Genomic DNA, 72,089 nt, shown 5'->3' on the forward strand with positions numbered 1-72,089 from the left:
CTTCTTGAGCGCCTCATCAGCCTTTTTGGCACTCTCAGCAGCTTTTTTCTAGGCCTCCTCCGCCTCCTTCCGGGCCGTCTCAGCATCAGTCGCCCGCTGCTTGGCCGCCTCCAGATCTGACTCCAGCTGCTGGATTCTAGACGCCTGTGTCATAATGATTGCTTTAGTTTCAAGTTCATTTACGATAGTTGAGTGTAAAGAAATATTGTCAGCGTCTATGGCGGACTTCTTGGCCCTTTTTACCTCTTCCCGTTTGCGGGAATAAGGACGTTTGAGCCTGTCCACCCGCAGCATAGCCTGCAGAAAAGCAAGCGGTGTGAGTATTGCAGGCGGGATAAAACACTTGGAAGAAATAAAATTGAATTGGCAAGTTTCTTACCTCAGCCATAAGGGATAGAATGCGTTCAAGATTGAACGTCTCTATCCCAGGGATACTGTCTTTATCCCTCTTCCGGACGGCTTCCAGCATGGCCTTGGCGTATTTCTGGACGTCTGGCCAGCGGGGAGATTGATCTGCACCACAATCAATATGTGATGAGTGCGAAACTAAGGCAACACCTATTTGTTGCCGACCGTCTGAAGATGACGTCTGTTGAGAGTGGGATTTCACCCACAAAGGCCACCCCAGCTCAAGCGGGGATTCAAAAGGGTTCTTATCTTCAGATCCAGCCAAGCGGGAACCGCTTGCAGGCGTGGAGAACCCCCCGGTCGCTATTACGGGGTTAACGAGGCTGAGACCCAGTCTGCCGCCTACCTTCTCGTTACGCCCCGCTATCCGCATCTGCTGATGCCCGGCTGAGGCGCCAGGAGTTGACGCAGGGTGGATTTTTTTATTTTGTTGAGAACGGCAGGGGTGTCCTCCCTAGCCTGTTTGAGTTGTTTCTCAAACGACTTTCCAACCCCTCCTCCCTACAAAAATAACCAAAGGTTAGCATCCGGGAAAAATGATTTTAAAAGATCAACTTATGAAAGGGTCAGGCGTTTGTTACCTTGGCCTTGACCTCAGCCGCAACCTTCTCCGCAAGCGCCTTGTGGATGACAGAAGAGGATCGCTTTGGGGTTTTCTCCGTCTGCAACATGTTTAATGCTTCTTCTACAAAAAGAAGGAAATTGGTCAATATCGTAAATCAATTCTAGTAAAAAGCTACTACAGACGGACATAAACTCAGGCGCATATGTTTGGTAAACATGTGTCCTAGCCCGCAGGCGGCTAGGAAACACTCGTCCCTGAACCAGGCGCTCTTGGGGATCCAGCTCTTGGGGACCTTTATTGTTTCCCCGGTTGACAAGGTCGCGTCTGTGAGGCCAAAAAATTCTGCCTCAATGATCTTGTCAAAGTCTTCCTCTGGGACCCGGGGAAGAGCACACTTCCGGCCCAACAAGTCGGGTTTCTTATTGTACAGACGGAATTCATAATTCTCCAGTCTGGTTGGAGCTGACATCAAGAAGAACCTGTGCTTCCAGCCGTCGAACTTCGAGACCTTGTCCAAGGTCATCATATATTGGGGCTGCGTGGTTAGAGTGTACCACGCCCTCCAGCCGCCTGGGCTTCTGCTAAGATAATGCATACTAGCAAAAGCCTCCCAGCCGGGGTTAAGCCCCTGGAACTCGCAAGCGGCAACATACCCCAGAATGTTTGTCCAAGAGTTGGGGGTAAGTTGCCAGACTCCGAGGCCGTAGCCTCTCAAAATTGCCTTCACCGCCTGGTGAAGGGGAAAGCGGAGACCAGCCTTGAACGCCGCCTCATAACAGCCGAAATAACTGTTGGCGTTCTCCTGATCGTCCTCTCAAGCGATGGTGCCATTCTCAGGCGGCACCCGGATCCTGTACCCGTCTCCAAGCGGGTGCATTTTAGTAAAGTTCTTCAAGTTTTCCTCCATTTGGATCCGGTCCTTGGAGGAGACGTGGATGTTGAAGGGATCATCCTTCTCGTTCCACTTCTTCCTTTCTTCCTCCTCGCTATCCGGAAGCGGGGGTAAATCGTCACTACACTCAGAGGTAGAGGCGGAGCTGTCGCTCTCCGTCTCCTCCTCGCTTTGATTCAAGGGGGCAGAGGCGGCCTCGTCGCCGCCTTGGTCGCACTCTTCCAAGAAAGAGTCAGCAGGGGCTGAAGGGGCGCGCGGAGGGGATCTTTCCAGAGCCGTCTGGTCACCCTGACCGGACGTTTCTCCCTCAGGCGTTTGGCCGCCTGAGCCTTCGCTCTTGTAATTTGGATCAGTCGACGTCTGCATTATCCGAGCCATTGTGTCCTGCACAGACACGTAACTGGTCGGAATCCGAGGCAAAGGGTGGTCCCAACACCCCGAGACGGCACTCCCAGTCCTAGACTCAGCCGTCCCTGGTGACCGGCTGGACTCTAACCTAGGTTGTGCCGTGTGTGTTGGTGATGCATCCATTTATTGCAAGAAATATGTACAAACGGTGAAAAAAGAAAAAGAGCTGAGAGAGGCAGAGACGGTACCTTTTGAAGAGATATCTGAAACTAGGCGGGTCCGGCTGGGTCTCTGGAGGACGAGCTTTCTTGCTTGCGCCTGACTCAAACGGATGACTTCTGCTCTCTCAAAGTTCTCTCTAGAAAATTTTTTGTAAACGTACCAAAATTATGAGGGTAAACGGCTATATATAGAGGGTAAATACGGGGGTATTTCCGTAATTTACCCGGAAGGTGAACGATTACTCCTTAATGGTAAAATTACCGCCAATCGGAGCGTGACACATGTCATAGATGCCACGTGGCGTGCCACGTCACATCTGTGAGGGGCAAATGTTTAGGGTAATTTTACCCCGCCACGTGGTCCAATCAGAGGATGACACGTGTCAGCCTCAGGATGGCCCAAAGTGGACCAATCTCTGCTTGACACGTGTCACTCCAGAAAATAAGGGGAAAAGGCGGCCTTCAGGCCCAAATCCCGAGAAAGCCGCAAAGCGGCGCAGCCCACCAATGATTAGGGTTCAGTGACCTAATCAGGGGCACAAATCCCAAAGACCCTATAAATAGGGAGATGTCCCTCTTTTTGAGGGCACGTTTTATCATTTATTACACATTTTTACTCTTTGATAGAGACATCTTGAGCTTGGAATCCGAGCAAATCCCTACCTGAATTTCCGCACCTTTTTCTCCCTTCAAGTTTCTAACTTGTGCGTCGGAGGAGGAGCACCACCCAACTGGTGTCTCCGTTTGTTTTGCAGGTACAGCTCACCCCGGATCAGTCTTCGTGTTGTAACTCTCCCGAGGGACAAAAACACCCAAAACATAAACCATGTTTTGTTTAATTTGTATAGGATATGGAATCTGAGGAAGGCGGTGACGGTGTGAATTATAGTGAGAATTTTGTCACAGATACGTTTTTTCCTACATTTGATGATGCAGTTACATGGGTTGATGGTGTTTCCATAAAATTGGTATTTATATTGGTGAAATCGTCTTATAACAAAACCAGAGATGGTCGGCCGTATCGGTATTTGCGATGTGATCGGTCACGAAGGAGCAAGCCGAGAGATTTGGAGAACGCGATACGGAAGGACACCAAAACCAAAGCTAATGGTTTTCCATTCTACATCAAGATATATTATGAAGTCAGCACCGACAGTTGGAAGATCATTGCGAAAAATGATCACATCGGGACACATAACCACCCAATAATTGTGTACCCAAAGGGTCACCGTAAAGTGAGCGGATTGAGTCCGGGTGAAAAACAGGTTGTGCGGGACATGACAAAGTCCAAGGTTGCTTCCCGTAACATCATGTCCACTATTGCCGAGCAATTTCCTGATGATCATCCAAACATCCGACACATTTACAATTGCCGAAATGACTTCAGGATGGAGATGTTTGAAGGAAGAGGAGTTGTTCAGCAATTTCTTCATCTGGTGAGAGAGAGTAAATACATTTACTGGGTCACGAACGATGATCACAATGTTTTGCAACATGCATTTATGGTGCACCCGATCATGGTCAACATACTCCGCACATACCCACATGTCATAGGTATGGATTCTACTTACAAGACCAATAGATATAACATGCCTTTCTTTGAGATAGTAGGCGTGACACCGACAAACCAGAATTTTCTAGTTGGATATGTTTTCATGCGCGACGAGTGCACGGCTAGCTATCGGTGGGTGTTGCAGAGATTAAGGGAGTTGATTGGGTTTGATAAAGAGCCATTTGTATTTATTTCAGACCGTGATCTTGGGCTATGTGCGGCTTTGAGAGAAGTCTTTCCAGGGATGTCACATGTACTCTGTCTATGGCACATCAACGGAGATGTGGAGGCTAAGGTGACAAAGATGTTCGGAAATAAGAAGGTTGGTGTCAGTTTTAGAGCTGGGAGATGGTTCAAAATCGTGAATGCAATAACACAGGCGGAGTATGATCGTGCTCTAGCTGCAATGCAAGTGAGGTGGGGAAAATATCCGGCAGTGATTCAGTATGTTCAGAGAACATGGCTTTGTCATAAGGAGAAATTTGTGAAATTTTGGATGAACCAGGTTCTTCACTTTAGTAACACCACCAACTGCAGAGTTGAGAGCCAACATTCAGCAGTGAAAACTTGGTTTGAATCATCCACAGGTTAGTTGTATTATTTTATTAGTTGTTCTCATTGTTACGTAATTGTAATTATATTTAAAAAATTAATATGTATTTACTAATTAGAATCATTGGCAGGTGCTTTGGATACCGTATGGGCCCGAGTCCATTGTCATATCGGTAATCGCATCATACAAATTCGTAATGACTTGGAGGCATCAAGGTCTAAAATTGGTCAGATGTACAGACAGTTGCCACTGTCACGTATAAATGGCAAAGTGTCTCAACATTGCTTGAAAGTTCTGGATAACGAGACGAAAAGGATGCGGGATTTGAGTTACCAGGTCCATGAACGGTGTGGATGTGCTATGCGTGTGACCCATGGTCTTCCATGTGCTTGCCAGATACATGATTCGATAGTTGCACAGACAGGATTGTATAGCAGCCAAATTCATTCTTTCTGGAAGACACTGGTTATTGGTGATGGTGTTAACATTCCTGAAGTGGTAAATGATTCGACCGAGGAGGCTGCACATTTTCGGTCCCTAATTGATGAAGTCATGGAAAGTGACCCGACCGTACGTCAAAATGTGAGACAACCAGCAATCGAATCAGCACCTTTCCGTGATGCCGTGCCCAGTTGCCGATACAAGTAGGCCAGTGCAGCTGTTCCCCAAACATACTCGTTAATAGGGACATCCATGTAACATAGCTCGTGGAGGAAGGAAGGATGCGTATGGTTACCACTCTTGTCTACAAACAGTGTACCTCCAAGTACTAACCACAAGTATCCATCAAGCTGATCACTAAACTCCCGGTCAACCGCCAATGTCGACTCAAAAATCTTATCAGTCAACACCCCACTACCCTGCCAAATGGTCTTTGTGCCGCAAATCTCAGACAGATCATCTGGAGTCATATCCATGGTGATCGAGCACGCGTCCCGTAACACGTCCGTGCTAGGAGTAGTGGTCACCATATTGCCTGCGACCCGTAACCCAAGTATGTTGTACACGTCGTGCAACAAGATCGTAATCTCCCCAAATGGCATGTGAAAGGTGTTCGTATCTGGCTGCCACCTCTCAACAAAAGCAGAAATCAACGGCCAATCAAGTCTTTTAAACATCAGGCCGGGCAAGTGAGACAACCAACTAGCATCAATCGCCGCGAGGTCCTCCACAGATTGACGACCTCGCCAAGTGAACAAGTCAGAACATAACTTTGTCCTACTCAAACAGCGCAAAACACTACGCTCCTGCTCCATCCAGATATACCGTGCCATGTGACCGCCAAAACTAGGGATAACTGACCCATCCTCAGGCCCACCCGGCATCGGTTCCTGCACTAACCATGCCTCTGCAGAGCTGGAAGTAGGCTGACTCGATCCACTACCAACAAATCTCCCAAACTGACCCCTATATACCATATGGAAATCCTGAGGGTCCTGTTCTTCATCCCGGTCACCAGCATGACTAGCCGAACATTCGTCTTCCTCGTCAGATATGGGTGCTCCACTTGCAGAGTACAAGGGCCGACTATTACCAGACTGTTGGTCTCCCGACCAACCACTAGTTGCCCGTATTGCTGCTGCTCGGGCTGAAGCGGTGCTGAACGAGATGTCTGTCTCCTAATAGACGCATTCAGACGTCGTGATATTGCATGTCGAGCACCAGAACCCTCGATCTACATAAAATAAGAAAATAATCCGATTTTAGTAATAATAATAATAATAATAATAATAATAATAATAATAATAATAATAATAATAATAATAATAATAACAACAACAACAACAACAATAACAACAAATAAACTTAACAACAACAACAATAACCATAATAACAACAACAACAACAACAACAACAACAACAACAAATACAAATTAACAACAACAAATACAAATTAACAACAACAAATAAACTTAACAACAACAACAATAACCATAATAACAATAACAACAACAACAACAACACCAACAAATACAAATTAACAACAACAACAATAACCATAATAACAATAATAATAACACTAATATCAACAACTATAATACTAATCATAATTAAAAATATTAATAATAGTACTACTAATAACAATAATAATAATATTATTATAACAACAACAACAACAACAACAACAACAACAAATAAATTAAACAACAACAATAACCATAAAAACTCTAATATCAAATTAGTTTAATAATAATACTAATCATATTTTAAAAAATAATAACACTACAAAATATGCTAACCATAATAATAACAATAATAATAATATCAACAATAATAATAACAATAATAATAATAATAATAATAATAATAATAATAATAATAATAATAATAATAATAATAATAATAATAATAATACTAACCATAACACTTCAAAATAACAACAAAAATAACAAAATCCAAAAAAAAAAAAAAAATTAAATTAACAACAACAATAACCATAATAATAATAATAATAAAAACCCTAATATCAACAAAATAATAAAAATTATCATATTTTTAAAAATAATAACATTACAAAATATACTAACCATAATAATAACAACAATAATAATAACAATAATAATAATAATAACCATAACACTTCAAAATAACAAAAAAAATAACAAAATCCAAAAAAAAAAATAATTTAAAATTAACAATTAAAAATAACAAAACCATATTATTATCGGGAAAAAAAAACAAAAAAATAAAAAATTTGGAACATCCGCCCAGAAAATCCGGATGTTCCATGGAGGATCCGGAAATTCCAGGCGGATCCTCTATGGAACTTCCGGATTTTTTGGGCGGAAGTTCCTGGATCCGTAATTAAAAAAAAAAAAATTTTTACCTCGTCGCCTCCGCCGTTGCCACCATCGCCGCCAAAGCTCCTCCCTCCGAATTTCAGCCTAATCCGCCTCGAATCACCCATTTTTTTGTGTATGATTGTTGTTTTTTTTTAAAATGAAGAAAAATTTGTGAAATTTTTTTTTTAAAATTTTTTTTAGAGTGTTTTAGATAGTTAGAGAGTAAGAGAGTTAGAGAGAGAAGTAAGAAAGTGAGAAATGTTGGCCGGGAAGGAAAAAACCGTATTTATATGTTAGGGGTAAAATTGGAATTTCAAGACAAAAAGGGAGCGTTACCCGGTAAAATACCAACTTAACTAAGGCAAACTTCTTGTTTATATTTATACTGAATTTTATATAACTATTTTCCCAGTTTTATTTTTTTTCTTAAATTTTTTTTCCTCTGTTTTTTTTTTCTCCGAAGGTGGGGGACAATGGTCCCCCCTTGTTCCTTCATGGGTTCGCCCATGCTTGTAATCCATAAAGTGAAACAAACTTTGGACGATAATTTTCCTTTTCCCTTTAATACCCATTCAAATTTATATTTCGTTTTTAAAATTAAAAAATTATACAATACAGTTCAATAATCACCTAAAACTATTCATTTCATAATACAACCAAAGCAAAAATACGCAGAACTATCGCGCGCGTAGCGAGTGAGAGGGCGACTAGTTATTAAAAAAAAGAATAGGCTAAAGGTTATATGTAAAAATATTTTTGGCAATTTTTTTTTTAATCAAATTTTTTACAATGCGAGGAGTCGAGAACGGACTCGTAAAAAAAAAATTAGAGTATTCCGTATTACGTATGAACCTTCTCTCTTGCAAAGGCTAAATTCTGTTGGTATTGCTTTGAATATTTTTTTTTTTTTGAGGAAAATTGCTTTGAATATTTACAGATCTCACACACATCATTTGTTCGTTCGTTCAAGTTGGCCTTGCACTACTCTCTTTCATCTTCAATCTCAATCTCCGAGATCGAGAAGCGTAAAGCAAAAAGCTAAAGATGTTCAAGTTCTTGAAAGGAGTAGTTGCAGGATCTGGCACTGGCGTTAAGGATCTACCCTACAATATTGGGGAACCATATTCTTCTGCTTGGGGTTCTTGGGTTCATTCTCAAGGCACTTCTAAGGTATTTTTAACTTGTTTCTGCATTTTTTTGTGATCAATTTCCTCTAATTTTGGTGGGTGATTGATTTTTTTTGGTGCCCAAGTTAGCAGTTGTTGTGACTTTGTTGATTTTAATTGAATTGTGTTGTAATTGCACTACGTTTTTGGTGTGAATGGAATTTTTATATTGGGGTGATTAGTGGGAATCTGAATCGTATTGTCGGCGAATCGTCATGTTAGTCGGAAAGTCTTCTTGAGTTGAATGTACTATGTTTATTGATTGTATTTGTTGTAATTGAATTCATAGTGTTCATTTTAACTCGATTTCGTAGTGATTTAGTTCGGCTCGTGTAGCTGGGTGGTATGAAATACTTGATTGCTGTGAATGGGTTGGATTTGTGGCAATTGGGATTTGGGAATTGTCTTGAGGGGTGTTTACAGGTCTTTCCAAGTTTTTATTTTCATTTTTTATTTTTTTATTGTTTGATATTCAAGCTCATTTCATTAGTTGGATATGCTGGTTAGAGTAAGACAATGGTTGTTGATTTCTCCTGCAGCTAATTGTGATTGAACAATGGATGGATGAATTGGGATTCTATGTTTTACTAGGATCTTAGATATGCAATTGCTATTTGGCTTTGGTCTAGTGATGCAAACTGCACCTGAGATGAGTTAGTTTGGTGAGGCGCAAAAGAATATTGCTGGTTGATATTGAATCGACATTCTGATTTTATGGGTTAGTTGGTTGCAGCTTGAATGTGTTTAGGACATGCGTGGTATCAATACATTTATTAGAAGAGTTGATTTAGAAAGAGATAGTTTCAAAGATATTTATTCTAGGGGTGAAAATTTCCTTCTAGAAATTTAGGATAATTATTATATAATTTCCCTTGTTTTAAAAGCTCCTATTTTCTCTTACTTTGTCCCCACTTTCCATCCCTTCTGTTATTAATTGGTTAATGAATAAATGTAGGTTTGAACATTTTAATGTTAGCCTATGGAAGTTGTCGCCTTAAGAACTTAATTTCAACCTAGTTAACTTGAGAAGGAAAGGAACGGAAAATGAGAAGAGACGGAAGAAGGTTAAAAGTGTGTTTTTTATTTTTTATTTCTTATATAGAGGATTGGTCTTTGATGCTCCTAAGTGGAGAAAATTACTAATGGATTTTGTTTCTTCTTTTAGAGAGAAAAACATCCAATCTTCAAAGAGGTCCAAGATAATACTTCCTCCCTTTTTTTATAGGTTAGAGATTGGATTGCGCGGGGTTTTAGGTGGTTTAATAAAAAAAAATATGTTAGTGGGGTAGATAAGGTTATTATTTTATTGAAAAAAAAGTGGTGAGAGGGAGTGAGACCATTGGAGGAGTGAGAAGTGATAAAGTAAGAGGGGGGACATTAGTGGGTAAAGATATATCATTAAATATAAAGAGATTTCCCAAAATAGAACTCTAGCTTTTAAAAAAATGGACGAAAATAGTAACTCTAGCTTATTAAAAAAAATAAAATGGAGAGAGTATATGGATGGAAAGGAGGGAGAGAGAAAGCGATGAGAATAAGATTACGTTAATAGTGGTAAGGAGAGTTTGGATTTGCATGATGGGGCTTATTGCATAGTGTTAGGTGAAATGTGGCAATTGATGGAACTAGAAGAGTGTAGGAAGTTATGTTGGAAGCATAATTGTAACTCACCCATTTCCTAAAAGTTCTTATATAGAATCTAGACAGTATTGATAGCTTAAGAGAATATTCTAAGTTCTTTCCTATATATGAGAAAAAAACATAGTAAAGTGTGGCAATGTTGTTTCATTTTGATGAATACTCTTAGATTATCAAACATAGATAAATGTTACTACTTACTAGCATGTAATTATAAAATTTTAACGATTTAAAATGTTCATTGACAAACGTTTCAAAAGGAAATGAAAATATCTTGTAAGAACGAAAGTAGCAATGTATAGGAGAGGAGAAAGGGTATTTGGTTATTCATAGGCTATGCTTGGATTGGTGGTAATGTATTAAGGGGCCATTTGGTTCGCACGGGGTAAAAAAGAATGGAATTAAGAAAGGTAAGAGAGAATGGAAAGCAAAACCCTTTGATCTAATTGTTGTTTGAGTAATATTTGGTTATTCACCTTCCTCTCTCTTCTTACTATTGCACCACCACTACACCACACCACACATTAATATAAAAATGTCACCCTTTATTGTCGCCACCCCTTCTCCTTGCTTCCATTGCAGCCACTTTTCTCTTCTCATCTTATTGTTTCATCACCATCATTGAAGCTTAAATTCAAGGTTTTAATGGTCAAATTTGAATATGAAAACTCTAGATCTAGTGTTTTTATGGTCAAATTTGACCTTTTAAAGCCATGCTTGAATATATTAAAAGGTGATTTCTAACTTTTTTTTTAATGTTATAGGTTTTTGAATGGTTGTTTTTCGGTGGAAGAGGGTTGGGTTTTCGATGGGGGGGGGGTGGTGGTGGTGTCGTGCAGGTGGGGCGTGGTTTTGGAGAAGGTGAGGTTGGTTTTGAGTGATTGATAGGGGTTATGTGGTGGTGAAGGTGGTATTTGGTGGTTGGGTTTGGTTTGATTTGTTATGGGTGGTTTGTTAGCGGTGGTGATGAAGGTGGGGTGGTGGTGGTGATGGTGATGAAGGTGACTTTATTATTGTTGTTTGGACTGGTTGTTATTTATGGTGGTAGTGTTTATGGGTACTATTGTGTGGGTGGCTTAGGAAAGGGAATGGAAATACTATTGGGTTAAGGAAAGTGGGGGAAGCAAGAGGGGAAAGACCGAAAGAGTATGAAAAAAATGACCTAACAAGCAAGTGAGGGAATCAACCTGATTCATTCTCTTACCCTTTCTTGAAGAGCCCATACCAAATGGTCCCTAAGGGAATAATAATGTTAAACTAAGAAAAATGTAAATGATTAGAGGTGATGTTAAATGAGATAAGGAGTTGAAGATGAAATAAGGTGGTGGTGATATGAGGAAAAAAGTGTGATGGAAAAATTATTACCCTCATAATGAGGGTAACGGTATCCCACCCTCACTATAGGATGAGTATTACCTCCAAAATGAGGGTAATGTTTCCCATTTCTTCACTTCTTACCACACCATCGCAAAGCAAATACATAATCCCCTTACAATTATACTATTACTATTTCATCTTTCCTTACTACTACTTCTATTTACTTTCATGTTCTTTAGTTTGACTTTTATTATCCTATTAATAACTTGTTCCCAATTCATGCACGTCTTTAGAAAGAGAAGAGTAACTTGTGTCAATGTACTACTTAGCTTTCAAAATCCATTTCCCCCTCCTTCCCCTCCAAAATGTTGACAAGATTCTTGGTGATAGGGATAGGACACTTTCACCTCTGAAAAGCTCTTTCTAAAGTAAGAATTACTTCTATTGAGATCACATTGAGTTTTACTTAGTGCCATTCATTGTTAAAGGCATGGAATATTGGAGTGCAAGTGCATCTGCAAAATGTTAGTGGTTTAATATTTAATATAATCTTTTGTTTGACAAAGATCAAATATGTTTTTCCATTTTTTTTTTATTTGTGTGTGTGTGTGCACTGTTGAAAAGTTATTTATCTGGTTATAGTTTTTTAATTCCGTATCATTGATCTATTGTTCCAGGATGATGGGTCTCCGGTTTCAATATTCTCTCTTTCAGGAAGTGCCCAAGATGGTCATATAGCTGCTGGCCGCAATGGGGTAAAGCGATTGCGGACGGTATGCCACTCACGTTACTGTATTCCCTTAAACCTATTAATTCCCAATTGTATTTTCATTCTTGAATAAGTTAATGTCTTCAAGTCATGGTCAAAGTAATCTAGAAAATTCTAATGGTGTTCACAAGCTAAAACTTGACGGAACTAAACAACAGCCTCACAAATTGAAACTCCTTAAAAGTCATTGCCTTTTACCTCTCCAAATGTATTGCCAAATTGCTAAAGGATTTATTTTTCAACTTTAACCAACCAAACTTTATTCATCAGTTCAATCTTTTCTTGGCAACAAACACATCCTTTAACAAACAAGGTTATACCCATATTATCCCTAACAAGGCTAATGATAAGTGCCAAAGAGAAAGAACTTATGGACAACTGAATTTGTTGTTTCTCCTAATGGCAAAACTGTTGTGACTTGGAATGGAAAAAGTTCTTTTGTAGTTGGGTATTCGATATCTTCACTTGTGACCCCACCCAAGTTTCAAAAAGCTTAGAGGACTGGGGATCATTCTTCTTCTGGATATCAGCTGCAGGAAACCCATGTGCAACTCTTTATCAAGGAAACCCAACTTCAGTTTTAGAATATGGATTCATATTACCATTTAGGACATTCTTGAATGTGTTCTTTTTACGTTACAAAATAAAATGTAATGGTTTGAAATTAGTTTTTTACTTCTCACTCCAATACATCTATTCTTTCTGACATTAAGCATTATCTAAGTTGCTTTTTTCTTCATCCACTTCCGCGTATTTTTTTATACTCAACAATTACTATTAAAATTTGTGCCTAAGTCAACTAGGAGCTATATTGTGGGGGCATAGAGAGTATGGACCTGGACATGACATATATGGAAGCATACTAGTGTCACAATTCAATGTGGATCAGGGTACACAATACAAACCATATATTAGAGAGAATTGAGGTTCTAGTAAAAATTGGTATTCAAGATCCACATATAATCGTTTAATTGAAGTATTGTCTGAATTTATTTTGTTCTGTCAATTGAAGATAAAGTCCACCATATAAACAGCTATCAAGGGGTGACAGGCATGTCTGGTTCTCTAGCTGCCTTGTTTGGTACATTTTTCTCCTTTGGTCGTTTGGTGGTTGACCATCTGTTTTGCTTGATGCTTCTTACTCCACTTGTTTTTTCTCAAATATTTTGTGTACTTGAAGATGCAGTTTTGGTTGTTTTTGCAGGTCAGACATCCTAATATATTATCATTTCTTCATAGTACTGAGGTTGAGATGTTTGATGGATCTAATACCAAGGTCACGATTTATATTGTTACTGAACCTGTCACACCATTGTCAGAAAAAATCAAGGAGTTGGGTTTAGATGGCAAACAAAGGTATGTGTACTGTACTTAATATTTCATTCATAACTAGAAATATATTACACAAGTAGATCCAAAAGGTAAAAAGCCCTAAATAGGGGAAAAGTTGTTCGCAAGGAAAAATTGAGTTCCTTAGGGAAAATTCTAGCCCCACTCTAGTGAACCTATGAGTTTATATATGTTTGAATGATTGGACTAACGATAGGCCTATATGCCTTGGATTTTATTTGCTAAAATTAAGCTTTTTATATATACATGTGGGTGTGTTTGAAATGACATCTAGAAATTAGAAGCATAGAAGAGTGATTAGAATTGTACCTCTCACTAATTATATTTTGTATGCCGTTAGACTTGTAAATATTGATATAAATATGGAAAAATGCACTTTAATAATCCCAACTTTGCCCAATTTACTTTAAATAATCCCAACTTTTGATTATTCTGCAATGATCCCAACTTTCACATGCGTTTTCTTTCTTCAAGCCAAATTACAGGTTACCTAAAGAAAGGGTTAATTTTTTTTTAAACCATTTATTTGACACGTGTTGCATGCTAATTGCTTCACCAAAATAAGAATAAATTAATTAGAATTAAAAAAAAAAACCAAAGACCACCGGCCACCAAATGTTGGTGGCTGTCCTTCACCAACCGGCAACCTCTACTTCCAAACCGCCCTCTTCGATCCCCAACCCCAATTTTCCGACCTCCCTCCCTCCCTCCCCGCAACAAAACCCTACCCTCACTTTGTTTATTTGCGTTTTAAGGCAATTGGAGGAGAGAGAAAGTGAGGGGGCTGCATTTTTGGTGGTTTTGCGGGTTGGAGAAGTGATTTTAAGGGTTAGGGTTGTTACAGTTGGTTTCGGGGGTTATGGATGGCGGTTTCAAGGTTGTCAGCTTTTGGTTATGGTGGTTTCGAGAGTTATGGGTGGCGGTTTCAAGATCGTCAGCTTAGGTTATGGTGGTTTCGGGATATGTGGGTGGCGGGTTCAAGGCAAGGGTTTCGGCTTTGGCTAGTTCGGGGGTGGGGAAAGGCTGAGTAGGCCGGTTTTTCACGGTGGTATGGCGATTTCTGGGGAGGTTTTGGGGGCTGGGCTACGGAGATGGTGGTTTGGGGTGAGTGACCATCGCCGACGGTTGTGAGCTGGTGGTGGCTTGGTTGTTTTTTTTTTTTTTTAAATTGATTTGCTTTAATATTTTTATTAATTTTTTTTAGTTTTTGAGCCAATTACAACTTGACATGTGTCAAGTTACCTAGAATAAGAGGTCATTGACTTTCGTTGACCGGTTTGAGATTGAAGAAAGATAATGCAGGTGAAAGTCGGGATTGTTGCAGAATAATTGAAAGTTGAGATTATTTAAAGTAAATTGAGCAAAGTGGGGATTAATAAAGTGTATTTTTTCTTTAAATAATTAAGGATCTTAAAAATAAGTCCAAAGTTTAAATTTTTTCTAGTGTGTGACAACCAAAAGTTGTGAACATTGAAGAATAATCGAAACAAAACCTCTTACTCTCTCATTTTTATATATATCTTATATTTAAATTGGTATTTAAAAAGGAAAAAAGAAAACGAAATCCTCCTTATCACATCAATTTTGGGCCTTTTGTTACTCCCTCCGTGTTTTAATAAGTGTTACAGTTTGACCAACATCTAGTTTTAGGCAATTTAATTGACTTGGATAAAATAAGAGGTAAGTGGGGCGGTTGAAGTATTAAAAAATTCTAAAAGAAAGATAATGAGGTTAATAGTTTATTAAAAAGTAATGAATGTAAGAGGAAATATATAATAAAAAATTAGTAGTGGGTTTAGATGGGGACCATGAGAGGAGAGAGATATAATATTTAAATGTACTTTTTTGCAAAAAAAAAAAAAAAAAAAAAAAAAAAGAGGAAGTGTAACACTTATTAAAACACGGAGGGAGTACTAAAGATAGGCGACCTTTGCGGGTTAGTCTTGTGATTGGAGGCTTGTTGCCTATCATAAAATTTTCTCTCTCTTTTTATTTTTACATTTTTTATTAATCTTTTTTGAGAGGAGGGGAAATTACATTGGTTTGATATGATATTGAGAGGACCATGACTGATTGAAGGCAAATGGGGTTGGGTAGGTGATATGCCCAAATGGAAGGGTTTTGCTTCAAACTTTTATACTAATTTGAGCTCTACCTTTTTTTTCTTGGAAAAATGGAATCTAATAATCCCACCTTTAGTCGGTTTTTCATAAATAATCCCACCTTTTGAAATTCTAGAAACAATCTCACTTTTAACCCCCATCTTCCATTAACAAACCCTGTCCAATTTTCTTAGATTAAAAGACACGTGTCAATTTGTAGTAGGTTTATTCTAATTTTTAATAATAAAAAAAATCCGCCACCGCATCCCCTCCCCATCTCCGCCCTTGCTTTCTCTGGTTACCCAAACTACCCCTCCAAGGCGCCGGAACCAAACCTTTGAAACCCGAATATCACACTCGCAACCACTGCCGCAACCGCCTAGCTTCCCTAAAAATCCAACCCAAACCATAGCCCATATCGCACTCTTGTTCTTCGCACGCTAGCACCAGAACCCCTATTTCTCCTTCTCCTTCTCTTTCTCTCTTCTGTATGTTTCTCTCTCCTCTGAATTCATCAATTTCCCTTTCAATCAGATTATTGAAATCATAATTTGTGTTTAATTTCAAACCAAAAATCGAATTGAGAGGCGATTAGGGCTGTCGGGGTTGAGTATTAGGGTTGGGTTTTAGGATGGGTGGCGTTTTTCGAGGCTGTGGGTGGAACTTTCGGGGTTGGGGTGGAGAATTTCGGGGCTTTGAGTGGAATTTTCGGCTGGGGTGGAGTATTTCGGGCAGAGGGTTGAGTTTCAGGTGGGTGGGGTTTTTCGGCTGTGAGTGGAGTTTTCGAGGCGGGGGTTGGGTTTTAGGGGTGGTTATATGATTTTTTGGCGTGGTTAGAGAGTTTCGTGGGTGGGGGTGGCGGTAAGGGGTGAGTGTTGGGGTGGCCATGGTGGTGGAATGGTGGCTTGAGAAGAAATCTAGTTAAAAAAAAAAGATTTTTTTTTAACCTGTTTAATAGGTTGTAGGTCAATGGGATCGTTAATGGAAGATGACGGTTTCTGGAATTTCAAAAGGTGGGATTGTTTATGGAAGACCGACTAAAGGTTGGATTATTGGATTCCATTTTTCTTTTTTTCTTTTGATTTTGAATGCTTGATTCTTTATATCTTGGAGAAAAGGCAAGGGGGCATTTGCAAACAATAAAGGTCAAAGACATATGAAAGGGATATAAGGAGAAAGGAAAGCAAGACCCTCCTTTCTCCTAGGTTGTTTATTTTTAAAAAAAAAGAAACGGAAACCATACAACCAACATCATCCATCCCTTTCATCTACTGCAACCACCGCCAATCCTCCCCTCCACCGCCATTGCCACTCCCCTCTAATGCCACTGTCACCACTGCTTCTCTTTCTCTCCTTTATCCTATCTTCTTTCTTGGATCTACTTTTTTTGTGGGTGAGATTTTTTAATGTGCAAAGTTATTTTAGGGTAAGTGGTGTGATTGTCAAACGGTTAAAAGTTGTTTTGGCGTTAGTGAGGTGTTTTTTTTTTTTTTTTTTTTTTTAAATTTTTTTTATGTATTTGTTTATTTATTTATTTTTATTTTTATGTGGCTAGGTTATTTTAGAGGTGGTTGGGGTGAAATTTAGGGGATTGGGTGTTGTTTTTTGTGGTCATTTGGGTATATTTACATTGTGGAGTGGAAGGTGGTTTTTGTGGGTGGGGTAGTTATGGTAAATTGGTGATGATGGGTTTTGGAGGTAATTAGGAGGTGGACTCGGTGTTTTCTAAGGTGGGTAGGTATTTTCGAGGTTAAGGGTAGGTTTTTATGGCTGGTGAGTGGTTTGGAGGGGTTTGGTGGGGTGGCATTGGTGGTTGGGCCGGTTTGCCAGTGATTGGGGTTAGCAAATTTAGGCATTAGGAAAATGGGATACGTGGTGGTATGATGTACTGGATGTTCAAATTTGTAGTTAACTTGATTGGGTGTAGAAGAGTTAAGGGATTAGGATGATTCATTTGGGGTTTTAAGGGGGGGGGGGGGGAGGGGTTCATAGTAGAGGAAAGTTGGGGCATGGGAGAGGGGTAAAGGGAATGATAATATTGGTCAAAAGGAAGGGAATCAAGGTAGTTGATTGCCTTTCCCTTTCTTTAGGACAATATGATACTGCTGTTTGTTTTAATAAATTTATTCGATGCCTTGTGTTCATTACAATTTTTCATTATTAGATGTTTGCAGTTTGGTGAAAGTGAATAAGAGTGATGTATTTTATTTTATTTTAATTTTATTATAAGAAATCCGACACGATTCTCAAAAATTGCTTTAATTTTTAATTTACTGCAGAAAAGGATGTTATTATAATATTTATGTCTGTTCCTAATTCTGGTGTCTTCTGATACTGGAAGTGATTTGATGTAGTTTTGTGTTTGGTTTCCTTTCTTTTTGATAACTTATAGCTCTAATTTTGTTTCACTCTTTTTTGGCGGCAGGGATGAGTATTTTGCCTGGGGATTGCACCAGATCGGCAAAGCAGTGAGCTTTTTGAATAACGATTGTAAGCTTGTAAGATTTCTCTTCTATGGCTTACAGCTTTAATAGAATTTGATGATTAATAAGTTTTATTATTATTGTCATTGTTATTTGTTAAATCTATAATCTTACTATTTGGGTGACTTGGAAATTTTATGGTGGTTGCATGACATTACTTTCTTTTTCTGTTATATTCTATCTAATTTTAATCTGTATGAGTGTTGCTAATCTTCCTTAAGATGGCTCTATTTTGTTGGCCTAGATATTTGATTTTGTATGTGTATTTATTTTTTGTGTGGCTGGATAAACTTTGTATTTATTGGTCTTCAGTGCTCACCTTAATTTTAAAATCTTTTGAGACGGTTTAAAAAAATATAAAAATGTTAAGATGTTGAAAATGAACTTTGAACAAATTTGGCAAGATTCCACATGATTATGCTTTATGTAATAGTATAAAATTGCGGTGTTAGTTATTGAAGTTTGACCATATAAGAAGTGGAATATTTAAAGGTATACAGAGGGTGTAATTTGAGCTCTATTGTACTTTTATTTCTGCCCCATGTTTGTTTGGGATATGAACCAAAATTCATCATTTCTTTGTCTTTGGGACCCCAGAGTATTCTTTCACAATTAGTTCATTGTTTTCAGTATATAAGTTTGAATGTGTTTACGTCTTTCCATTCTAGTCGCTGGCAATTTGATTTATTCTCCTAATACTATTTCTGAAACAGATTCATGCTAATGTTTGCTTGGGGAGTGTGGTGGTTACTCAAACATTGGACTGGAAGTTACATGCTTTTGATGTCTTATCTGAGTTTGACGGAAACAAGGAAGGTTCTACAGGGTCAATGCTGGTAATATTTTTCAGCGCTTAATTGCTCTCTTTATGCACACTACTTTTTTTTTTAGGATATCGAGTCCTTGCATACATCAAAGAATATTATGAGTTATATAGCACTATAATTGAGCTACTGTTTAAGGGATATTTTGAGATCATAGAAGGTTTGTGCATTCAAAGTACTTGTTGCTAACTTCCTCACATCACCTGATAGCATATCAGCCCTATCGAATATGTAAATTTATTTTAGATCACAAGAGTAATGCACAAATGCTATAGACTAGGATACTCAAGATATTTGTATGAAACAATATAACAGAGAAACAGGGGAAAGCTTGGATCTTTTTGATTAAACTTGAAAATAACGGCTACAATGGAGAAAGCTAAAGCTCATTCCTTGAAGGCTTCTGCTCTACAGTACTTACTATTACTTCCAACAACATGAGAAACACTATTACATTGCTCTCTCTTTTTATACCAAGCTCTACACCCTAACACAAGTGCCCTAACCATCAAAGCTTTTATCCTATTCTGTAACAACGTGACTGCAGCCCCTTTGCCACACTCCTTAGTGGAACATTTAACTTGTTTGTCTTCTTGTTGCTACACTTGCTGCTGCCCCTGATCTTGCTTCTTGTCCTGTTGCTTGTGCCTGTTTTGTACACCCGAACAGCTTGTTGAGGTGGATCGACCCGGTTCATAACAACAAAGCCATAAATAAAAAGATGAAACATTTCCTCAAAGAGAAATGCTACTGCAGTGTAAATATTTCTTAAAGAAAATTATTTGTTGAATAATTATTACAAGAAGAAGCTGACTTTGTAAGAAACTAGATTCATGAAGCAGTGTTTGAACATCATTATAAGAATATAAGTGTGTTAAGACTGATGTGAATCAAGGAGAAGTAGTTCATTGATGCTGTTAGCAATTGATGAATTTAAAGAGATGCATTATCATTGAATCCTTCTGAATCCTTTAAGAGAAACTTCCAATCTTTTGCTATGTTTTTAACTTTAACTGCTGCAGGACAGATAAGTATATGTGGTTGTGTTTTTCTAAATAATTTGTTTTTTATATAATTATTATTTTGGACAAGAGCTAGAGGCAAATTGATGGGACTGGGACCTGGTTATGGGGGATTTAAGTTGAAGAATGTGATATGAATTGATATTAAGGGAGGAGTATTAGGGAGTCAGGTTATAATAATGTTGTTAGTAGCTTGAAGGAGAAGTTAGATTGCTTGTTAGAGAAAGGCTCTACAATTAGAGCTAATTAGAGAGAGATAATCATGTTGAATATTGTGATGAGTGATAATTTGTAGTTTTGGGAGTGTCATTTCTCTTGAAAGATTGGCGAGGCTGTAATTGTGATGAATCACCTTAATTAGCATTAATTTAATCATATCTTTACTTGGTCTTCCTTAATATATCTTTTCAGTCTGTAATATCTTCGTTTTGGCCACTAATCTGAGCTAATTTATAGCAGAATAACGAGGCATATAAAATCAAATTCTTTTGTGTGTGTGCGTGTGGGGGCAACTGCAGTTACTGTATTTTGACAAACTCATAATTTTTCGTATCACTTGGGGTATCTTTTTCTGATTTTATCTGCAGATTGTTTTGTTTTGTTTGGTATTCTGAAGGCCCTCATATTACTTAAGAGTAATACCATATTGAATAAAACCGTGATTACTGATTTTTGTTCCTTCTGTATGCAGCAATATGCGTGGCTTGTTGGCACACAATATAAGCCAATGGAATTGGTCAAGTCTGACTGGGTAGCTATAAGAAGCTCTCCCCCATGGGCAATTGATTCCTGGGGAATGGGTAAGTTTCTTTCTCGTATTCAACTGCTTATCTGTGCTGTGAAATTTATGTCTGAATGTTAGACCATGATACACAGAGGGAGAGAGAGAGGACTGTTCTATATTAAAAGAAGAAACTTATTTTAAATTTAAAGAAGGTTAGAGGTTTTGTATTGGTGACCCAAGAGATTATACAAGGTTTTTTATTCTCAGTCCATCAATCAATCTATCAATCAAAGCCTTAATCCCATAAGTGGGGTCGGCTACATGAACCAAAAGTGATTATTCCTTATAGTCATCCACAAAATTTAAAAGTGATCAACCCCATTCTATTCTCAAATGACAGAAAAAAAAAAAAAGGTTGAAAAGGCAACCAGGTGGCCAAATCCTTTTAAGTTCCTCTGGAATATATGGTATATGGGTACATAGAAATTAAATTTTGATGAAAACTCAAAACCTTACCAGCAATATTTCATTCCAACATTCAAAGCCCGCCTTTTTCTATAGTAGTATTAATCAGTATCAGGGTAATAAAAGACAATTTGATGGCATTCATATTTCATAGCACCTTGAATACTAATATCATTTGAACTAAATGCATGCAATGCGTGATTCAAACTACTAATAAATAAAAACTACTTCCTCCATTCCAAATTAGCTGACACGTTTGAATTTGATACTATTCATAAACTTTAATTTGACCAACAATTGTGAATTATAAATATAAATAAATGGTCATGTGGGATCTTGTTAGATCCATTTTAATTTACAATAATATAATTAAAGATATTTTCGCTTAAATTTATGCGTTGGCAAAGGTGATAAAAGAAATGTGTCAACTAATTTGGAATGGAGGTAGTATGTTATAAGGGTCGATAAAAAATTGTTGCGCTTTAGGTATTTAGATGGACATTAAGCTCCTCATGATTTAGCTTTTTTAGTTATAAGCCTTATCAATACTGAAGCAAATACAATGACTCATTGGATATAATGGAACACATGTAAATACTGAAAAGATTGTTTACATACATTAAGCCTTCAAACTGACAAAATCAAATATTAAGTACATGGAGTATAAAGCACTGGAATTAATTGTGGAACTTAAAGAGGTTTCTGCGGTCAAATTAGTGAAAAAGACCTCAAACAAGCAAGCGTAGCGAGAAAGCCAATATTTTGTGTTTTTATAAGTCATAACTCATTTTTTGATGTGCTACCACTAAAACAAAACCATAGTATTGTTCCCAAAAGGAATTTGATGTGCTGACATTTTAGTTGGAGCTTCAATGTCATGTGTCATCTGTTTGGTGCAAGTTTTGAATGCAATTGTTATGATTCCATGCTCAGTTAGTTAATAATAAGTTAGCATATGAGAATGCTATTATTATAACCCAAGCCTCTGGGAACTTGGTACTGCATAAGAGATATGTGTTTAATTGTTCATCATGCAACAAACAGTTCTAAAAACTTGATATTGACAATAAACTACAGAGTGAGAGAATCTTTCTCAGATTTGCACTCTTGCGAGATTGCTCATATAATTGTATGTAAGAATAGGGTCATTACCACTATTTAGGATTGGTTTATTTTTTCCAAATTAATAACAATTTTTAAATCTTAAAAAAAAAAGGCTTTTAGATGGGCATCACTTTCTCTCTGTCTTTTCTTTCCTGATAATCTGAAACTTTTCACAAAAGCAAATCACCAAAAGCATGCTAACACTCAATTTTGAAAGAGCAAGCAAACCATTAAGATGTGGTACTGATATATAATGATGTTTTTGTGAAAAAAATAACACTTCACAAGTGTATATATTTGAGTATATTTGTATACTCTGCATAATTGTATGCTCCAATCTTACGATCTGATTCTGAGAGCCCCTTCCAATCCAGATATTCTGATTACATCATCTTCTATAATTTGAGGATTTTGAAATGGAATTGGTAGACAGTGTGTATGCCCCTTTTATGTATATTTAACCCATCTAATTATTTTGGAGCATTAATTCATCTAGGGGTTAGATTTCAGATGAGGTGTCTTCAAGGGAAGACGTGTAGACAAGCTAGAATATTGTAAATTAGGGGCTTATGCGTGGTGTTTCAGATTGTTATGCCTGTAGGCTTTTTATATTTGTCCTTGTTGCTTTTTTATTCTTTTCCTGGTTATGATAGGTGTTATATCTTATATGCTCTTTATCAAAAAATTTATATGTATATCTAAAAGTATGCATTACAACTCTCAGGTTGTCTGATATATGAGATCTTTTCGGGTACAAGGCTGAGCAAGACAGAAGAACTCCGAAATACTTCTTCAATTCCAAAGGTTGAGCTTTATATTTTTGTGAAATGTTGTGAATTAATAACTAGTTATTAACCTAAATAACAATTTATTTTTTTTAAATTTTAATTTATATTGCTATTCCTTTAGCACAATTGTATACTGCATGTGTTGTATTTGGCTAGTCTTGATGTCTTCAAACAGATGACAAATGCTTTTATGTGTTGATTTCCTGTTCTTTCAGTTGTTGCTTCCAGATTATCAGAGGCTATTGAGTTCCATGCCTTCCAAGAGATTAAACACTTCCAAGCTTATAGAAAATAGTGGTAAGTCCTGCAATCTATAGCATGCTATATGTTTGAGGCTAGAGGTTCAATTCGTTGTCAGTTTGCCTTTGAAAGTTTAGGTCTTTGTTTAAAAATCAATATAATTATATGCTCCTATGCTGTGTTTACTATGTAGTTTTTATTTTTTTCTTAGGCTTTTCTTGTTTGGTAGCCATTTTCTGTTATAACATGTTTATAGTATTTGCCCCATCTTTCAGAATACTTTCAAAATAAGTTGGTGGATACAATACATTTCATGGAGGTTCTTAGTTTAAAGGACAGTGTGGAGAAAGATACATTTTTTCGCAAGCTTCCAACTCTGTCTGATCAACTTCCTCGCCAAATTGTGCTGAAGAAAGTACTACTCTTGTCTGAACTTCAGTTAACTCTCATTTATCTACCTTCACTTTTACATGTTTTTATGAAGGCTGCCTTTTCTATTATTTCTCTAATTACTGGTTTTACTTTTTCTTAGATACTTCCACTACTAGCTTCTGCTCTAGAATTTGGCTCAGCCGGTGCTCTTGCTTTGACAGCATTGATGAAGATGAGCTCTTGGCTTCCACCTGAAGAATTTAGTATCAAGGTCATGATCTTTCTGGTCCCCCTGAATTGTATTCCTCCTTATTTGTGCGAGGGATAACTGATCTTTTATCCGCATGTTCAATTCCTGACCAATCTTTGGCATTAATTGTTGTCCTTTATATGAGCTTATATGCTATTTATTGATAGGTTTGCCACTTTGCTTTCTTTTTAGGTGCTACCAACCATTGTGAAGCTCTTTTCATCCAATGATCGAGCTATAAGAGTTGGATTGCTTCAGCATATTGAGCAATATGGAGAGTCATTATCTGCACAAATTGTTGATGAACAAGTATGATAGCGATCACAGCATACTTATTATGTTCATTTTAACCGTGATATGCTTCCCTTTGTCAGATTAAGCTATCTATGCTTTTTGCCACTTGATATAATAATATTCTTTCATTCTCTCTCTCTCTTGTACTTAATTTTGTGTTGTTATTTTTGATTAGGTATATCCTTATGTTGCTACTGGATTCAGTGACACATCAGCTTTTCTTCGAGAGTTGACATTGAAATCAATACTTGTTCTAGCACCAAAGGTATTAGTAATTATCAATATTTTCTGTCTGATTTTGAATGATACTCTCATTTTATGTCTAATTTTAGGAATAGGATTTGTATTGCTCTTTAGTTCATTAGCTGTTTGTATATTGTGCTCATAGTTGAATGATTATGAATTAATCTTACTTTTTGTCTCATATTGCTTATTGACTTCATCATGTGATGCCTGATAGATTTAGGACTGTAGAATGACTTGATGACTGAAACAACCAGTATTCTTTTACCTTTATGTGCTTTTCTAGTACATTTAAGTGGGAAAGGTTCAGAGTTTTCAGACTTTTGTTATCTTCTCTTATTTAAGAAACACTGTCAGAGAAAGTGGCAGATGACATCATACTATAGAGCTTAGTTTTCAGTAGATAGGAGGTGGTTTTGAGTGTTTGGGGATGGCTTTTCAGGTTGGGTGGTGGTTTACAGTGGGTGGCTTATTGTCTTAGAGGTTGAGTGGGTGGTTGGGTTGGTGGTGGGGAGAGAATGGGTTGGTTAATAAGATGGGTAGGTTAGTAAATTTAAATATTTAAGTTAAGTGTTAGCCATAAAACATCAACAGGGGCACACTAATTAATTATGCCCCAAATAAGTTACTTTAGAAAATGCTAAGAAAAAAAATCCATCAAATGAAATATAAAAACACGAGGCCTCCATATATAGTTTTCTATTTTTTTTTTAAATTTATTTTATTTTTCAAATTATGTGCATGATGTAGCCTTTCATGTTGCAAAACTTGTTTTATGGTAATTAAGTGCTCCATTGTCTCAGAATAGTATACTCATTTCTTTTGGAAGTAACATGGTAATGGTATTGTATCAATAAAAAGTAAAGTGGCACACCTAGAATCTTTACGTTATTAACTATTTGTATCTTTCGCTTATACATAATTTTGACCATCATTATCTTTAATTATTTAACAACAAAAGTATAAAAAATTATGTTTTGAAAATATACGATGACACTAATCCACCTTGGTAGCAACAATTTATTTATTTTTATTTATGATTTAGTAAAAAAATATTGTTGAACTATGTGTATGAAAAGCATAAAAAGTCAAAATGGATAAGGTATTGAGAGACTAAGGGAGTACCACCAAAAATCTAGGAGGCAGGTTTTACCCATTACCATTTTTATCTACACAACTCTTGTTATGAAAGGGACAAGTTCTAAGCAAGAATTTTACTAATGGGAAAATTGCTTGTCCTGGAGCATGAGCTCAGTTGATAGAAGCCTCCTAGGTTTATCACCCTCTAACCTTTTTGATTGCCTTAGCAGTGGTTATGCTTATGCTGCCTTATAATCCATTTTCTAAAGCATTACTGTAGCTGTAAAAGTCTTCTCTATTCAAAAAAAAAAAAAAAAGCTGTAAAAGTCTTCACATGGTTATATTCTTGGCTAGCATTTTCTTAAAGATCGTGTGATAGGAGTCTTTGTTGGTGAATATTATCTTTGCAAAAGTTTGTAGAGGAAGCCAAAATTGCGAGTGTATTCTGTAATTCATACTGAACATGACATTATTTTGATACATTTCAGCTTTCACAACGGACAATGTCGGGATCATTGCTGAAGTATCTTTCGAAGCTGCAGGTATTATTTGTTCACATGCCGATAGAAATTAATCCCTCTTTTTATGTTTGTCCCATTTGGAATGCTTTATTGGAACAAAGTAATTGTGACCATGATTAATCATTATAAGACAAAACATATCTATGGGATCCTGTTAGATTTGTTTCATTGTGTAATTTCAAAATATTGATTTTCATTTAGTTAATTATACTTTATTAAAGACATTCTTGCTTGTGGATATGCGTTAATAATTGTAAAAAAGAGAAATGGGATAAACATTAAGGAATAGAGGGAATACACTATGTTGGTCATAATCTATTTTGTTTCACGTTTGGCTCATTTGGTAGAAGGTTACTTATGATGGTATTTAATTTATATGTAACTTTGTTAAGAGAGCGCCATGCCCATGTCATGGTAACGGAACTCAATCCCCAAGAATGTATTTTTCTTCTCAAATTTCTCTTTAAAAAAAATCACCTTTAGATGTGAAGCAGATTTATTTTGAAGTGATGTTTGAGGGTGAACAAGCATTATTGTGGACATTGGCTTGATGCTCTCCTTACAGAATTAAACTATAAATGCAATACCATCCCCACCAATTATGATACTTGACCTTGTTTAAATGACTTTGGTCGAGTACTAAATGAGTTCCATTTTCAAGTTCCTAACTTAATAGGACTTCCTAAATCATTGTCTGATTTGTATGCTTATAAGTTTTTCAGGTTGACGAAGAGCCAGCAATTAGAACAAATACCACCATATTACTGGGAAATATAGCAAACTATCTCAATGAAGGGGTAAGCATTTAGGCTTTTGGTCTTTTGCTTCTTTCTTGTTCTCTTCTCAATGTATTTATGTGTTTCTACTGTTTCTGTATTTTATTCATTTTCAAGTTTTTATTCGGTTTGATGTATGAAATCAATTAATTGGAACTTACTTTCAGTCTGGTTCTGGGTTTCTGGCTGATTATGTTGCCTTTGGTTTGCAAATCCATTATCTGTGATTTTCTTGTTAGATTTAACTTCAACGTACAAATTGCAACTGTTTTCAATTATACTAAATGATTATTTTTTGTTGGTAATACTATTTAGCTTCTAACTTTTTTGTTTTATGTTTGAAGACAAGAAAGAGGGTTCTCATAAATGCTTTTACAGTTCGTGCATTACGCGATACATTCCCTCCAGCAAGAGGAGCAGGTATTGCAGTCAGTAGTTTTCCACCAAGTTGAATACCCTTTGGTTTTGTTGTTTTATGTAACTACTAATAATATGTTTTTTGTATTCTTTGTTTTGACAGGAATTATGGCCTTGTGTGCCACGAGTTCCTATTATGATATCTCAGAGATTGCAACAAGAATTCTCCCAAATGTAGTAGTGCTTACTATAGATCCTGACAGGTCCTCTCTCTAGACTTATTAATCTGTTATTACATCAATATTCCTTGTATTACGGGGTTTGGGAAATTGGGACTTCTAAAGTCCTAACGCAATGTATGTCTAGCAATTGTGTTAATTATCTTAATTTTTATGCACTTTATGCCCTTATTGGGTCTTTCCTGGATAAGATTAGCCCCATTAGCCTAGCAGTGCCAGATGGTGCTTGCAGTCTATGTAGCTTCAAGTTTCATGTATGCTCCACTTGATTTGCTAATGTAATAGAGAAGAAAAGCCTCCAAGTGATGATGATCATATTACATTTTGATAAATTCTTAGTAGAAAGTTCTTTGCAACTAACATATTTTTTTCTGTATTTATTTTGAAAATTAGAAAAAATATTGGCGGTACAAAAATTAATGAAGTAGTCGACTCCAATGGGGATTTGGTTGGAATTGGTTCCTAATATAATATTGTAAACCAGAATTAAGGGAACCAGCCTTTCCTCAAAAAAAGAAAAAAGAATTAAATTAAGAATTTAGAATTCGAATTTCCTGGTAGAAGTTGGTTCTCTGTACCCGGTTATATACTTATATTCAAGGTTTTTTTTTTTTTTTTTTTCAATCACCATCAATTTCAACTTCTATTTGTCAAAAAAAAAAAAAAAGAATTTCTTCTAAATCCACAATATCCCTTTCGACATTCTCGTCCGCCAAAAGAATGTATGTATTATGAGTACGTAACACCAAGTCACCAATTATCTTTTCTAACTCAACCCCCAAGGCGAATCCGATGCTTTCTGCATGCATGTATAATCATCTATTTTTTTTTAAAGAATAATAATAATTATTGTACACATTGTCTGTGTCTCATAATGGATCTGGAAACATACATTTAGGGATTCTCTCTAGTCTCTCCCTTTAGAAAACAATCATGCATGTGTGTATTCAATTTCATAGCAGCCGTAAGCCTTTATGGGTTGTGCTTTATTTATTTATTATGTTTAGTCATTCCAGTAATTGCATTTGAAAATTCACGGCCAATCAGCATTGTTTCTTGACTACATGGATTGTTTTTAACTTTGCCTTGCTGACTGACTTTCTTTTTTCACCTAGTGATGTGCGAACCAAGTCCTTCCAGGCAGTCGATCAATTTTTAAAGATTGTGAAGCAGTATAATGAAAAGGTATCTGTTAAGTTTCTAATATACTCATTTTTTGAATGATTATGTGCATGTGGATCCTCTATTTGTAACTACTAAGAAGATTATGTAAACACTGGCTGGGAACCAAACCTAACCTGTATGCATCCTGTGTTTATTTTATTATCTTTTTTTTTTTTTTTTTTTTTTTGGGTTGTGGGCTTGATTTGAGTTTTTCCTTTAAGTTATTATATTTAGTCAATGTTGAGTTTGAGTTTTTCCTTTAAGTTATTATATTTAGTCAATGTTAAGTGTCTGATCATGTTAATGTAGGGTTTGGTGAATGTCACATATAGAGGCATTCGACCAATTTTTTTTAGGTTATGTTAACCATTTGTAATCTATTTTATTGACAGGGTGATACAGGAGATTTAAGCATGGCAAACATTGGAACCAATGGAAACTCTAGCTTGCTTGGGTGAGTAATATCATATGCTACTCTATTTCTTTTAATTTGTAAAACTAGTGCATGGCCCGAACGATGTTTCTGGTTGCTACTTTGAATGTCATATTATATTTATTACACTTTTTTTTTTTCACTATTTTAAAAAGTTTTTATATTTCAACTTGGTTGTGTTTCTGTTGTATATTGAGTAACTTTAATCTTTACTCTTTCTATTTGTCCAATCTCGTGTATTTTGGTTCAAAGATGTAAATAAATGAATGTGATTAATAAGATGTTATTCTGTTATATATGAAAAGTAAATACATTATTGTTCAAAATCATATTTCTAGTTTTATTCCGTAACAATATTTAAAGTCTTTAATCGTCTCTTAATATAATTCAGCAGTATCATTAAACATACTTCCCTCGTTCCCCTAATATTGCAACATGGGTGGGGGCATGGATTTTAAGAAGAGGAGAGAGATAGAGAGGAATCATTGGACATTTGGACCCATGTGATGAGGAAAGAGAAGGAGAGAAAACATGTGCAAATAGGGAAATGTTATAATATTAGTGAAACTTCCTAAATTGGTAATTGTTGCAATACTTATGGAATGGAGGAAGTATAAAAAAATTAGTGCAATCAAACAATCACCTGACCTGTGTTTGCTGATTTTATATTTATAGTGTATTCAAAATACATTTAAAATAAGATTATTGTTGTATACAATGTACAATATTTTTCCCAGAAAAATGAATATTAGAGTTGCTGGTGTATAATAATGTTAAGGATGATATTATTTTGTCATTTGTACACACCTTTATCTCTGTACTTTCTACTACTGGTATGTTCAGTAGTATTCCTCTGCAGATCTTCGTGCTTGAGCTGCATTTTTCTTCTTGGATACTAATTTATTGGATCACTCTTAGATATTTGTTTGCAATGGAGTTTTTCGTTCCTGTGGTCTTATTTGAATTTCATGTTGTGTTTGCTATCAGTTTTTTATTTTTCTAATCATTAAAATTTTTATGTTGGGTTTCCTTTTCCTCATTCCTTTTCTTTCTTTGGTATTGGTTCTATTTCCTTACTGTATTCTGTAGCTACTCACTATTTCTATGTAATTTCTCTAAAAATATGTAGTAATAACAAATGTATGGTACAGATGGGCTATGAGCAACTTGACTTTGAAAGGAAAAACTTCCGAGCAGGCACCACTTGCATCTGGGGGTTCTACTGCACCACTTGCTGCAACTAGCTCTGATGCCAATTCAGGTGTGTCTATTGTCCTTCCTGAAGCTCAATTTCTGCTCCAACATGATAAATTGCTAGTGGGCTCGGCTTCACTTTTAGTCTTGTCTGTGTTCATTTTACATTGTAATCTGATTGGAATCCGGTTAAAAGCAGATTAGGTTCCAACTCTTCTAAGTTCTTTTTGCTGGGTTTTATAGTAAGATATGCCTGGTTTAGAAATCACAGGTCATATCATGTGTTTTGTGCAAGCATTTGTTGATTTCTCATGCAGAAATGTCGTCGTTATGTGCTAGGTTTAGAAAGGATACCATAAGAGCATGTGATGTCAGCTGCTGAACATTTGAATTTCTTTTCGTTAGTTTCCATGAGGAGTGGATGAGAACCATTATTATAGAGATAAACTGGAATGAACTTTTAGATGAATCTATAAGTTCTAACATGTGTTTTAGCTGCTTGTTTTGGGGTTCTGGCTCTATCTGTCCCAATCTATCTTTTTTATTAGTAAAGGCTCGATATATCGGTTATTCTCTATACATGTGTTGTATAATATGGGATATCAAGTAAAACTTAATCACATCAAATGTGATAGTGGCAGTATTTTGTATAGTTATTGATCTATGGTTGTATAGAAAATCTGCTTCCAGCAAAGTTATCTCACTTTGTTAATGGTTTCAGTTGTGGATGCTGTTGCTACTAGTGCAATAATGTCACCTCTTCGCACAAGTTCCAGTGTGGATTTAGTTGATCATCCTGTCCCAGCTTCTCCAACCTCAACGGATGGCTGGGAGGAAACTGAGAATGGGCTTGATGAGCATGATAGTGACAAAGACGGTTGGAATGATTTTGAATCGCTTGATGAACCAAAGCCATCTCCAGTCCTTGCAAACATCCAGGCTGCTCAAAAAAGGCCAGTTGCACAGTCTAAGCCTGCATTGTCTCAACCAAAATCAGCAGGTAGTTTGCTCTACACGTGTCTTGACCGTATAAAATATGCACATTGACCAAGTAACAGAATAGGCTTACTGTTGCATAAAAATTCTTGCTTAGCTTGTTGGTTAGCCTGTTGTTGCCAATTTATGTGTCAAAACTCTAAATTTCTATTACTTCAAAAATTAAAAAAAGTCAATCAAATTATCTTAAAACTATGGTTTTTTCTTAAACTTGTAGCTGTAATGCTTCATAAATTGTTGTATACAGCACTCTAGACTCTGTAGTATATAAGGAACTTTGATTCAAGTCCGCTCTTTGGGTGTTTATCTTAATTGGGATATTACTACGAAGTAATAAGATGGAATTTAATCTGTGTTTGAAAATAGAATTAATTGAGGACTGATGTAAACAAACTTTTGCTAATCTGCTGTATATTAGTATTTTCAAGATTGATTGTGAGCCTGTGCAATTGACTCGCATGTCATGTTTGTATCCTCTATTTTGTAGTGTACTGTCTGGCTGTTTTTATATTATTGCTTAAAAATTCAAACAAAGTGAAAATGCATAGAGTACCTCAATGTGAAACAAGCAATGGAGAAAAAGATGTTAGTGTCATAGATCCCTGATCTTATCAAAACCGTTTTTTTTTTTTTTTTTCAGTTTTGATAAATTAGTAACTGATGGATGTTTTTCTTTTTCAGCTTCAGGTTTGCATTCAAAAAGCACTGTGCGAAAAAACAAAGATGACGATGAGTTGTGGGGTGAGATAGCTGCCCCTCCTCCCAAGGCCACTTCAAAGTCATTGAATTTGGGAGCTTCAACGACAAATGATGATGACTTGTGGGGTGCTATAGCTGCTCCACCTCCCATGACAAAAGCCAAGCCCCTTTCTTTAGGCAGAGGTCGAGGAACAAAACCTGCTGCTCCAAAATTAGGAGCCCAAAGGATTAACCGGACATCATCTGGGGTGTAAATATGATAAATGAAACTGTAAGCTTAAGTCAAAACTTAGATGTGAGAAAATTGTTAAGGTCAGTTTTGTATAATCCCATTCTTTTTACTGATTTAATATATACTTATATAGTATACCAGTGTATACTGAAAATGTACTTTTGGGCCTTCAATGATACCTTCAGTTTGTTATATTCCAAGTAATATTCTTTGTTCATTTTTCCCCCTTCTAATAGACGCATAGTTTTCTGTAAGGACAGGATCGTGATTGTGGACAATGTGAAGCTTCTCTGAAGTATATTTGAAGTTGATTTTGGGTTTTATTTTGGTTCTTTTTTGTTAGGTTCTAAATGCATCAACTTTAGCATTACTAATAGTAAAGGAACACTTGTTGCTGTTTCTTTCCATTTTCTTTTTTTCTACAGTGTGTGTATATATATATATATATTAAATGGCTGATGTAGGGCCTGTTCTGCTTTATATTGGAGCTAAATTGAATTGTGAGATAAGGAAATTAGGAACTGAATTGATTGGAGGAAATTAAGCTGAAGAGAACAGGTCCATAGTATTGATGCATAGGTTATATGTATTTTGCAACAAATACAATAACAAAGTTATAAAATTTGTACTTTAATGGTATTAAATACTTAAAAAAAATAGTACATAAAAAATGATACATTGTGACTCCGACTTGCTTTCCCTCACTCACTCTCCCCATTGGCCACCAAATAAGCAATAACCATCCACCAATCTCACTCCACCAGCCACCAAACGAGCAACCACTAATCTCCTTCCCACCAGCCACCAAACGAGCAACCACTAATCTCCTTCCCACCAAACGATTAACCAGGGTTAATCTTAGGTTAAGTAACAATAGATTTACATCAATATCCTTCAAATTATTTTTTTAAAAATAAAAACAAATAATCCAAACCCCTCCCCAACCACCAGCCCTCCTTTCCTTGCCGGAGCTCAGCTCGGTGCGGCGGACGACGTCTCAACCCTCTACCCCGCCGGAGACCCCACCACCAACACCCAATCCCAAAACGACCACCCCTCCCTAGTTCCCGACCCACCCTCTCTCTTCTTTCATAATCACCAAATAAAAATCGTTTGTCGGAACGCCGAAATCAGCCATCCTCCCTAGCCAAAATCAACCACCCTTCTCCCTTCCCCGATTCCCTCTCGTTTCCCAAATTTGGTTTGAAATTTCTAGGTTTTTTTTTTGTGATTTTGGGGTCAAATTTGTTGACTTTAGGGGGTCAAATTTATCGAAAATGCTGATTTTTGGGGTCGAATTTGTTGGTTTTGGGTTCGAATTTGTTGGTTTTTGGGGTCAAATTTGTTGATTTTGTGGTCGAATTTGTTGATTTGGGGTCGAATTTGTTGTTTTTTGGAGTCGACTTTTCAATTTTGGGGTCAAAATTGTTGATTTTGGGGGTCGAATTTGTTTATTTTTGTAGTCGAATTGGTTAAATATGTTGATTTGGGGTCGAATTAGTGGTCAAAGCTAGGTTTCATAGGTTTGATACGTGTGGAGGTGGTGGCTAGGGTGGTTTCAAGGAGGGGAAAATGGGTAGGATCGGGTTGGTGTCGATGCGTGAGGTGGTTATGCGATGGGGTGTTATAAGGGAGGGGGAAGAGGGGGAGATGGTGGTGCCGCCGCTTTTGGTGGTGTCGTTGCACTCCCTTTCCGACCTTGGTGGTGGTGGCTCTAATGGAAGAAGATGGAGGAGGAAAGAGTATTTATGTCTTTTTATTGTCTAATAGCTAAACCATGGTAAAGATTTTAACAAATTGTTTAACTTAAGTTACCATTAGCTTAATAATATTAATATGTGATTATCATTGATAATCAAAAGTTTTAGGCTTTACCACTGAGAAAAAACAAAAGTTTGTGACCAGAGAGAATTTCCCAAGAATTTTTTTTTATTTTTTTTTAATTTTTTTTTAATATCTTAATTTTGAATTGTATTTTTTTTTTATGATGTATTTACTTTAATCTTGAATGTAATCTACAAACGTTTTTAATTTTCATGTTCATTTTCAAATAGATTCAACAATTTTGTTTTATTTGTGAGTAGTTAAATAAAATAAGCATTTTAAGGATTTTACTCCCTCCTTGTCTCTCCTCTCTCCTCTCCAAAACTCTAGCCTCCATTATTGAATTTTGAAGAGACTTTTATAAACAAGTGGAAAGCCCTAATCCTTGTTTCAAGTTTTTTAGATTTACTAGGGGAGCTCACACGCGCGATGCGCGCGGTATAATTAGTCATTATAGCAGAGTTATGCGCTCGAACCTCATAGATTACAGACTTTTAATTGCTACATAACGATAGTGTAAAATCAATAAAAATAATAAGTACTTCCTACATTACAACATTTTCTTGCTACGTTGTTCTTGACATCAAAATTGCTCTTATAAAAGTGAGAGGTAGCTAATTGTTAATAGCATTAACGCCATTAAGTGATGCATACTGTTGTGGTTTCTTCTTTTGTCTATTCTTTCATCCTACTCATTTTCTTTTGAGCCTTTTCTTTTCACAATTAGCTGTTAAAATTAATAGACATAAGATTAGAATACTCTATATAGCCATTTCATGTGCACTAAAACAATAGTTATATGCTTAATTTGTATGTTAATAAAAAATTTCATAAGCTTAGAATTATCACAAACTCAATCATTCCTATCCATTTCTCTGTATCCAATCAATAGGAATATGTACACATCATGCTTAATAACGTTTAATAAACATAAACAAACTTTAAATTCTAAAATATGATTCTAAACCCTTTACAAATCTATGAATCGGTAAGTTCACCTTCCATAACCTTGAGTTTTCATCGTTGTTGGGTATTTGTATTTAACATATGTCTCAACCTCCTCAACATTATCTAGTGGTGTCTCAGCAACCTAAAGAATCACACATGAAATGAATGATAATATATGAAGAGCAACTAAAAGTATGTATCATAAAAAGACGATTACCTTGTACATAAGAGACTCATCTCGAAAACAAAGTAAGTGTAACACCCCAGTAATTCTCTCTTTAAACCTGTGAGGACCCTAAACAATATTCAAGTGAATCTCTGGCGTGCTACCGCCATGTGTTCAAACGTTAAGGCTACATAAAAAATTAGCAGCGGAAAAACTAAATCAGTTATAAATAAGTTTCAAAACCATTAAGTAAAACCAAATTAAGTCTTACAACTTTGAACCATTAAGGCCCTTATTCAAAACTCAAGCCAATAGAAGTAGTATGAAAGTGAAATTGAGTTTAAATAACTTCAAAAGTAAACATCAATAAAAAATAATAAAAGCAACCAACACTCCACTCAAGATCCCACCACCTAGTTACGGATGCTGCACGTGTAAGAACCTGTGGTTAATCTGCTCCCCAATATTACAAGTGTAAAAATTAGATCATCACAGGTACATTGGAAGGCAAACACCATGACCAAAGAAAGACACACAAAGCTCGCAATAGACTAAACACATCAGTACATACAAGCTGTGAAACATTATAAGAAATCCCTAGCATGCTACTATAATAATCAACCATCACACATCATTAATTTGTAGACTAAACACATGACTCAACTATCAATTTACTAAGACTTCACTAGTTAAAAGTAGGTAACTCATCATTTTTATTCATTGGATTAAGCAATAGACAAGGTTGTCTAACCCATGCTCCAATTGGAACATCAATAAAAGAAAACCCCATGCCTCCTTTCGGAAAAATCAATAAAACATCCAACGACCACGGGCGCGACTCCGTGACCGTAGCTAGTATGAGATCTCATCTAACTCCTAGTTTTGAAAAGTATTTGAAATAAGAGACTGGTAGATCAGACGGCCTCGAGAAAAGTGCACGGCTAATACCCCGTGTACCCCAACCCCTGATTGTCATTACTCCACATGAGCACAAATCTAGAGTTTTATTGCTCATCTATCTTGCACTTTACGTGATTTACAAGTTCAGACTTGGTGATGATTCATATGCAAAACAATACATCCGATTCCAATATCAATTCAATCAAGCAAAGCAAGTTTCCAATTTCAATTCTTGATTTATTAGTGACAAGCAATATTTATTATTGATTCCCTTAACTACCTCGGTGTATAAACACCTTGAGTGCATAAGGCACCCCAAAACCTTAACCTCGTCTTATAAGACTTAAATTCTTCCTTTACTCATTCTATTTCAATAATCATGAATCAGTAATAAATGAATCATTTCACCAATCACATACCTTTGCCTCTAAGCGCACCTTGCATAATTAGAGCATAAACAATACTTGCACTATAGAATAGTGCACAACATACAGAAATCACAATGTATAACCAAATAAATTAGCCCAGTCATCTCTATACATGATACTAAGTTCTCGATCCGTCCTTAAACATGCACCTAAAAGCAAGGTTTTGTAACTCGTACGTACCTTGTGTAAACAACTCGGTTGGCCACTGTAGAAATTAGAAGTCGCCTTCTACAAAGTCCTCTCCTAAACCAAACAATGAGAATTAAATCAATACCCAAACAAATAAATTTACAGCAATACTAAACTACTTTAAAACCTCTTAAACCGTCAAAATAAAGCTTTTAAATTGCTCCCATTAGTCAATAATAATAATATAACATCCCAACTATAAGTTTATATGTTAAAATTATGAAAATATAGTGTATAACATGAAATTCTAACAGCTTTAAAAGTAAGTAAATAAATCTGAAAATTTAATTAGTTTAAGTGTATAAAATAACCCCATAAACGTAATTACTTGAAATAATCGTTATATAGTAAGTTAGTGTGTTAAAAACCCAAAAATATGCCAATTCAATGCAATTAGAATCTTCAAATTAAAAGTATACAAATCTGGAAATTTATACTTGAGGTTGTAATTTAAAGTTCAAAGCTTTTTAATCATAAAATACCCACAATAATTATTTTATAGGCTTAGAAGCATAAAAACATGAAATTAACATAACTTGCTCATAAAAAATCAAAACTTTAATAATCTGGAAATTTATATATAGTTAAAATAATTATACTTTAACGTAATTTAAACATAGTGCAATTAGATAACTTGAGTAGCACATTTTCAAGCCCTAAAACATGAAAAATGAATGTTTAAACCCTAAATTTTATACATACATAAATCTGAAATTTTGTATTATAATTTAAACATATCAAAACTCATAAATTCATGATCTTTTATAGCTTATGTACATAATCAAACCATAATAATAATAATTTAGAACAAAATTTAATTAAAGATTGAAACTATAAACAATTTAATAAGATAATAAAATAATAAAAAAATAAAGGAATAGAGGAAGGAGAGGGGCGAACGGCGGCAACAGCAAGGCGGTGGTGTAGGCTGCCGACTAGGTAGCAGGGCGTCAACTTCAGGCTAGGCAGCATCTTTCAATTTTTTTTTTTATTTATTATTTTTTTTTTTTTTTTTTTTTTTTTGTGTACGTGAAACAGGAAGAGAAAGAGTGAGGGTTTTCCTCTTTTTTGTTGTTTTTACGTGAAAGGGAGAGGAAGAATAGGTGAGGGTTTTTTTTATTTATTTTATTTGGGTTTTGTTCCTTAATTTTATTAGGAGTAGGATTTGGGTAGTTTGGGCTTGAATAGGAATCAACTTTGGGCCAATATACTTAAAAAGGGAGTTATAAATTAGACTAAAACTTAATGGTTTAGCTTACTTGTAGTAAAATCTTATTGCTTTTATATTAAATAATTCATATTATAAAATTAAAATAAAAAAAAAATATTTGTATAAAATAATAAATAAATATATTAAAAATATGGGGGATTACAGTAAGTGACTTGTTGATTTATTATTCATTCAATCCCATCTTTGGCCTTGTATTTAACATATTTTCCCTGTTTGGACTATTTTCAACAAAATTTCCCAAAAAAACACAATCTTATCTAAAAACCAAATTCAAGTACATATATTACACGAAGAATTACATAATAAGCTCCCTAATAATACCCCCATGAAAAATAGGATTATATTAAATCACAGACTATATTAACTTTCCATATTTTAAACCAGAAACTAGAATATAAAAAATAAATAACCCTAATTAGTTGGCTTGTAAAATCTAATTAGTGTTCAATGCTTAGGTGTTCATATTAGCTTGACTTATTCCTTTTACTGTTGTTGTGTTGTGATGGTTAATTTTTCATATACATAATTTCAAGAAATCCAATGGATTGGATGAACTTCGATACCGATAATAGTTGTACAATAAAAAAACTCTCAAGTCTCAATCATCAAATTATTCACCTCTATAATCTGATTATAACAAGGAAAAATTACGGAAAATAATACAACCTTTAGGCGGTTCTTTTTTAATAATACAACCTTTTGATTAAGTCTTAATAATATAACTTTTGGGGGGTGTTGATTTTAAATAAGACATAACCGGATGCAACCGGATAAACAAGTTACCACTGCCACATGTCATTATATGATTGGCTTAAATAATTTTTTTTATTTTTAATTTCTTTCCCCTTCCCTAAACACTAATAAACCACCATTGCTCCACCCTCTCTTTCCAACCCCACCACCACTGTACCACTGCCAACCCCGCTGCCAATCCCCACAACCAGAATCGACCCTTCCCTTTCCCGACCACCCCGCTGCCAACCTCCACAACAAGGCCAAAATTCCCACGTAACCCACCATTACACAGTTCGCGACCACCGCAGCCACCATTCCTACTTTCCCAACCACCACAGCCAATCACTCCACCTTTCCTGACCACCACAGCCCCCATTCCACCTTTCCTGACCACCGCAACCAACCAAGATCACCAAAAACTCCCACACAGCACACCGACCTCACGAACCCAGCAATCATTGCTACTCCACCCCTCTTCTCGCACCCGCATCACCAAGTCCCCAATTACGCACAAATTACAAACAACGCCACCAATTACCCCCAATTATTGCCAATTAGCCATCCCCATTCAGCAATTTGCCACCAATTTTAAACATTTTCACCCTCCGCCATTGATTTGTTGAGATTTGTGATTGATGGTGATGTCGGGCCGCGAGCATGATGTGTGAAGAAGAGAGTAGGGTTGAGGATGGTGCCGGTGGTTGGAGATTAAGGATGGGCGAGCAGGTAGCTAGGCTTGCGGTGGGGGAGGTGGGCTTGTCACCGGCGGCTAGCGGGGGAGGGGGCTGGACAGGCAGGGGGGTTTTATTATAATTTTTTGTAAATCAATTTTTTTAAAAAAAAATTCAAATTTTAATGTTTAGACAAATTACATAACAACACGTGTCAAAGGTGACTTGTTTACCAGGTTACAAGTTTTCTGTCTTGTTTAAAATCAACACCCCCAAAGGTTATATTATTAAGACTTAATCGAAAGGTTGTATTATTTTCCGCAATTTTTCCTTATAACAATTAACAAAACTTTTGTTCATATTTTTTCTCAAATTCACTAAGAAGATGCCTTCTAACAAATGTAATCTTTCCCAACGTGTCCAATCATATATAACCCAAATCACAAACTAATTAAAACTATCCACCCGAAAAACAATTATAATTGCAAAATTCAACCCACATAAAATACCCAAATAGATCTAATCAAAATCACACTCAAAATATTTAAAAGAAAAAAGAAAAATAAACAAATCTTAAAACATAATTTCCTAGGAATTGAGATACAAAGTGCTTTATGTAGTGTATTAAATTTCACAAATTTATAAACTAAAACGGAATAGGATAGGAAAATTACCTATGCCAACATAGGATAGTAGAATTTGATGGAAAAAGATGCGAATAGAGAGAGGAATGGAACGAAGAGACGTTATTGAGGCTTGAGACTGTTGAGAGGATAAGATGAATCAGTAAAAATCACAGAGGAGAAAGGAAGGAGGTCAAAGACATCAAAATATAAAATAAGGATACAAATGTAAATAAACATTTTTAGGGTTAAAATGGTCTTTATACTATTCATAAGAGTTTTTTTTTCCACTTTTTATAAGGTAGGAATAATAATGCTTCCTCCTTTTGGGAGGAACTTTTTTCCCTCGAATAAAGGGTTTCCGATTTTCTTCGAAAGACAACGTATCTCCTCTTTTCGGGGAAGAAACTTCTTTCATGATATTATATCTAATGGATTGTCATGAAATTATTTCGTTGGTGAAAAAGTTATTTAGTTTTTGAATACAGACAGATGAATCAGAAGGAAAACATCCTCACAACTACAAAGGATTGTTAGATTGTCTCTTCAACAAGATTGTATTTTCCAACGATCTACTCAACAATCGTGTTTTTATGAAGGAAAATTTTACTTGATTCAATATCTTATGTATTAGTTAACGTCGAATCTCTATTGTAGATGTCGTATGGCTTATTCGCTATAACTCGAATTTGAGCTTATAATATATCGTTGAAAGCTCTTTTCAAGCCCCATCCAACTATTCAATCATTGGACTTAGATTATGTACCAAAATAAACTGGAATAAACGTTTTATATAAATGACACAAAATTAATGATTTTAAAGGACACAAAATGAATTATTTAGGATTTAAAGGCACGAAAAGAGGAAAATAAGTTTTGTTTCGGGGAAATGGGCTAGGAATTGGGTTGGTTTACGAAATGGAAATATGGATTTAAGCACTCCAAAAATTAAATACTCAACCCGGCCAATAATGGCAATGAAAGGTTGTTCATCATCGGGTTTGGTTTTGGGGAGACAATTTTTGGTGTCTACAGCCGAGGGTGAGAACGTGGCCTACGGCGAGGCAGCAGCCAAAGAGGTTGTTGCCAATGTTGATAAATTCAAGGACTCGTATGCCTGTACGGTGGGTAGCACGGCTGATATGTCCATTTTATTTAATAATTTACCCCCGTCCCTTGGTCATAATTAGTAGTGTTTTTGGCTCTTTCAAGCCACTTTTATTGCTAATTGGTGTTTTCTAGTGTTTTCGTAGTCTTTGTTGAGTTTTGTAGGAAATTGCACCTTTGGAGCATTTTCTCGGGTTTTTCATGGAGCGACTACGGAAATTAGAAGAGCACGACCATCTTTGAAGCCCAAGGTCGGTAAGAGTCATCGAGCCGGTGATTAAGGGCTCGGTAATCGGGATACCGAGGTATTTGGACCGAGTATTCAAGACCCGAAGAGGAAATCCGGATTGGGCCGAGGAATCAAGCCCAATCGAAGTCCAAGCCTCGAAGAGAAGCAAGGGCCCGATCGGGCAAGCATTAGCTCGATCGGGCGCGGCGTGCAGCTTTGGTGCTGGTGCGTGGCCTAAGGCGCGCCCGATCGTGCGAGCATTTAGCTCGATCGAGCGTTGCTGATGAGAAGAGGCACGAGAAAAAAGGTGCGCCCGATCGGGCGGCCTCTAGCTCGAACGGGTGCGTGTTTTTCTCAGAGCTGATTAGATTAGTTTTAATTTTGTTTTGAGGAATGTTCAAGTACGAATTATGTACGTAATTTTGGATTATCTTCTTTTTTAGATTTTCTCTCTCTACTTAGGATATTTCTCTCTCTTAAATTCTCTCTCAACTTTTGTTCTTAATTTTCTTTCATTAATCTAGATTTCTTTTGGTAACAATTTCTTCTCTTTTAATTTCAGCTATTTCATTTACCTCTTTGATTATGTTTTGTTTTATTTATTTGATTAGTTTAGTTATAATTATGTCTGAGTAGTTTAATTCTAGGGTTTATGGGGATCCATAATTAATATGAAGGGATAATTTGTTATTATTGATTATTGGTAGTGCATGATAATTTCTTATTGAATTGTTTTAATTCTTTGCAATTAGATTATGAATCGAGCAGATGAAATTTGATTGTGAATGTTTAGCAATATTGAATTGATGAATCAAGCAGATGTTAATTTAATATTAAAGGCTATTTTTAATAGGAACTTAGATCTAGTAAATTGCGAGAGCCTGTTAGATCTATGTTGATTAATAAATTGCGAGAGCCTGTTGATCATGTTATTTGTGCAATGTTAATTATTAGCTATTATGTTTTATCCTGGAATATTAATTATTGGTGAACCTGTGACCCTAGGCCTTCTTATTATTGTTTTCCTCCCTAAACTTATTCTTCGTAGTATAGAATTTATTCCCAAAAATATTGGTTACTTAGATAATTTAGATTATAATAATTAATTAGGAGTAAAAAGACTTGTTTCCCTTTGGAGTTCGACCCTACTTCCCTATCTACTTTAGTTAGAGGACTTAGGTATTTACTTTTGATTAGGGGATACGACTTTACCCTGTCAAAATTTGGCGCCGTTGCCGGGGAAACGGTTTTATTTTTATTTTCTGATTATTTTTTGTAGTCTAGATTATCCCCTTTTGTCTCAGAGAACGTTAGTTCTTTGAGGCAATTCTCATATTTGTCTTTTAGTTCCTTATTTATGCCCAGGTGTTCCAGATCAGGTTACATCCCATTCGATCCTGAGATCGAGCGCTCTTTTCATAGGCAAAGGAATCTATAGACAAATTCTGGCGGGTTCTGAGGAGGACAACAGTTGAAGAGATCCTCCCTCTGATTCTAGTGACACAGATATTCCTTCAGATTCAGAATCAGAGATGACGGCCCAGAAGAAACTCAGTGACTACTCGCAGCCGAAGCTCACAGATTTCCCGCACCTTACTCCCACTCCGGCACTAGATGGAGTTCAATTCGAAATCAAGCCCCAATTTATCACTATGATAGAGAGGAAGCAATTCAGTGGAGCTAAGGGTGAAGATCCTAATCTCACATCGCAGATTTCTGCCATATTGTAACACCATTAGACAAGCCGGGGTCACGCAAGACCAAATCAGGGAGATTCTTTTTCCTTTTTCATTATGTGGCAAAGCTAAATTATGGTTTAATGGTTTGAATAGAACTGCACTTGGTATTACTGACTGGGAAACTCTTGCTTTGAATTTCTATAATAAATACTATCCTGCAGAGAGAACAGCGGTACTAAGGAGTGCTATTCAGAACTTCGCTCAAGAGACCGACGAAACGCTATATGAGGCTTGGGAGAGGCTCAAGGATCTACAGAGTGAGTGCCCCCACCACAATCTAGCACAATGGCAATTGATCCAAGCATTCTATAATGGACTTGGAAATTCTTCTAGATCAGTGCTAGATTCTGCAGCTAGTGGGAGGTTCATGAATTTAAATGTGGACGATGCAGGACAGGTTATCGAAGACATGGCAATACACAATTCTCAATATGGGAATCCGAGAGGGTTTTCAAATAAAGGAAAATATAATGTCAATTCCGTATCCTTTTTTGTCAATTCCGTATCCTTTTTGCAAGCTCAATTAATGTCTATCTGTAAAAAATTAGATAATCTTACTGTTGCTCCTAACTCTATAGCTAATGTTTCAGCTGTTGCTAACAATGAAGCTTTTTGTGAAAATTGTGGAATTGTAGGGCATTGGGAGCAAGATTGTAGGAGCTCTATGGAACAAGTTAATGCCTTTCAAACCTATAGGCAGAATAACCCATATTCCAATTCCTACAATGCCGGTTATAATAACCATCCATATCTTTCATACCGGAGCACCAATGTACAAAACCCTCCACCTCCACAACAACCACAACATCAAACCACCATAGCAAAAATATTATCATCCTAATTCCGGCCAAAAAAGCCAAGCATCACCCTCATCATCTTCCGACCCTGCCATGACAGAAATTAGAGCAATGCTCGCCAATATGCAAAAGCATATGGAGAGCAGGGATGCGCAAATTGATTCTATCCTAGCCCATAATAAAATCATGGACAATAATATTGCACAACTTTCATCTACCCTACAATCCCGTCAGCAGGGAGCTCTACCATCACAACCTATCCATCCTACAGATCATGCCAATGCAATCACTCTACGGAGTGGTTTTGTGGGGAATAATTTCAAGCGTTAACCCCTAACTTGAACCCCACTGTGATCATACACTAAAGTACGGTGGCGTCCAAAAGGGAAGAAGATAGAGCAAAAGAGTCGCCAACAAGTTTTAGGAACTTGTAAACCGTTCACAGGGTGAAGGTTACACCCCTTAACGATCCAAGAGATCGTCAACTCCATAAGGTCTTGAACCAAATAAGGGTTCGGGGATGAAGGTACAAATCCAACCTAAAAGAGATTGAACTTGCCCTAATAATAGGCCTCTACTTTATTCAGATCGTATTCATGTGCGCTTTTTGACTAACATGCAACCAATAGGTTTACCCTAAACCTGTTTATCTATGTTGGTTGAATATTAATGCACAAATAAATCTATTATTAGCGATCACTTGAATTATAATCAAATTAACCCTAAACAAGATTATTAAATATCTTATATAAGCGTGATTACAAGTACAAATTCCCTTTAAACATGCATAAAAGATGTGATCAAGCAATAACAATGAAAATATATCATCAAGCAACATAATAATCAAAATAATAAAATTATAATCATAACAATCATAATTAAAAATAATCATCATAACAATAGTTATAACAATTATAATCATGTTAAAGCATAGCAAGATCCTAGGCATGATACTAACAAGATTAATACCAAACCCTAGCATGTCACTAAGCAATAAAAATCAAAGCTTTAACCCTAACATGATACTAACATGAATAAATATTAGGAAGAACATAGGAAGCATCATACTTTTAATCATACTTGATATTAAAGTTACCCTAGACATGATACTAGGAATCATAATAACAATCTAAGCATGATTTCTACATCATAACATCAATAAAAACCATTAAAGTACTTACTTTGATGCCTCGTACCTCTTTCTAATAACAAAATACACACGTTAGTAACTTCAAGGAAAATAATAAACAAAGAAATTAAATTAAATAATGTAAATAGAGATTTGGGACCAAACCCTCAGAAATTAAACCTTTCACGTCTAGGGCGAAGGCAACTTCGAATATGGCTAGGTCTTTCAAAATCTAATGAATGCGGAATTTTGTATTTGAGAAAAGCTAGTTTAGAAAAAGAGAGAGAGAGTAATCAAGAGAATCTTGATGAGAGTTGGTAGATGATTATAGAAGAGAATGAGAGAAAATTGAAAACTAGTTGTAGGTGAATGAAAACGGAGTTTTTACGACGTTATTTATAAAGAAAATCAGCCAAAAAGATAAAATTATAAAAACAGAGTATGGCGCACATGAAACAAGGTTGGCGCCAACGCTGGCTATTGGCGCCAGACGCTGACCCTGGCGCTAGGAGCCAAGGCTAGCGCCAGGCGCTACAGTTGGAGTTTGGCGTTGACTTGGAAATTCACGCATTTTCTTAAAATCAGATAAAAATTGCCGTACAGGAGGATAAAATCGTATTTTTCCTCAAAAAATGCTCTTTGATTTTAATTAAAATTCTGAAAAGTCAACAAAAGTCAATTTATCAATGCCAATTGAATTAGGAATGAAAAGAACCTTCTAGAAGAATCTAGAAGACTAAAACCATTCCTAATTGCATTAGGAATGATAAATCTATATTAGGCCCTTTCCTAGATCATTGGGCCGCATATAAGGCTCAAAACAGGCCCAGTTCAGTAATTTGGCCATAACTTCCTCAATATTCATCGGAATTGGGCTTATAATATATCGTTGGAAAGCTCTTGTCAAGCCCCATCCAACTACACTACTATTGGACCCATATAATAGACCAACCAAACTGGATTGACTGTTTTCTTAAAATAAGTTTTCAAAAACAGAGAGAAGAGAAAAGAAACTAAAACTATCCGCAATATTAAACTTTCCACACTTTCACTTCATTCGATTATGATTCGACGCGAAAGGTACTCATCACCGGGTTTGGTTTTGGGGAGACACAAATGGGTGTCTATAGAAGCCCCCACTTTGACTGAGTTTGGAGAAACGCAAGTTTTGAAAACAAAAGTCAAAGTATCGATAGGGACGGAGAATGATTCAGAACATTCTGCGATCCTAAACCACTCTTGTAACACCGATACCTGTAAACTAGCGTTAGTTAAAAAGATAAAAGAGTTAAGAAACGCGTATCTTTCACCGTCGAGCACACGCCTCTGAAAGTAACTGATTTTTTGCTGCTTTACTGTTATTTTGATGACCTCCTGCCAAGAGAATGTCATCCCGCTTGAAAACTGCTACGATTGTAACTGCTTCCAATATAGAAGACTACTTCGCTTGAAACGATCCTCTCCCGCTATGATAATATTCCACGTCCAAGGGAATACCATCGAAGATTGTTTCGCTTGAAACAATCCTCTTCCGCATTGATAATATTCCACGTCCAAGGGAATACCATCGAAGATTGTTTCGCTTGAAACAATCCTCTTCCGCATTGATAATATTCCACGTCCAAGGGAATACCATCGAAGATTGTTTCGCTTGAAACAATCCTCTTCCGCTTTATGACCATCTTCCACGTCTAAGGGAACATGGTAAAAGACAACTTTGCTTGAAATTACCTTCAGTTGTTTGTGACAACTCTCCGCAATCTAGGGAATGCCGTCGAAGATATCCTCGCTTGAAGCTATCCTCATTTATTGCGATAATTTTCCGAAGGAAATTACCGAAGATCTCCGCTTGTCGATCTTTAAAAGATCGCTTGAACTTTGCTCCCGCTATGCCTATACGTCGGCTCTTTTGTTGCTTTGAACCTGTACGTCAGTGCCTTTTGCGAATGAACCACTATGTTGGTGCCTTTTGTTAATGAGCCAATGCTTAGGCGCTTTAAGCTAAGTGAGACGATATTTCATCAGGTCGATCACTTTGTGTAATCAAGCCGATTACTAAAAATCGTGTCAAATTTCTTAGAGGGGGTAACTGGCGTACCAAGGAACCCAGAATATGTTGCAAAAAGGTAGAACAACCTCACTGAGTGGCTGAGCGTCCTGGCGCCGCTGAAAAAGCTTTAGCGCCACACAACTGGCCTTAGCGCCAGGCGCTGGGATTGGCGCCAGGCGCCAAGCTTGATTTTTGACGCCATAGCCTAGCGCTTGGCGCCAAAATGGGATTTTCCTTAAATACCCCTTTCTTCTTCATTTTCGCTGTTTTGTTCGCCGTGCTTTGCTCGAAAAACCGCATAATTTCCTCTGCTTCGTTCTTGCTCGTTTCTTAACCGAATTCACTCAAATTTGTTGCAAGTCAAAGCTGTTTTCATCCATTTTCCCGATCTATGTAAGTTTTCTTCAAAATCATACCGGTTTTTATGAATTTTGCACGTGTTTATATTCGAATTTCATGAAATTTCAAAATTTAGAATGCATAATTCTCTTTATTTATCAAATTTTATGCCATGAAATTGCTTGATTATGTTTATATATTGCCTTGGGAGTAATTTGAGACTTGTTTGACTCAATTTGGTGAAGAAATGAGGAAATTGCCATTGTTGGACCTCTCAAGGTCGGGAATGCAATGTGACTTGTTCTTGATGTTTTTGCTAGCAATTCTTTTCTAATTTGTCATAATAATTACTATAGTATTGCAAGAAATTGTTTGATTGCTTGAAAAATGTCGTATATGCTCAATTTGAATTTGTGCTCTGTTTTAGTACTACGTACTCTGTTTTTTGCGAACATAGTATCATGCGGCTAGGCGAACCTTAGATACTATAGAACCTTAATTTATGATAATTCTGCACAATGTAGCATGGCTAGAAAGCAAGGCTCTGGTTCACGGTCCCGGGACACTCGACGGGAGCACGAGCCTGTGGAGGACGACGCCACACCATCCACTTCGCTTGGTCGACTCCCCGAGTGGGATGAGCGGACCCTGTTCTTTGCCCGCGTCCACCATATTTCTGAGAGGGTGAGATGGGGCATCACTGTTGGGAGGACGCGATGTCACGGTTCCGGTTGTGATGGCTTGGGCGATTTGTACAAGATGTACATCGCCAGGGACGTTGAGACGAGACTCCTATGGGAGTCTTGCGGTCTTACTGCGTTGTTTGAGACCTCCGAGGCGATGGTTGCCTCCAGCGGGGGTCACCACGTGGTTTGTGCTTTGGTGGAGTTCTTCTGGGACACCACCAACACCTTCCACTTTCCCTGGGGTGAGATGATGGTCACTCCTACCGACTTCAGTCTCATCACAGAACTGGAGTTCAGCTCTGTGCCACTGCCGTTCGACAGTGGGATCGCCGTCTTTTCTCCCGAGTTCGAGGAGCTGTTGGGGCCGATTACCATCCGGGCCCGAGCTGAGGTCGAGTCGTCTCAGTTCAGTGCTAGGGGGATTCGCCGCTCGACTCTGGCAGCGGCTTTTGATGATGATGCGACCACTCGAGAGCAGCGAGTGCGCATCGTTGTGCTTATTTTGTTGTCAGGGACGGTCGCCCCTGATAAGGGTAGTAGGGCGCTGCTTTAATACCTTCATGCTGTCCGCGATCTACACCGGATTGGGACTTATGACTGGGCCAGCTTGGCCTACGCTGACTTCATTCGTGCGCTGAGGGACTCGTGTCGAAACCGGTTCTTTGAGACAAATGTTGCTTTTTCCGGGTTTTGGAGGGTCGTAGAGGTAAACATTATTCCCTATTAAGTTTAGCTCTACACTTTAGCTAGCACTTGCTGATAATTTTACCTCCTTGTAGATCTGGTTCTACGAGTACTTCCCTTCTGCTGCGCTGGAAAGACTGTCGCCGCGCAGGTTTCCAGTGAGTGCTTCTTGGGGCAGCCGCCGTGTGGGGATGTCCACTGCATATGTCCGAGATTGGATTATTGCGGTACGATTTCTCCTTATTTGCCATTTTGTGATGCTTTAGGTAGACTCTCGCTTAATTGATGCTTTTTGCAGGAGCCTAAGGTGGTGTACCGGCCATGGGTTGGCTTGGCAGTCCCTGGGTTAGCCGCACAGTATTCTGCTGAGCGTCGCTATTTCCTGGGGACTTATGGAGCGATCGCATACTTAGGAGAGAGGGTTGCTAGACAGCATTCCTCCGATATTTTTGTCGTTCCTGCTCCTCCACCACGTCACATGTTTGACGCCGCACGATTGTTGAGCATGTCGGAGGGAGCTGGTACCCCTTGGCGATCTTGCACGATCCCTGGGCGATGCTATGCTGAAGAGCTACTGCCGTTGTTAGCTCCAGTTCCTGTACCGGCAGAGGATGTGGCGGTACGATTTTTCTGTTTTTATCTTTCATTAAGTAGCCCCCAAGTAATGCTTTACTGATTTTGTTTTGCTTTATTAGCACGATGCTGCTGAGTTCGTGCCACCCCGTATGTCTATCCATTACCAGGGGACATATGGGCCGATCGAGGAGATGATTTCTCCGGCTCCCGAGGATGAGCGCTTCGTAGAGCGGTTGATTCCTCGCCACTAAACTCGAGTAAGCTTAGTTATTTGCAATTTTTGTCCATATATATTATGCATGTTTATTGACTTATTTCTTTGACAGTTTTCGCGCGAGGTGGTTTCGGCGATGGCACGATGTATAGATGCCTTCCGGAGCCAACTCGTCCGGATGAGGAATGCGGCTACCTTCCGTCGGGATGACGTCGTTCGGGAGGTAGTCTTTCTTTCGTATGTTTTTGCATTACCGCTTCGATTTTGCCTTGTTTTTGATTTAATTCTTTTTGCAGGGTCAGCCTATTGCTTCTCACACCCGCACGAGACCTGAGATGCGGAGGGATCCGGCGAGGTCTAGCTCGAGACGTCGCCGCACTACGTCAGGGGGTAGAGGCGGTCGCTCTGAGGTTGCCCGTGCCGATGTGGCGGAGGCTCAGGTTCTTCCTCTGAGGGTGCTCATGCTGCGCCGGTAGGCTAGGGAGAGGCTACCTCGGCTCTTAGAGGTTGTGGGATGTACGAGGTTGGCTAGTCATCGCAGCACCCTCCGCAGCCTCAGCCTCCGCAGCCTCAGCCTCAGGTTGATCTTGGGTGGAGTGGACCCACATTGAGTTTTCCTCCTCCCGAGGAGACTAGAGCTGGAGCCGGAGCTGGTGGAGAGGTTACTCCTCGTACGGCGCAGTTTTACGAGATGATGGGTGTACGTCCCCCGGCGCCGTAGTTTGTTCCTGTGCTCTTTTTTTTTTTTATATTTTGACTTTGTATAGAACTTTGCCTTTTAGTTAGACTCATTTTTTAGACATATTTTGTATATACATACTTATTATGCGTTTATTTTATTTATCATGTTTTATTTTTTCATTTTTTATTATTGTTATTATTATGTGCATGTTTGTCTGTGCAAGAAAAGTGTGACAAGTAATTTTGCGCAAAAATTCCAACATTTTATTATTGATGGAGGGTATCTGACTTTCCCCCCAAAAAAAATGAAAAAAAGGAAAAGTCAAATAAAAGCTTGGGTGTATAAAAAACTTGGAAATTAACCTAAATAAAATCCAAAAAAGAATAATATAATAAATATAATAGCTATATTAATTTTAAAAAGAATAAAAAGATGTTTAGAAAAGATAAGGGAGTCGTAAAGTCATTAGTAGACTCGAATTAAGGTAAAAACGTGGTTTTAGAAAGCGCGCATGACGTGGCCAATTGGCGCCAGCTGGCGCCACGCAATTGGATGTAGCGCCAGGCGCTACACTTAGCGTGTGGCGCTAAGCTTTGGCGTCTGGCGCCAATCGCGGCGTCTAGCACCAAGTAGCGCTGACTCCGTATTCTACTCCGATTAAAACTGCTCCTAATTCGTGCATAAGTAGCCCCCTACCCAGCCGATTCTCTTCATAATTTCGCAAATAAAATATTTCTTGGCCTTAGAAAAATAATATCATGTCTCTAGTCACCAAAACTTTTACCCAATACACCCATGAATGGTGTCGGTCTCTTAATGCCAAAGAAAGAAAAGAATTAGATTTGTTTCACTTGGGGGGGGATTTATGGTATCAAAGGGGTAGATCTTGACTTAGATTTCATTAATACTGCTCAAGAATATTGGAATGTTGATACTCATTGCTTTAGAATAGGGTATGATGAAATTAGCCCTTTGTCGGAAGAATTTGGTGCTATTTTAGGTTTCCCTGCAATAGACCTCATAGTAATCCCTAGAATAGATGCATATTATTACAAGGATTTTGAACGCTTCTTTAATTTAAAAGAAAGAGATTTATCAAAAATAGTAGATGGCAACATAGTTAATTTGAAAGAATTTGCTCGCCATTATTTTGATAAACCTCTTTCTGAATCTTTTCATATTTATAGAAGAAGGGCTTTCTTATTTTGTATGCTTAATCAATTTTTCCTTAGTAGTGGTAAAAATAATGAGGGTCAATCAATTATAACCACCGTACTAGAACAAATTGAATCAGGGAGAAATCCAATGCCATTGATAGTTGGAGAGACTATGATTAGTCTTGATGAATTGAAAAGGAACCCAAAAGCACCTTTCCGAGGCTCTCCAATTTTATTATAGGTAGAAAAATAATATTTTTAATTGCAGAAATCAAAAAATATATTTTTGTATAGTAATAATAATTTATTTGCATTGCAATTTTTTTTACAGATGTGGCTAATGGAAAGGCTAGAATTAATTAGCCCTCCGGACAACATTGAGAAGTACACTCCAAATTGCTTCGTGAGGAGGACGAAACGCTTCTCTAAAATGGGGCGCCATGAGTGGAGAAAGGTCTTCGAATCTCGCAATTTTGCTATCAAGTGGGTCATCCCATGGTGGAAAATAGATAGGATGGTTGGTGTCAACAAGCAACCTTTCTGTCGTCTTCCAAGTTTGTCCCGTATGACTTTCTTTAGAATATTCCTTCCAGAGATCTTCGTCCTCCCTACGAGTTCCCTGTCTCCCAGGAAGTAGACAAATTTGATGCTTATTGGAGTGCTAGACCTTTATGGGAAGTGATTACCCAAAAGGTTCCTCCTTCCTTGCCCAATGATGTGAAGAAGTGGTTGCTGAAGAAACCTTCAAAGGACTTGAAGAAAAATCAGGGTAAAACTGATGTGAAGAGTCGTCTAGGTAACAGGGTGATTCCTGCCAAGGAACGCTTAGGTGAAAGAGTAGAATTCAAAACACCTGCAATGCCTAGGAAGAAAAGTACTACAAAAGATAAGGGAAAAAGGAAAGCTGACACCACAGATAAAAAGGTTTGGGTAGAAAAGAAGCATGGAGTCCTAGCTGAAGGGGAAACTATCTATTCTAAGATTGAATGTAGTTCCTCTAAAGGATGCCTACTAGCTAAGGTTATGGATGAGGAGGAGGAAGCAGACAAAAATTGGAAAAGGGCTAGGAAACAAAAGAAAGATTAGGAGCATTGCTTAATTTCAAATTATTAGACTTAGTTTATATTTTTTATTTAAAGTTAATTTATTTCAGCTTTATTAAAATTCCATCAATAATGTTATTTTATTTTATTAATGAAATTTCAGCTCTTAATTAATTATTTACTTTAAATTTATTTATTAAAGCAATGAAAACCGAAAAAATTAATTTTCCAGAAATTCTTCGAGTACGGAAATCGAAATTTTCCGAAAAAACACCGAAATGTGCCCAGAATTTAGCTGTGAATCGACGCCGCTTATCTGAGACTGGTGCCGGCCACAGCAGTCTGGCCTCAGGCGCCAGTGCCGTCGGCTGGCGCTAATGGTCGTTGGCTGGCGCCAGAGTTTTCTCTGCGACGCGATATTTCGCCGATCTTCTGTCGAATTTTTAATTAATTCTAGGATGCGAGATTTTCGAAAAATAAAGTGGCCGTACCCGTAAAGGGTTGCTTACGTATCCTTTCTTAAGGAATCAGGACAAACGTAGCTCTCTTGAGTATCCTACTCAAGTAATTATGGGTAGTACTTATTAAGTTGGTCAAGATTTGTCATGTTTGAGAACTCATTGCCATCCATATCAGTTAGTTTCGCTGCACCTCCTGACAGGATTGTTTTGACAATGTAGGGTCCAGACCAATTAGGTCTAAATTTTCCCCTTGGATCTAAAACATTTTTCCTTAATGCTTTTAACACCAAATCTCCTACTTTGATGTTTCTTGTCTTGACCTTCTTATTAAAATGCCTAGCCATACAAGTTTGATAACACTGAGTGTGATGTAGAGCTTCTAGTCGTTTTTCATCGAGTAAAGTTAGCTCTTCATATCTTGCCCTAGTCCATTCAACTTCATCGAGTTTTCTCTCTAACACGATGCGTAGAGATAGAATTTCTAGTTCGACGGGTTGTACGGCATCCATTCCATATACTAAGGAAAATGGCGTATTTCCTGTTGATGTACGGATTGACGTGCGGTAACCCCACAATGCGAAGTGAAGTTTGTCAGGCCAATCTTTATAATTTTCTGTCATTTTCTCGATGATAGTCTTTAAATTTTTATTATCTGCCTCTACTGCTCCATTTGCTTGAGGTCTGTAAGGGGAAGAATGATGATGTTGAATGCTATATTTTTGTAACAATTCTTCACATTCGGCTTGAAAATGAGTTCCATTGTCACTTATCATTTCATGTGGGACTCCATATCGACAAATGATATTTCTCTCGATAAAGAGTGCTACATGTTTTGTAGTGAGTTTAGCGTATGATTGCACTTCGACCCACTTTGTAAAGTAATCAATCGCTACTAATATATATTCGTGGCCTCCTGTTCACGGGGGAGTGATTTTGCCGATGATGTCAATTCCCCACGTAGAGAATGGCCGTGGTGATGTGTAGGTGTAGAGCAAGGATGGAGGAACATGTTGTAAATTGGCATAGATTTGGAACTTAGGGCATCTTTTTACATATTGATGGCAATCCCTATTCATTGTAGTCCAATAATATCCTTCTCGCATTATTTTTTGGACTAACATTTTGCCATTTATATGAGTGCCACAGATTCCTTCGTGGACTATTCTCATTTCCCTTTGTGCATCCTTTTTTCCTACGCATAAGAGAGCTCGACCCTTAGGTACCCTTTTATGTAGCTCGTTGCCTATGAGTACATATTGGGAAGCCAAAAGTCTTAATGCTCGTTTTGCTCTTTTGTCAGAATGGGGAGGGTATTCTCCTTTGGTGACATAATTGAGTATATCCGTGTACCACGGTTCTTCTTCTTCTTCTTCTTCTTCTTCTTCTTCTTCTTCTTCTTCTTCTTCTTCTTCTTCTTCTTCTTCTTCGTCTTGGACTACTTCGTCGTCTTCTATAGCCTGGATGTATACTGGTTTGTGCCTTTTCTCTATAGTTAGAGGAATTTTCTCGATTTCCTTGGGAATCCTAACCATTGAGGCTAGTCTTGCCAAGGCATCAACAAATTGATTTTCTTCCCTAGGTAGATATGTGTATTCTACCTTTTCTAACTGATTGGTAAGAGTTTCCAGATAGGTTTGGTAAGGGGCTAGGCTTTAGCTCCTTACTTTCCACCTTTTAGATATTTGATTGATAATCAAAGAAGAGTCTCTGAATATCCTTAACTTTTTTACTCCCAATGCCAAAGCTGTTTCAAGGCCTACCACGCATGCTTCATATTCAGCAGCATTGTTGGTAACGTCGAAATCAAGCTTTATGGAGATTGGAACATGCTCTTCTTTAGGTGATACTAGTAATACTCCAACGCCACATCCCTTTTGCTTTGAGGCTCCGTCGAAGTATAAGGTCCAGGTATCATCTTCAGTGACCATTAAGTCTTCATCTAGAAATTCATTGTCTTATATTGGCGTCGAGTCTTCTATTGGGAAGTCTGCTAGAAAGTCTAACACCACGGATCCTTTGATAGCTTTTTGTGGCATAAACCTTACATCAAACTGGGCTAGATTGACTATCCATCTCAATATGCGTCCATTGAGTGTAGCTTTCTCAAATAGATACTTGAGTGGATCTAATCGGGAAACTACGAAGACGGTGTGCACTAGCATGTAATGTCTTAACTTGGTTGTGGCCCACACCAAGGCGAGGCATAACTTCTCGAGTGGTGTATAGCGTGCTTCGTATTCGAGCATCTTCTTGCTTAGATAGTAGATTGCGTTTTCTTTGCCTTCTACTTCTTGTGCTAGCATGGCTCCCATTGTCTCTTTGGTAACCGTCAAATATAACCTAAGAGGTATTCCCGGAAGTGCTGGTGCTAATACGGGAGGATTTGCAAGATAGGCTTTGATATTTTCAAAGGCTTTTTGACACTCATCATCCCATATCACTGGTACATTCTTCTTAAGCTTTTTGAAGATTGGTTCACATATTGTTGTCAATTTTGATATGAACCTACTTATGTATTGCAACCGGCCAATAAATCCTCGAATCTGTTTCTCAGTCTTGGGCGGTGGCATTGACATGATTGCTTTGATCTTGGTTGGGTCTATCTCTATTCCTTGAGAGCTTATAACATAACCCAAAAGCTTACCTGAGGTAACTCCAAAAGCACACTTAGATGGATTCAACCTCATATTATATTTTCTTAGCCTTTCGAAAAATTTCCTTAAGGCTACTTGATGGCCTGGACGGTATTTTGATTTCACAATCATGTCGTCGACATATACCTCGACTTCTTTATGCATCATATCATGGAGTAAGGCAGTTGCTGCGCGTTGGTAAGTAGCACCCGCGTTTTTCAACCCGAATGGCATTACCGTGTAGTAGTAAGTGCCCCATGGTGTTATAAAAGTTGTTTTCTCCATGTCTTCTTCTGCCATGAGAATATGGTTGTAACCTGCGTACCCATCCATGAACGAGAGGAGCGCGTGATTTGCCGTGCTATCTACCAGAATATCGATGTGTGGCAAAGGGAAGTCGTCCTTTGGACTTGCCTTATTTAGATCTCGATAGTCGACACACATTCTTACCCTTCCGTCTTTCTTCGGAACTGGGACGACGTTGGCGACCCATTCGGGGTATTTGGATACCTTGATGAAACCTGCAGTTATTTGTTTTTGGACTTCTTCTTTTATTTTAAGAGCTACGTCGGGTTTCATTCGACGTAACTTTTGTTTTACGGGTTTCATTCCCGGAATTAATGGTATAGTGTGTTGAGCTATTTCTCTATTAATTCCTGGCATATCCTCATACGACCAAGCAAATACATTGATAAATTCTTTAAGTAAGTTAATTAAATCAGTTCTTTCTTGTTCATTAAGTGTTAATCCGATTTTAACTTATCTTTTATTGGTTGAATCATTTGAGATATCAACCGTTTCAGTTTCTTCAATTACCGGTGTTTTCTTTTCGAGTGTTTCCATTGCTTTAATAAGTTCTTTGTATTTTTCATTGTTAGTTAAGCAATGCTCGTCATCTTTGGTTAGAGAAGAACACAAGAAATAAGGAGAAGAAGAAATATTATTATACTATGAGATCATTACATCAAAGAGTGATATGGCCTCAGGGACTTGATAACTAACTATTCTGGGAGAAGAAATAGGAAGGGAAGGTGCTACTACTACAGACCTAGAAGACTCTATAGGAAGGGACTCCGACTCAGACGATTCTTCAAACATTGGTCCTTGCCCTGTTGTGATGGATATTTTTCTTCCGTTTAGAGTAGTCACTTTGATAGTCTTGCTCCACCCTTGTAGTGATCCTTCAGCTGGAGTGATTAGCTTCGAGGGATCGAAGCTTTCGCTTTGTAGGACTGTCTGAACGAGCGAGGAGTTGTCTTCTCTGTAAGTTGGCTCATTCTTCTCTTGCCCAAATAGTAATCCCATGACGTTAAAGTCAAAGCATGGGGGTGCTTTCTCCTTATGGACAGGAGTTTGGATTTCATCTGTGAAATAACAATCTAAGAAAATCTCATATCCCCGTTGCCTTATGCCGTTTACAACAAATGGCTCGGGAAATTCATGGCATGGATAGTCCTCTCCTTCTTTTATAAATTGGCCATTAAGTGTAAGAGGGTACTGATCCATTGGGATTGCTTTCTTTTGAATGCGAGCGTCTCTACGTGCCTTTGACTTTTCCTGGGCTCACTTGAGATCTTTCCTAGTCGGTTCAAAACCAAGTCCAAAAGTGTCTAACTTAGGGAGGCCAGGTGACTCCAGCGACTTGGCTATTCCTTTCTTCTTTCCTAGGGTCATCCCAGGAAAATGTCCTTGTTTCTTCAGCATAGCATTTACAACCATATTGGAATGGGGTCCATGGCAAAGAGGGGTCCTTTCATCTTCCTGGATTAAGGAGACTTCTTCGTTAAAGCCCCATAAGTCTTCATCATCCTCGTCGTGCTCCACATTGATGATTGGATTTTCTATAGACTTGATCCTCATAGGCGAAGCATCGATGGTGATAGGAATTCCCCCAACTATAGCTTTTACTTGTTGGTGGAGAGATGAGGGGACAACCTTTAGGTCATGAAGCCAAGGGCGCCCCAAAAGTAAATTGAATGAAGCTTTAATGTTTACAACTTGGAAAGTAGTAGCATATTCTATTGCTCCCGCCGTTACGTTCAGGGTAATTTTACCAAGAGCTTGACGTCGAGTGTTGTCGTAGGCCCTTATTCCTTGTGTAGACGGAGTTAAATCTTCATCCCTTATGCCTAGCATCCTCGCATTTCTAAGTGGACAGACTTGATGGCCGATCCATTGTCTACAAGAGTCATAGGAACATTCATTCTCTTGCAAACTACTATGAGCTTTAATGCCTTGTAATGTTTGTCACCTTCTGGAGGTAGATCCTTGTCAGAAAAGGTGATCAAATTAATTGGACTAGGAAGATCACTTGAGAGGAAGTTGGCTAACCCCTCAGGAGTGTGTCAGAATCTATCCCTATTTTGTCCAAGGCATTCATTACAGCCAACCTATGTTCTCGAGATGTCGCCAAATGTTTCCATACGTTCATCTCAACTTTTGTCTTCTTAAACTGCTTAACAATATAATTGTCTTCAATGATAGGTATGGGAACTTGTTGTGTGGTCGGCATAGGTTGTGTTGAAAGGGGAGGTTGCATTCTCCCGGATCTTGTGAGGACGTCTATCGATGAGTCTTTTTCAGCCCAAAAGTCATCCATGGCGTACGACACAGAAGGTGGAGATCCTACTATGTCTTTTAAATAGACGTCTTCTTCATCACTGTCCCAAACTCCATTAATGGTTGCATCGTCTTCTTGTGGAACTTGGACTAGTTTCTTTTCATCAATCATTTTCTGAACTAAATCCTTGAATTTAAAACAGTTTTCGATAGTGTGACCCCCTAATTGATGATACTGACAGTAATACCTATCTGTCCTTTTCAATGATTCGAATGGAATTGGTTCGAGAGGTTTGATCTCACCACTCTCGGAGAGCATTTCGAACATTTGTGTATATGGGATCCCAATTGGAGTGTAAATTCTATTACTCTTCTTGGGTTTTTCAGTGACTTGTAAAGGAAAATTCTTTGCCTCATAAGTCGTTCTCATGGGTGTGAATTCTCTCTTGGGTTCATCTTTCAGGAGTGGAACCTCGTCATATTTCTTTTGAAGTTCTTTTATAGCTTTGAGAGTTTCACGTAGCAAACGCGATCCTTCAATCATAGACAGTGTGAGCGATTGTATGTCTTCTTTACTCACCGGTTCTGGAAGACTATCCATGGAATCGAAGAATATGTTCTCGTCTTCTTCAATGGCATGGATTTCTTTGACAGGTTTAATGAGAGACGAGGAGTCAACCTCGTTTTCCTCATCAGAGATAGCCAAGGCATGAGCAAGAGGTGCATTATCAATGCTTGGCTTCTTACTGGCAGGAGGCAATGGCAGCTTGTTGTTATCGATTAAGTCTTGGATAGCTTCCTTAAGCTTCTAACAGTTTTTGGTGAGATGGCCCCTACCTTGGTGATACTTACAGTGTGCATTGGGGTTCTAATAGGAGTTATAAGACCTTTTGCATTTAAGCGATCAAATGCGGTGTCATAACTCATGCCAATAGGAGTAAAGTTTCTCCTAAATGGTTTCTTTTGTCCTTGATTGTTCATAGCAAGGACTTCTCTTAAATTGAAAGTGCTAACGTTGTTTGAGTGGGTGGTTTTGGAAGAAGAAGGATTGTCGTTCTTTTTTCCTTTCCAACCACTGTTGGAGTTATTGTTAGCAGCTTTTAACTTAGCCAGGTCGTCTTCAATATTGATCCCAATTTCGTAGACGGCCTTGAAGGTATGGAGATTTTTTTGATACTTGAGTTGCTTGGAATATTTTTCTTGAAGGTTCTTGAAGAACAACCTTATAGACTCTTTTTCACTTGGCACCTCAATCATCTTAGCTGAGGTTTCTCTCCATTTTTTAAAGAAAGAGGTGAAGCCTTCGTTCTCTTTCTGCTTGAGGATTTCAAGTTCCCTATGGTCAGTCTCAACTTGAATGTTGCACTTGTATCTATCAACGAAAGCGTTCGCTATGGACTCCCAGGTAGAGGTCTTTTCTTTCTCGAGAGAAAAGAACCATTGTTGGCAAACGGTCTCGAGAGATAGTGAGAATAGAGAGGGGAAAACCTTCTTATTGATACCCTTAATACTCATTATCGTTTCGAATGCTCTTAAATGAAAATAAGGATTAGGTTGCTCTGAATTTCGGGATGTCGTTGGCATTGAACTTCTGCGGAAGAAGATCTTTGTCCACCGAGACCCCTTGTGAAGTAAGCCCTTGAACTTGTAGTCGCTAGATATCTTGCTTAGACTTTCTTGCATGAGGTCCATCTGTTGTTGTTTCACGAAATCATCGATCTTAAGTGTGAGGAGCTTCAGTGTTTCAGTTACGGTAACCAGTTGGTTCCTAAGCTCATTGACTTCTTCTTGTGTTGCCATTATGGTCTTAGATTTCCTCTTACGAGCTATGGGTTTGTCGAAAAGTTAGACTTGTACGAAGAGGTTGTCTTTGATTAACCGTCCTTCCTTTCTTGACCACGCGCTGTAATTTAAACCATTTTGCGTTTTGATCACTTGACTCAAATCGACTTGACTTTACGGTTTTTTTTTTAAAAGAGAGAAAATAAAAAATGGGTGCATATTTTTGCCAAAAATAATGTTCATATTTTTAGGGAACTAAGTATAGTTTTTAAATTGGAGGATTAATATCCGACTTACCCCCCTAAAAATGACGGAAAAAACGCGCATGCAAGACTCCCTTAGACATGGTCAAAGTGTGTGTATTGGTGTGTGTGTTGAGTGTAAGTGACATGCTTGGACTCTTGTGTAAGACCATGGGACTTAGTGCCTAAACTCGACTAATGACTCAACCAAGTACTATTGACAGCGAAAATTAACCGAATTAATTAGCAAACTGGTTAATTAGACACTAGGTGATGACTCGACCAATAATCCGAACTGTCGGCAAAACGACAGGACTAGCGTCGCACTGGGTAGTGTAGCGCCAGACGACAAAGCTGTTGCCAGGCGCCACACTTCACAGAGTGGCGCTACAGTCCAGACTTTGGCGCCAATGCTGGAGCTTCAATCTGGGACTGTTTTCGGTGTTATTAATCAACAGGGGTATGCCTAAAGTCGTACTAGGTCAAATCTGATTAAAATATTAGACTTTATTGACTCAAATTAATTAATTAGGCAAAGTTCTTTAAGTCATTAATTTATTTAATCTCAACACCAGTCAAACAAACGGTTAAGAAAACATGGAATATATGCACAGCAAATAATGCACAATCAGTCAAGTAGGCACAATATGATGCAATGAGTTTGCAACCTAACCGTGGCTCTAGTTCTCTAAAGTTCGGGATATGGGTTAGTCAATAGAGGGTCCATGGTTAATTGTCCAGATGCACCGCGCGGAAGCCTAACCGTGAAGGGTTGGCGCGAGTGGATGGGACACCGCAAGTTTTAGAAAAACTCGCTTCCATGGTTTGGTGAATTCAACATTCTCGGATGTACCCTTTGTTGCTCAGAGCATTCAATCAGGTAGATGGAGCATGAATTCCCAGAGGGTTATGTCCATATGTAGAACACATATGGGTTTCAGAAAAGTGAGAAAAACTCAATCAGGAAGTAGGATCGAGTAAAAAATACGAAAAACTAGTCGAAATTAGAACGCATATTTCTGGCTCGGTATTGGAAGAATTTGGCGCCAGCAAACAGAGCTTGGCGCCAAATTTTAGCTGTAGCACCTGGCGCCAATGCTGGCGTCTGGCGCTACAGTTAAAAATATGGCGCCAATCTTCTGGTCGCTGACGCTAATTCCTACATGCCTCAGCAGCTTTCTGTGCTCGATAAAATTTTCCAGTTTCGCGCAGTGTTATTTCGGTCCTAGTTGTGAAAGATATTTCTCAAATTTCCTACGTGTAAAATCCTATGTTTTTAACTCATTACGGATGGCCTTTCCAATGAGATCTTTTTTATGCATATGACAATAATGTTAATCAAAATTACGCACATGAAATACTTAGAACGTTTCGAGTCTCATCCACTCATTCTAAATCATTGCCGAAACAAATTCAGGAATTAAAATAGAAATCCTCCCCAGTGGAGTCGCCAAAAAAACTGTGGGGAATAATTTCAAGAGTTAATCCCTAACTTGAACCCCACTGTGATCATACACTAAAGTACGGTGACGTCCAAAAGGGAAGAAGATAGAGCAAAAGAGTCGCCAACAAGTTTTAGGAAATTATAAACCGTTCACAGGGTGAAGGTTACACCCCTTAACTATCCAAGAGATCGTCAACTCCATAAGGTCCTTAACCAAATAAGGGTTCGGGGATGAAGGTACAAATCCAACCTAAAAGAGATTGAACCTACCCTAATAATAGGCCTCTACTTTATTCAGATCGTATTCATGTGCGCTTTTTGACTAACATGCAACCAATAAGATTACCCTAAACCTGTTTATCTATGTTGGTTGAATATTAATGCATAAATAAATCTATTATTAGCGATCACTTGAATTATAATCAAATTAACCCTAAACAAGATTATTAAATATCTTATATAAGCGTGATTACAAGTACAAATTCCCTTTAAACATGCATAAAAGGTGTGCTCAAGCAATAACAATGAAAATATATCATCAAGCAACATAATAATCAAAATAATAGAATTATAATCATAACAATCATAATTAAAAATAATCATCATAATAATAATTATAACAATTATAATCATGTTAAAGCATAGCAAGATCCTAGGCATGATACTAACAAGATTAATAACAAACCCTAGCATGTCACTAAGCAATAAAAATCAAAACTTTAACCCTAACATGATACTAACATGAATAAATATTAGGAAGAACATAGGAAGCATCATACTTTTAATCATACTTGATATTAAAGTTACCCTAGACATGATACTAGGAATCATAATAACAATCTAAGCATGATTTCTACATCATAACATCAATAAAAACCATTAAAGTACTTACTTTGATGCCTCATACCACTTTTTTATAACAAAATACACACGTTAGTAACTTCAAGGAAAATAATAAACAAAGCAATTAAATTAAATAATGGAAATAGAGATTTGGGACCAAACCCTCAGAAATTAAACCTTTCACGTCTAGGGCGAAGGCAACTTCGAATATGGCTAGGTGTTTCTAAATCTAATGAATGCGGAATTTTGTATTTGAGAAAAGCTAGTTTAGAAAAAGAGAGAGAGAGTAATCAAGAGAATCTTGATGAGAGTTGGTAGATGATTATAGAAGAGAATGAAAGAAAATTGAAAACTGGTTGTAGGTGAATGAAAACGGAGTTTTTACGACGTTATTTATAAAGAAAAATCAGGCAAAAAGATAAAATTATCAAAACAGAGTCTGGCGCACATGAAACAAGGTTGGCGCCAACGCTGGCTATTGGCGCTAGACGCTGACCCTGGCGCCAAGCGCTATAGCTTGCGTTTGGCGCTGACTTGGAAATTCACGCGTTTTCTTAAAATCGGATAAAAATTGCCGTACAGGAGGATAAAATCGTATTTTTCCTCAAAAAATGCTCTTTGATTTTAATTAAAATTCTGAAAAGTCAACAAAAGTCAATTTATCAATGCTAATTGAATTAGGAATGAAAAGAACCTTATAGAAGAATCTAGAAGACTAAATTCATTCCTAATTGCATTAGGAATGATAAATCTATATTAGGCCCTCCCCTAGATCATTGGCCGCATATAAGGCTCAAAACGGGCCCAGTTCAGTAATTTGGCCATAACTTCCTCAATATTCATCGAAATTGGGCTTATAATATATCGTTGGAAAGCTCTTGTCAAGCCCCATTCAACTACACTACTATTGGACACATATCATAGAATAACCAAACTAGATTGACTGTTTTCTTAAAATAAGTTTTCAAAAACAGAGAGAAGAGAAAAGAAATTAAAACTATCCGCAATATTAAACTTTCCACACTTTCACTTCATTGATTATGATTCGACGCGAAAGGTACTCATCACCGGGTTTGGTTTTGGGGAGACACAAATGGGTGTCTACAGGTTCACATTATTATGGACCTCCTATGCCAAAGGAAGATAGACCAGGTAAATCGCAGGATAAGGGAGGAGATGTGCAGAGCCTGGTTATCAAACTTCCATTCCCTAATAGACAATTGAAGAGTAAGCTTGATAAACAATTCGGTAAGTTTTTAGAGGTTGTGAAAAACCTGCAGGTAACATTTTCTTTTACTGATTTAATCACTCAAGTTCCTACTTATGATAAATTTATGAAAGACATTCTGATTAGGAAAAGGGCCTTTAATGAAGTAGAAACTGTAGCTTTCACAAAGGAGTGTAGCGCTTTATTGCAAAACAAATCCCCTCCTAAATTAAAGGATCCCGATAGTTTTTCTATCCCTTGTCATATAGGAAATGTTTTTATTCATAAAGCTTTGTGTGATTTGGGTCTAGTGTCATGCCATCGTCTGTCTGTTCTAAACTTAATATGGGAGAATTAAAAGTCACTAATATAACTTTGCAAATGGCAGATCATTCGGTAAAATACCCCTTAGGTATTTTAGAGGACGTCCCTATCAGAGTTGGTAAATTTTTTATTCCTGTTGATTTTGTTGTGTTAGACATTGCAGAGGATACACAAATACCCAGTATATTAGGTAGGCCTTTTCACCATACTGCAGGAGCAATTATTGATGTTAAAAATGGTAAACTAACCCTTTCTATAGGTGACGACAATGTTACTTTTAATTTAGGGAAGGTTTTGAAAAGGCCTATGCTAGAGGAGAATTGTTGCTATATTGATGTAATTAATATAATGGATGATATTTGTGATGATAGCTTGCCAGTAGTTCTTGCGAGGGATCCCCTAGAGGAAGTCCTCTACGGGAATTTATCTAGAGACAATGCAAGCGTTTGGGGTAATGAAGTACAAGATATTGAAAAGGCTCTTTCCTTAAAAGAGTTAAGCCCCAAGGAAACAATGAAGGTAGTAAATTTAGTTCAGGAATCAAAACCTGCAGAGGCCAAGAAACCTAAGCTAAAACCTCTCCCTTCTCATTTAAAATATATTTTTCTTGATGAACAGGAACTATACCCCGTGATCATCAGTACTGCACTCACTAACCTACAAACTTCCCAACTTCTAGGGGTTCTCAAAACCCATAAGAAAGCTATTGGGTACAATATTGATGATCTCAAGGGTATTAGCCCTGATTTTTGTATGCACAGGATACATCTAGAGGACAACTATAAGCCCTGCATTCAACCCCAACGCAGATTAAATCCCAACATGCAGGAAGTAGTCAAGAAGGAGGTTATGAATTTACTTGATGCAGGTATTATCTATCCTATTTCTGACTCCAAATGGGTAAGTCCTGTGCAGGTAGTGCCAAAAAAGGGTGGGATGACTGTGATAACCAATGAAAAAAAATGAATTAATTCCCACTAGAACTGTAACAGGGTGGCGTATGTGCATCGATTATCGTAGATTAAATATAGCCACTAAAAAGGACCACTTCCCTCTTCCCTTTATATATCAAATGCTTGAGAGGTTAGATAATCATAAATTCTTTTGCTATTTGGATGGGTATTCGGGATTTTTCCAAATTCCGATTCACCGTGAAGATCATGAGAAGACTACTTTTACATGCCCCTATGGCACTTTTGCATATCGTAGAATGCCCTTTGGTTTATGTAATGCACCCGCTACCTTTCAACGTTGTATGATGAGCATTTTTTCTGATTTCATAAAGTCTATTATGGAAGTCTTTATGGATGATTTTAGCGTGTATGGTTCTTCATTTGAGTCATGCTTAATTAATCTCGCTAAAATTTTGAAAAGATGTGAAGAGTGTAATTTAGTTCTTAATTGGGAAAAATGTCATTTTATGGTGACAGAGGGAGTAGTTCTAGGTCATATTGTATCTGATAAGGGCATACAAGTAGACAAAGCTAAGATATCAGTGATTGAGTAATTACCTCCCCCAGTTAATGTTAAGGGAGTTAGAAGTTTCTTGGGTCATGCGGGGTTTTATCGCCGTTTTATCAAAGATTTTTCTAAAATTGCTAAACCACTGACTCAGCTTTTGCTCAAGGATGCTCCTTTTATTTTTACTAACGAGTGTCTTCAGGCTTTCAACAAGATTAAGCAGGCTTTGATATCGACACCCATCATATGTGCTCCCGATTGGAATCTTCCTTTCGAGATCATGTGTGATGCAAGTGACTTTGCGCTAGGAGCCGTGCTTGGACAGAGAAAGGACAAGGTTTTGCATGCTATTTATTATGCAAGCAAAACTTTGGATGAAGCTCAAGTCAATTATGCCACTACGGAAAAGGATTTTCTTGCTGTTATTTATGCTTTAGAAAAATTTAGATCATATCTTGTTGGTTCTAAAGTCATTGTTTTTACTGACCATGCAACATTGAAGTACTTGATAGCTAAGGCGGAATCAAAGCCAAGGCTACTCCGATGGGTTCTTTTGCTCTAAGACTTCAACATTGAAATAAAAGATAAAAAGGGAGCAGAGAACATAGTGGCGGACCACTTGTCAGGAATCAGGTATGATGAGGGTAAGGATTCTCTTCCTATAGATTATTCATTCCCTGATGACAACCTGTATGCAGTTGTAGAGCAACACCCTTAGTATGCGGACTTTGCTAATTATTTAGTGGGTGGTACTCTACCTCCTGACTTGTCCTACCAACAGAAAAAGAAATTCCTTTCTGATGTTAAACATTATTTTTGGGATGATCCTTTTTTGTTTCTTGAGTGTGCAGATGGATTATTTCGCAGGTGTGTTCCCGAATGGGAAGTTCATGGCGTTCTTACCAGTTTTCATACTTCACCTTATGGAGGACGTCATGGCCCCACTAAAACTGTGGCTAAGATTTATGATTCAGGCTTCTATTTGCCCACTATGTTTAAGGATGCTAACACTTTTGTGCAGGCTTGTGACTCTTTCCAGAGGACTGGCAACATTTCGCGGAGGCATGAGATGCCCCAAATCGGGATTCTTGAAGTAGAAATATTTGATGTTTGGGGTATTGATTATATGGGGCCGTTCCCATCTTCCAATGGGAATTGCTACATACTTGTAGCCGTCGATTATGTGTCCAAGTGGGTCGAGGCCATAGCTTCACCAACAAACGATGCCAAGGTAGTCATCAAGCTCTTCAAGAAGATCATATTTCCAAGGTTTGGTGTTCCACGGGCTATTATTAGTGATGGAGGTACTCACTTCCATGAAAGACAATTGGATAACCTCCTTAAGAAGTATGGTGTATATCATAGAACCGGGCTTAGTTACCACCCTCAAACTAGTGGTCAAGTTAAGGTCTCTAATAGGGAAATCAAGGCGATTCTAGAAAAGGTAGTATCCAAGTCAAGGAATGATTGGAGTATGAAGCTTGATGACACACTTTGGGCATACCGAACGGCATTCAAGACACCAATTGGTACTTCGCCTTATAGATTAGTTTATGGTAAGGCATGTCATCTTCCCGTGGAGTTGGAGTACAAAGCTTTTTGGGCGATCAAGAAGCTTAACATGGATTCTAAGGTCGCAGATAAGAGAAGACTCTTCCAACTCAATGAGTTAAATGATTTTAGATTGTCGGCATATGATAATGCGCGAATCTACAAGGAGAAGACCAAGAAGTGGCATGACAAGAGGATCTTACCAAGAGAGTTTGCACCGGGTGATAAGGTTCTTCTCTTCAATTCTAGATTAAAGATTTTCCCAGGAAAGTTGAAGTCTAGGTGGTCCGGTCCCTTCACTGTCACAAGGGTGAACAAATTTGGTTCGGTAGAGTTGGTCAATGACAAGGGTGAAGAGTTTAAGGTAAATGGACAACGATTGAAAGTGTATCATGAGGGCGCTACTATTAGAGATGTGGAGGAAACCCTCCTAACTCCACTTCCAACCTAAGCTACAAGGTGGTAAGCAGGTCGTGCGGGACCTAGATAAACCAGCGCTTTGCAGGAGGCAACCCGTATTTCTTGCTTTCTAAACTAGTTTTCCTTTTTCTTTATTTTTATTTTTATTTTAGAGAGGCGAGGAGAGTGAAATTTTACTTTTTATAAGTGTTTTTGTACATGTATAGATTTGAGAGGTAAGGAGACTTAGAAAAATTTGAAGACGAAAAGAAATCGAAGAAGAAGCTAAGAGAATCCGACTGGGCACGGGCCCGATCGGGCGGAGCTCGCCTGATCGGGCGCGCAAGCGAGGAAAATTTCAGCTCTTAATTCGCCCGATCGGGCGAGGCTTGCCCGATCGGGCGCGCAACTGGAGTTGGAATTGGAGCTTAATTCGCCCGATCGGGCGAGGCTTGCCCGATCGGGCGCGCAACTAGAGTTGGAATTGGAGCTTAATTTGCTCGATTGGGCGAAGCTTGCCCGATCGGGCGCATTTTTGTGGAAAATCGAGTGAAGGAAAAGATATGTTGGGCGAAGCTCTCCAGACCGGGCGAGTAAAAAGGCGAAATCTTACTTCGTATTCACGCCCGATCGGGCACGCAAGGAGACATCTAGAATTCAGTATTTTCGCCCGATCGAGCGCGCCTATTTTTTGCCGTCCCTTTTATTCCTTTCCCTTCTTTCTTTCCTCACTTTCTTCTTCTTCCATCTTCTTCATTACTACTTTCTCTCTCTAAAACCTCCATTTTCACACCTTCAAACTCCCTTATTTTCAATATCTCTTCCAATTCTTCCATCAAAACTCAAATATTTTTACATATTCTTAATCCTTTCATCTTTCTCTACAATCTACACCAAATTTCTACCACCACTACTAATTAGGGGATTTTTATCCACCAATCACCGTCTGACAAGTGGACCAACCAGGTTCCGCCACGTGTCCTTCACGTAGGCCAATAGGAGCCTGCCACGTGTCAATCACAGATACGTCCTCTACGGACCAATTGAGACACGCCACGTGTCCACCCATGCCAAATGGGAAAACCGGCCAACAAGGCCCAATCCTGTTTAGAGGCCCAGTCAGCCCTAGGTTTACCCTAAACCTAGAGAGTGGCACGCTTCCCGAGGTTATAAATACCCCTCTTAATCCTCATTAAGAGGAGGAGGACTCGAAAACAACACACGGATTACACATTAAACACTCTCACCTAGAGAGACTAAATCACTTTAATTTCCGCATTTATTACTCCTTAATCAGGTACTAACTTGACCGTTGGAGGCGGAGCTCCTACCACAAGGAGTCTTCGTTGTTTTGCAGGTACAGGCGTCCGGTTCCAGTCTCGGTGTTGTAACTCTCCCGCAGGACACCAGAAAACCCCGAAACATTTTGGCGCCGTCTGTGGGGAGAGTACTTCTGAGATGGCATCCACGTTTGTACCGACTTTTGAAGAGAGGCGTCCCCTAGACGACCCTCAAATCCAGTCGGACCATGATACTGACAATGAACTTGAAGTTGAAGCTCACACAGCTCCAGACGGGACCCTAAGGGCCCGACGTACCCGTCAGACCGAAAGGAGGGAACGGGAACATTTTCAAACTGTAAGCGAGCCAACAGGCGCACCGTCTGTTCGGCAGCAGGCGACTGATGGGTCTGCTCCCATCACAAGGAACGAACTCATGACCTTCATGAGGGACTTCAAGGGAGAAATTCAAGAGTTGCTTAATAAGAAGCCTGTTCCGGCCAAGGAACAGTCGGCTAAGAAACCTTCCACCTCAGGCAAGAGAAAGCCGGTTCAAGGGCGAGAGGGAACTCCTCATCCTAAATCTAGGAAGTGGGAGCCGCCTGCCCTTGACCTCACAAAATACCGTTTTCTTACTCCAGGAAATAGGAAACCTGTTCGTCACATTCAGACGGACGGGTCGAAGAAAACATACACAGACGCTCGTCTGCTGTTAGAACAGAAGAAGAGTGACCGACTGTCAGAGTCGGCCTCTACTTCAAATTTTCAAGAAAGTCTGCGAAATACCTCGATGAGGCATACCTAGTCGTATCATGAGAGTCAGTCAGGCGGCACCTCCCGTCAGTCAGGCTTTCATAGCGACCAGGCGGTACCAAACTTATCGTTTGTACCACAACAACAGTATTTTATGCAGCCACCTCCGTTTGGTGGACACGCAGCTAAAAATGTCCAACCTTTGGACTGGCAGCTACGGTTGCTTAGACTTGGTGAACAGCTGTCGGCCTTCTCCAAGGAAATCACTGAACCGCTCAGCCGGCCAAAGTGAAAAATGTGTTAGTAGGCGCCTATGATGGCACTACTAACCCAGAAGATCATCTGATGGCATTCTCCAACCTAATGTACCTTCAAGGGTTGGATGATCCCACTTGGTGCAAGTGTTTTCCAGCGACTCTCAAAGGAATTGCACAGCAATGGTTCGGCAACCTGCCGACTGGTTGTGTAAACAACTTCAGGACGCTTGCTTACTTGTTCACCTCCAACTTCGCCATGAACATTCCTGCGAAGAAGATGACCCTTGATTTGGGAACAATTCAGCAGGGTGAGAAGGAGGGGCTTCGATCCTACATCAGGCGGTTTAACCTGATGAGAATACAGATTCAAGGGTTACCGGATGAGGTAGCTTATACTGACTTTTTCAGGGGTCTCAAAGACGGGTCGACCTTCAAATTTGATCTGGTTCGAAAGAGGGTGGCGACTCTTCAGGAGGCCTTGATTGAAGCAGAAGCCTATATACAGGCAACTGATCTTTGTAGTACAGTGAAACAGTCGGACGGGAAAAAGTTCGACAAAAAAGAAGGACGACAGATACAGTCGTCAAACAAGGAAAAGAAGAGAAAAGAGGTCTGGGCGGCTGATTCCTCTAAACAGCCGGCCCAGAAGAAGAAAAAAGAATTCAAACCATACTCCCCAAAGTATGCGTTTAGCAAGGATAGCCAAACTATCCTAAACGAAATCAAGGGACGGATCCCTATTGAGAAGCCGGTCCCCATGAAGGGTTCTGCAAGCAACCGGAACCAAGATAAATTCTGTGATTATCATGAAGATGTTGGTCATCACACCAACGAATGCATCAGTCTCATGCGGTATCTAGACCGCCTGGCTGAGCAAGGTGATCTTGACTCTTTTGTCAAGAAATCCACGGGGAGCACTTCCTCGAAAAAACAGTCGGCCAAAAAGAATCAACAGGCCGACAGCTCTGATACAGATGATGCAGTCGTCTACACTATTGCAGGCGGCTTCGCAGGAGGAGGTCCCACTATTAGGGGCAACAAAGACAATATCAGGCGGCTAGATGTAAATTATGTTCACCCAGAACGACCCTCCAAAAATTCATTTCCTGAGATTGTCATTACTGAAGAAGATCTAGGAGGGGTCAGGGGGCCGCATGACGACCCTATCGTCATTGAATGTAAAGTGGCCAATCAGAGAGTTGGCCGAATCCTCATAGATACCGGAAGCTCCTCAGATCTTATCAGTAGCAAATGTCTGTCAAAATTGAAGTACAAAACTGATTGTATACATCCGGCCTCCCACCCTTTAGTAGGGTTTGGAGGAGGAGTCGTCCACCCTGTAGGACGAGTAGATCTACCCATCCGCCTGGGTGAAAAAGGGGAAGGACGACACATGGTAGTCCGGTTCCTGGTGGTAGAAGAACTCTCGGCCTACAACATGATTCTGGGACGACCAACCCTAAATAATTCCAAGGCTGTAATAATCCCATCTCTTATGTTGCTCAAGTTTGAGAGGGACAATGGAACAGTCGGCTCCCTAAGGGGAGATCAGAGGATGGCACGAGAATGCTATCTCTCGTATGTCAAGCCCACTGTTATGGCCGCTGGGTCCAGTGGAGGAAAGATTGACAATGTCAAGGATAATGCGCCTGTTCAAGAAGCAGGCGGCAAAAAAAGAAAGGCATCCCAGATGGGGGCCGCAAGAAAAGATAAAAAATAGCAATCATTGGCAGAGGAGCGGTCGGATGAATTTCGCCCTCAGCCGGCTGGTGAGCATACGGACCTAATCTTAGATGTCTCGCGTCCTGACAGAACAGTCAAAGTTGGGACGACTGCTCTAGGGGTCCTAGGTGATGACTTTCACAATCTGTTGAAAGAATACAAGGACATCTTTGCATTCAAAGTCCATGAAATGCCAGGCATTAGTCCTGAGCTGGCGGTACATAAACTGGCTGTGGATCCAAGAAAGAAGCCGGTAAGGCAAAAGAAGCGGAACCATGGCGAAGAAAGAAGTCAGGCGGCAGCCGTCGAAGTTAAAAAATTACTTGATGCAGGATTCATTCGGCAATGTTACTTCCCAGACTGGGTTGCAAATGTTGTGCTTGTTAAAAAGCCGAATGGTACCTGGCGAATGTGTGTAGACTACACAGACTTGAATAACGCGTGCCCAAAAGACAGTTACCCTCTGCCTAAAATTGACAACCTGGTCGACTCAACAGCCGGCCATGCTTTGATGAGTTTTATGGACGCCTACTCTGGTTTCCATCAAATACCTTTATGGAAGAAGGATCAGGAGAAGACGGCCTTCGTCACTGATCAAGGGTTATACTGTTACACGGTCATGCCGTTTGGTCTTAAGAATGCCCCGGCCACCTTCCAACGAATGATAAACACTGTGTTCTTTGATAAGATTGGGAGAAATGTCGAGGCATATATTGATGATATGATTGTCAAGTCTAAACTTCAGACAGATCATCTGTCGGACCTCCGAGAAACTTTCGCCACACTCAGGCGGCACCATGTCATGCTCAATCCCAAGAAATGTGTCTTTGGAGTTGAGTCTGGGAAATTTCTCGGATTTC

At 38.3% G+C, this 72,089-nt stretch overlaps 2 protein-coding genes across 2 annotated transcripts; both read left to right on the plus strand.

Moving 5' to 3' along the window:
* The first annotated feature begins 3,285 nt into the window (after positions 1-3,285).
* Positions 3,286-5,198, plus strand: LOC110738942 (protein FAR1-RELATED SEQUENCE 6-like). The gene is made up of 2 exons (XM_021919389.1): positions 3,286-4,573; positions 4,670-5,198. Exons 1-2 carry the CDS (start codon positions 3,286-3,288, stop codon positions 5,185-5,187), a joined length of 1,806 nt encoding a protein of 601 aa, XP_021775081.1. The 3' UTR covers positions 5,188-5,198.
* A 2,948-nt stretch (positions 5,199-8,146) lies between these two features.
* On the plus strand, positions 8,147-32,379 carry LOC110738995 (probable inactive serine/threonine-protein kinase scy1). Its single transcript, XM_021919444.1, has 21 exons — positions 8,147-8,492; positions 12,121-12,216; positions 13,417-13,568; positions 18,090-18,162; positions 18,861-18,983; positions 20,685-20,793; positions 23,011-23,090; positions 23,290-23,371; positions 23,590-23,729; positions 23,847-23,957; positions 24,129-24,245; positions 24,406-24,495; positions 26,042-26,095; positions 26,797-26,871; positions 27,195-27,270; positions 27,371-27,470; positions 28,562-28,631; positions 29,003-29,064; positions 30,195-30,304; positions 30,959-31,237; positions 31,915-32,379. The coding sequence occupies exons 1-21, from the start codon at positions 8,367-8,369 to the stop codon at positions 32,184-32,186; spliced, it is 2,397 nt and encodes a 798-aa protein (XP_021775136.1). The 5' UTR covers positions 8,147-8,366; the 3' UTR covers positions 32,187-32,379.
* The last annotated feature ends 39,710 nt before the right edge of the window (positions 32,380-72,089 follow it).

This window comes from Chenopodium quinoa, unplaced genomic scaffold (assembly GCF_001683475.1).
Source record: "Chenopodium quinoa cultivar QQ74 unplaced genomic scaffold, ASM168347v1, whole genome shotgun sequence".
Classification (NCBI taxonomy): Eukaryota; Viridiplantae; Streptophyta; class Magnoliopsida; order Caryophyllales; family Amaranthaceae; genus Chenopodium; species Chenopodium quinoa.

Excerpts from the sequence above, each read along its gene's own strand:
- LOC110738995 (XM_021919444.1), top strand. The coding sequence starts at position 8,367 with ATGTTCAAGTTCTTGAAAGGAGTAGTTGCAGGATCTGGCACTGGCGTT. Across the intron at positions 13,569-18,089 it reads GGTTTAGATGGCAAACAAAG|GGATGAGTATTTTGCCTGGG; the intron begins GTATGTGTACTG and ends TTTTGGCGGCAG. Across the intron at positions 20,794-23,010 it reads AATTGATTCCTGGGGAATGG|GTTGTCTGATATATGAGATC; the intron begins GTAAGTTTCTTT and ends TACAACTCTCAG.
- LOC110738942 (XM_021919389.1), top strand. The coding sequence starts at position 3,286 with ATGGAATCTGAGGAAGGCGGTGACGGTGTGAATTATAGTGAGAATTTT. Across the intron at positions 4,574-4,669 it reads TTGGTTTGAATCATCCACAG|GTGCTTTGGATACCGTATGG; the intron begins GTTAGTTGTATT and ends AATCATTGGCAG.